General features: G+C 34.9%; 2 protein-coding genes across 2 annotated transcripts; both read left to right on the top strand.

Moving 5' to 3' along the window:
• Window positions 1–41,467: 41,467 nt before the first annotated feature.
• On the top strand, window positions 41,468–42,169 carry LOC139841285 (uncharacterized). The gene has a single exon (XM_071831511.1). The coding sequence runs from the start codon at window positions 41,468–41,470 to the stop codon at window positions 42,167–42,169; it is 702 nt and encodes a 233-aa protein (XP_071687612.1).
• Window positions 42,170–42,202: 33 nt separating this feature from the next.
• Window positions 42,203–42,772, top strand: LOC139841286 (uncharacterized). The gene has a single exon (XM_071831512.1). It carries the CDS (start codon window positions 42,203–42,205, stop codon window positions 42,770–42,772), a length of 570 nt encoding a protein of 189 aa, XP_071687613.1.
• Window positions 42,773–72,089: the final 29,317 nt, after the last annotated feature.

Genomic DNA, 72,089 nt, shown 5'->3' on the forward strand with positions numbered 1-72,089 from the left:
ATTGTAAATCTTTATATTAACATTAACAAACTATCATTTAGTTAAACAAATATAAAGCCCATTAATAGCCCATAGTCTAATTTCCACAAGTGTCGTTCTTTTGTCCAAACCCCAATTATGGTACAAAGCCCAATTACCCAATTTTAGTAATTAGCCCAACATCATGATTACTTCGGATTAAATAAGCATAATAATAACTTAGCTACGAGACATTAATATAAAAAGGTTGAACATAACTTACAATGATTAAAAATAGCGTAGCGTTACACGGACAGAATTTCGACTTACACCCTTACAATATTCGCTAACATACCCTTATTATTAGAATTATAATTAAAATTAAAATTAAAATATAAATTATATATATATTTTACGTATATATGAGAGAAGAGAGAAATAGAATATGAAAAATGATCAGAATTCGGTTTGCTTTATAGGCAGAGTCGTTTTTTGGGGCTCCGCGACTCGCGGCAATATCCTCTTCAAACTCCGCGAGTCGCGGAGAATGTATTTACAGCTCACACCCTTGGAGTCTTTCTCTGCCGACGGTTTTATAATATATATATAATATATATATATAATTAATATAGTTAATTATATATTATATTATATTTATATACATAGTTAACTTGTAATTTTTAGTCCGTTGCGTCGAGCGTTAAGAGTTGACTCTGGTCCTGGTTCCGGATTTTCGAACGTCCTTGCGTACAATTTTATATTTTGTACTTTGCGTTTTGAATCTTGTACTCTTGTAATTTCGAGACGTTTCTTATCAATAATTGGAACCTTTTTTATTGTCTTTTGTACTTTTGAGCTTTTTGGTCGTTTGCGTCTTCAATTCGTCGAATCTGTCTTTTGTCTTCACCTTTTATTATTTAAACGAATATCACTTGTAAATAGAACAATTGCAACTAAAAGCTTGTCTTTCTTGAGGAATAATGCTATGAAATATACGTTCGTTTTTAGCATTATCATTCGTCCAGATGGATTTGGACGGGTCACTACACCTTGGTTTATAAAAGGCTTTCGTTCGAAAGATGGGGGATATCACATTGGGAAATCCATAAGTTACGATGTGTTTACTTTGACGCATATATTGCGGGGAACCCAAATGCTATTTTACGCAATGGGTTAAGAAATTATTTTGACTCAATATATCCGAATATTGGACTTCGTGATTTAGAAAAAGCGGCTAACATGCAACATAAAGACGCATGTTATGCTTACGGATTAGTAATGTTCGCTTCTCACCAAAGTGAGAACAAGAACATCGGGCTACAACTATTAAACAAAACGTTTCCACAAGTGACGGAGTCGGTAATTGGGGTAAGAAATGAGGTTTTTAGATTGTTACGGGACTGTTGGACATTACGTAACCCTCGTCCCTTTGACGACGTTACACCACGCTGTCTTATCAACGGCCATAACGGTTATGTTCCATAAGACCAAGGATGGGAAGTAATCCTAGTAAAACCAGAATGCATGACTTGTTTCTGGACGTATGAATTACGTATCTTTATTGCCTTTGCTGAACGACTTGTGTACTAGCTAGAATTATCTTCACAACCATCTTGTATCAAATTTATTGTGTGCTATATTTCATGCTATATGTAAAATAAGCGGTATTGTAAGTTTGTAAAATATTGTGTAAAAGTTTGAACGCAAAATATTATTATAATCAGTTTTTCATATAGAATTGTAGTAGTTGAATTGTATATTAGCTACTAAGTATGAACTTAACGGGTAGGTACTACCCGAATTTAAACTTATAAAACGCTAATATGAAGAAAAAGCTTTTATAAATGAGTTCATATTATGCTACGAAATACTATTAACTACTCTTAATATTCTGTATGATTAACTTGTTCCATTTGACTATTTTGAAGGAAATGGCACCGACTACTCTACACACCGTGAATATGAATGAAGAGGAATTCCGTACTTTTCTAGCTTCAAACGTAGCAGCAGTACAGGCTGCGCTACATAACAACAATAACCTTGGATCTAGCAGTACAGGAAATCGTGTAGGATGCACCTACAAAGAATTCACTGCCTGCAAACCTTTGGAATTTGATGGAACCGAAGGACCGATCGGATTGAAACGGTGGACCGAGAAGGTCGAATCGGTGTTTGCCATAAGTAAGTGTACTGAAGAGGACAAAGTGAAGTACGCTACACATACCTTCACAGGTTCTGCGTTAACATGGTGGAATACCTATCTAGAGCAAGTGGGACAAGACGATGCGTACGCACTACCGTGGTCAGCATTCAAGCACTTAATGAACGAGAAGTACCGTCCCAGAACCGAGGTCAATAAGCTCAAGACATAACTTAGAGGGTTACGAACCCAAGGATTTGATATTACCACGTATGAAAGACGATTCACAGAATTGTGCCTATTGTGTCCGGGAGCATTCGAAGATGAGGAAGAGAAGATCGACGCGTTTGTGAAAGGATTACCGGAAAGAATCCAAGAAGATATAAGTTCACACGAGCCCGCCTCCATACAACAAGCATGTAGAATGGCTCACAAACTAGTGAACCAGATTGAAGAAAGAATTAAAGAACAGACTGCTGAAGAGGCCAATGTGAAGCAAGTTAAAAGAAAGTGGGAGGAAAACGGTGATAAGAATCACCAATACAACAACAACAGCAATTACAACAATAATCGCAACAATTATCCCAACAATCGCAACATCAATCGCAACTACAATAAACGGCCCAACAACAACAACAACAACAACAACAACAACAACAACAACAACAACAACAACAACAACAACAACAACAACAACAACAACAACAACAACAGCAACTACAACAATCATCCCAACAACAATAATAACCGTAACAACAACAACAATCAGAAGCAGCTATGCCAAAGGTGTGAAAAGTATCACTCAGGGTTCTGCACCAAATTTTGCAACAAGTGTAAAAGAAATGGTCATAGCACGGCGAAGTGTGAGGTCTACGTACCAGGGTTTAATAGAACGAAAGGAACAAATGGTGTCGGAACGAGTAATGTGGAAAAACCGGGCCACATTATTAGAAATTGCCCGAACCAGGAGAACATGAATGGACAAGGCCGCGGAAGAGTTTTCAATATTAATGCGGCAGAGGCACAGAAAGACCCGGAGCTTGTTACAGGTACGTTTCTTATTGACAATAAATCTGCTTACGTTTTATTTGATTCGGGTGCGGATAGAAGCTATATGAGTAGAGATTTTTGTGCTAAATTAAGTTGTCCATTGACGCCTTTGAATAGTAAATTTTTACTCGAATTAGCAAATGGTAAATTAATTTCAGCAGATAATATATGTCGGAATCGAGAAATTAAACTGGTTAGCGAAACATTTAAGATTGATTTGATACCAGTAGAGTTAGGGAGTTTTGATGTGATAATCGGTATGGACTGGTTGAAAGAAGTGAAAGCAGAGATCGTTTGTTACAAAAATGCAATTCGCATTATACGAGAAAAAGGAAAACCCTTAATGGTGTACGGAGAAAAGGGCAACACGAAGCTACATCTTATTAGTAATTTGAAGGCACAAAAACTAATAAGAAAAGGTTGCTATGCTGTTCTAGCACACGTCGAGAAAGTACAAACTGAAGAAAAGAGCATCAATGATGTTCCCATTGCAAAAGAATTTCCCGATGTATTTCCGAAAGAATTACCGGGATTACCCCCACATCGATCCGTTGAATTTCAAATAGATCTTGTACCAGGAGCTGCACCAATAGCTCGTGCTCCTTACAGACTCGCACCCAGCGAGATGAAAGAACTGCAAAGCCAATTACAAGAACTTTTAGAGCGTGGTTTCATTCGACCAAGCACATCACCGTGGGGAGCTCCTGTTTTGTTTGTCAAGAAGAAACATGGTACATTCAGGTTGTGTATCGACTACCGAGAGTTGAACAAACTTACCATCAAGAACCGCTACCCACTACCGAGAATCGACGACTTATTTGATCAACTACAAGGCTCGTCTATTTATTCAAAGATTGACTTACGTTCCGGGTATCATCAAATGCGGGTGAAAGAAGATGATATTCCAAAGACTGCTTTCAGAACACGTTACAGTCATTACGAGTTTATGGTCATGCCGTTTGGTTTAACTAATGCACCAGCTGTGTTCATGGACCTTATGAACCGAGTGTGTGGACCATACCTTGAAAAGTTTGTCATTGTTTTCATTGATGACATACTTATTTACTCAAAGAATGACCAAGAACACGGTGAACATTTGAGAAAGGTGTTAGAAGTATTGAGGAAGGAAGAATTGTACGCTAAGTTTTCAAAGTGTGCATTTTGGTTGGAAGAAGTTCAATTCCTCGGTCACATAGTGAACAAAGAAGGTATTAAGGTGGATCCGGCAAAGATAGAAACTGTTGAAAAGTGGGAAACCCTGAAAACTCTGAAACACATACGCCAGTTTTTAGGACTAGCTGGTTACTACAGAAGGTTCATCCAAGACTTTTCCAGAATAGCAAAACCCTTGACTATATTAACGCATAAAGGGAAGAAATTTGAATGGAATGATGAACAAGATAAAGCGTTTCAGTTATTGAAGAAAAAGCTAACTACGGCACCTATATTGTCATTGCCTGAAGGGAATGATGATTTTGTGATTTATTGTGACGCATCAAAGCAAGGTCTCGGTTGTGTATTAATGCAACGAACGAAGGTGATTGCTTATGCGTCTAGACAATTGAAGATTCACGAACAAAATTATACGACGCATGATTTGGAATTAGGCGCGGTTATTAAAGACTTGGAGGCACTACTTATATGGGGTCAAAAGTATTATATATACCGACCACAAAAGTCTTCAACACATATTTAATCAGAAACAACTGAATATGAGGCAGCGTAGGTGGATTGTATTATTGAATGATTACGACTTTGAGATTCGTTACCACCCGGGGAAGGCAAATATGGTTGCCGATGCCTTGAGCAGGAAGGACAGAGAACCCATTCGAGTAAAATCTATGAATATAATGATTCATAATAACCTTACTACTCAAATAAAGGAGGCGCAACAAGGAGTTTTAAAAAAGGGAAATTTAAAGGATGAAATACCCAAAGGATTTGGGTACCAAAATTTGGAGATATGAGAGAAATGGTACTTAGAGAAGCTCATAAAACCAGATACTCAATACATCCTGGAATGGGGAAGATGTACAAGGATCTCAAGAAACATTTTTGGTGTCCGGGTATGAAAGCCGATGTTGCTAAATACGTAGGAGAATGTTTGACGTGTTCTAAGGTCAAAGCTGAGCATCAGAAACCATCAGGTCTACTTCAACAACCCGAAATCCCGGAATGGAAATGGGAAAACATTACCATGGATTTCATCACTAAATTGCCAAGGACTGCAAGTGGTTTTGATACTATTTGGGTAATAGTTGATCGTCTCACCAAATCAGCACACTTTCTGCCAATAAGAGAAGATGACAAGATGGAGAAGTTACCACGACTGTATTTGAAGGAAGTCGTCTCCAGACATGGAATACCAATCTCTATTATCTCTTATAGGGATGGCAGATTTATTTCAAGATTCTGGCAGACATTACAGCAAGCATTAGGAACTCGTCTAGACATGAGTACTGCCAATCATCCTCAAACTGATGGGCAGAGCGAAAGGACGATACAAACGCCTGAAGACATGCTACGAGAACAGCTACCATTCAAGCATTGAGATGGCGCCGTTTGAAGCACTTTATGGTAGAAAGTGCAGGTCTCCGATTTGTTGGAGTGAAGTGGGGGATAGAAAGATTACGGGTCCGGATATTATACAAGAAACTACCGAGAAGATCATCCAAATTCAACAACGGTTGAAAACCGCCCAAAGTCGACAAAAGAGCTACGCTGACATTAAAAGAAAAGATATAGAATTTGAAATTGGAGAGATGGTCATGCTTAAAGTTGCACCTTGGAAAGGCGTTGTTCGATTTGGTAAACGAGGGAAATTAAATCCAAGGTATATTGGACCATTCAAGATTATTGATCGTGTCGGACCAGTAGCTTACCGACTTGAGTTACCTCAACAACTCGCGGCTGTACATAACACTTTCCACGTCTCGAATTTGAAGAAATGTTTTGCTAAAGAAGATCTCGCTATTCCGTTAGATGAAATCTAAATCAACGAAAAACTTCAATTCATCAAAGAACCCGTCGAAATAATGGATCGTGAGGTTAAAAGACTTAAGCAAAACAAGATACCAATTGTTAAGGTTCGATGGAATGCTCGTAGAGGACCCGAGTTCACCTGGGAGCGTGAAGATCAGATGAAGAAGAAATACCCGCATCTATTTCCAGAAGATTCGTCAACACCTTCAACAGCTTAAAATTTCGGGACGAAATTTATTTAACGGGTAGGTACTGTAGTGACCCGAACTTTTCCATGTTTATATATATTAATTGAGATTGATATTTACATGATTAAATGTTTCCAACATGTTAAGCAATCAAACTTGTTAAGACTTGATTAATTGAAATATGTTTCATATAGACAATTGACCACCCAAGTTGACCGGTGATTCACGAACGTTAAAACTTGTAAAAACTATATGATGACATATATATGGATATATATATAGTTAACATGATACTATGATAAGTAAACATATCATTAAGTATATTAACAATGAACTACATATGTAAAAACAAGACTACTAACTTAATGATTTTTAAACGAGACATATATGTAACGATTATCGTTGTAAAGACATTTAATGTATATATATCATATTAAGAGATATTCATACATGATAATATCATGATAATATAATAATTTAAAATCTCATTTGATATTATAAATATTGGGTTAACAACATTTAACAAGATCGTTAACCTAAAGGTTTCAAAACAACACTTACATGTAACGACTAACGATGACTTAACGACTCAGTTAAAATGTATATACATGTAGTGTTTTAATATGTATTTATACACTTTTGAAAGACTTCAATACACTTATCAAAATACTTCTACTTAACAAAAATGCTTACAATTACATCCTCGTTCAGTTTCATCAACAATTCTACTCGTATGCACCCGTATTCGTACTCGTACAATACACAGCTTTTAGATGTATGTACTATTGGTATATACACTCCAATGATCAGCTCTTAGCAGCCCATGTGAGTCACCTAACACATGTGGGAACCATCATTTGGCAACTAGCATGAAATATCTCATAAAATTACAAAAATATGAGTAATCATTCATGACTTATTTACATGAAAACAAAATTACATATCCTTTATATCTAATCCATACACCAACGACCAAAAACACCTACAAACACTTTCATTCTTCAATTTTCTTTATCTAATTGATCTCTCTCAAGTTCTATCTTCAAGTTCTAAGTGTTCTTCATATATTCTACAAGTTCTAGTTACATAAAATCAAGAATACTTTCAAGTTTGCTAGCTCACTTCCAATCTTGTAAGGTGATCATCCAACCTCAAGAAATCTTTGTTTCTTACAGTAAGTTATCATTCTAATACAAGGTAATAATCATATTCAAACTTTGGTTCAATTTCTATAACTATAACAATCTTATTTCAAGTGATGATCTTACTTGAACTTGTTTTCGTGTCATGATTCTGCTTCAAGAACTTCGAGCCATCCAAGGATCCGTTGAAGCTAGATCCATTTTTCTCTTTTCCAGTAGGTTTATCCAAGGAAATTAAGGTAGTAATGATGTTCATAACATCATTCGATTCATACATATAAAGCTATCTTATTCGAAGGTTTAAACTTGTAATCACTAGAACATAGTTTAGTTAATTCTAAACTTGTTCGCAAACAAAAGTTAATCCTTCTAACTTGACTTTTAAAATCAGCTAAACACATGTTCTATATCTATATGATATGCTAATTTAATGATTTAAAACCTGGAAACACAAAAAAAATCGTAAAATCGGATTTACGCCGTCGTAGTAACACCGCGGGCTGTTTTGGGTTAGTTAATTAAAAACTATGATAAACTTTGATTTAAAAGTTGTTATTCTGAGAAAATGATTTTTATTATGAACATGAAACTATATCCAAAAATTATGGTTAAACTCAAAGTGGAAGTATGTTTTCTAAAATGGTCATCTAGACGTCGTTCTTTCGACTGAAATGACTACCTTTACAAAAACGACTTATAACTTATTTTTCCGACTATAAACCTATACTTTTTCTGTTTAGATTCATAAAATAGAGTTCAATATGAAATCATAGCAATTTGATTCACGCAAAACGGATTTAAAATGAAGAAGTTATGGGTAAAACAAGATTGGATAATTTTTCTCATTTTAGCTACGTGAAAATTGGTAACAAATCTATTCCAACCATAACTTAATCAACATGTATTGTATATTATGTAATCTTGAGATACCATAGACACGTGTACAATGTTTTGACCTATCATGTCGACACATCTATATATATTTCGGAACAACCATAGACACTCTATATGTGAATGTTGGAGTTAGCTATACAGGGTTGAGGTTGATTCCAAAATATATATAGTTTGAGTTGTGATCAATACTGAGATACGTATATACTGGGTCGTGGATTGATTCAAGATAATATTTATCGATTTATTTCTGTACATCTAACTGTGGACAACTAGTTGTAGGTTACTAACGAGGACAGCTGACTTAATAAACTTAAAACATCAAAATATATTAAAAGTGTTGTAAATATATTTTGAACATACTTTGATATATATGTATATATTGTTATAGGTTCGTGAATCAACCAGTGGCCAAGTCTTACTTCCCGACGAAGTAAAAATCTGTGAAAGTGAGTTATAGTCCCACTTTTAAAATCTAATATTTTTGGGATGAGAATACATGCAGGTTTTATAAATGATTTACAAAATAGACACAAGTACGTGAAACTACATTCTATGGTTGAATTATCGAAATCGAATATGCCCCTTTTTATTAAGTCTGATAATCTAAGAATTAGGGAACAGACACCCTAATTGACGCGAATCCTAAAGATAGATCTATTGGGCCTAACAAACCCCATCCAAAGTACCGGATGCTTTAGTACTTCGAAATTTATATCATATCCGAAGGGTGTCCCGGAATGATGGGGATATTCTTATATATGCATCTTGTTAATGTCGGTTACCAGGTGTTCACCATATGAATGATTTTTATCTCTATGTATGGGATGTGTATTGAAATATGAAATCTTGTGGTCTATTATTATGATTTGATATATATAGGGTTAACCTATAACTCACCAACATTTTTGTTGACGTTTTAAGCATGTTTATTCTCAGGTGATTATTAAGAGCTTCCGCTATCGCATACTTAAATAAGGACGAGATTTGGAGTCCATGCTTGTATGATATTGTGTAAAAACTGTATTCAAGAAACTTATTTTGTTGTAACATATTTGTATTGTAAACCATTATGTAATGGTCGTGTGTAAACATGATATTTTAGATTATCATTATTTGATAATCTACGTAAAGCTTTTTAAACCTTTATTGATGAAATAAAGGTTATGGTTTGTTTTAAAATGAATGCAGTCTTTGAAAAACGTCTCATATAGAGGTCAAAACCTCGCAACGAAATCAATTAATATGGAACGTTTTTAATCAATAAGAACGGGACATTTCAGTTTGCAGGCTGATTTGGAGGGTTTGGAGGTTCGTTTTGGTGTTCGAATGGAGGCTGAAGTGAAGGGTTATTGATCGACAAAAACAGGAGAGGTTTGTGAGGGTTTTCAGTCGACAGAAGAATAGGTGGTGAGGGATTTATTAGTCGACAGATTTATTGAGGGAATGCAGGAGACAGTCGACAATGCAAAGATTGTTTGTGGTGATTTCATGAGAATAACTTGATGCCTTATATAGTGATGTTGGGTTTCCTAAATACACTAGGATTCAAGGGATTTCCTTGGTGATCAAGGATGGTAATTAGTGTTAAACTAGGATTAGCAACTTTGGGATCAAGTTTAATATGTCTCTTCTTTTATTTCCTACAGCCGATGTATTGTTACATGTATTTTTATATATTTTTTTCTTTTTTTTACGGCATTAATCAATTATTTATGTATTTCATATATTTTTTTTATAATTATAATTATTATTTTTATTATTATTAAGGTTATATTTATTTTAATTACATTTTATTTATTTATTAGTCCCTAACTTCTATAAATTTTATTTGGTTCCATTTAGTTTATATCAATTTTTAATAGTCATAAAATGTCTCATTTAACTCATGACGTATTGTTTATATTATTTATTTAGTATTAGAGTTAGGGTTTTAATGTTCAATATTAAATAGGATTAGGGTTTAGTAGTTAATAGGTAGGGTTAGGTTTAGGGTTTTATGTAATTTCAGGGTTTTAACAATACATACGATCATTTAATGAAAGCATAAATTTTTAGTTCGTTTGTCGAAATGGATAACAACCCTAATGATGATGCACAGAATATGACATTGAAACCCTAAGGACAACTTGGTAAATTCAGAAGGGAAAAGTGAGGGTTGTTATAGATTCTCCTAAAGTCTTTAACTTTGAGATGTTAGATCGTGTTGCGAGTGCATATTATTAAAACAATCTATTAGTTCAAATACCGAATATGCAAGTAAGTTAAAAGTACATCGATAGTTAAAATAATAACGTAATCATATGAATTGAAGGCAAAATAATTGATGCTTTCCAGTGGTTTCCAGCCGTCATCTAGATGGCTCCGTTCCAGCCGTCATCTAGATGTTCAAAGCTGCCGACATTGATAACGCGTATGGAAGTGGCAAACTTGAACACGATGACGGCCGCCAACTTCTGCCAACCTTCCTCGTTCACACCATTCACCGCCAAAGAATTTTTGCTATAAATAGAGATGCAAACTTTCATTGTAAATCATCCCAAAATCACTCAGAGAAGTGTAATCACAACCTAGATAGTGTGTGTGAGTTTGAGAGTTTTTTTTTTTAGAGTTTTGTAATACTCGTGTAATCTATTCTTGTGAGTAATAGAGTTATTTTCTCTCAAATTTATATCTCCCAACGTCCAGGCGATCCTCTCTTCCCAACAAGTGGTATCAAGAGCTTGGTTAGAGACGTTGGTCGAGTTTTGGGTTTTATGAAGTTTTCTCAAAATTCAATTTTGAGTGTACCATTGGATTCATCTCGTCAAACCGAGTCCAACGCAAAAAACGGTGACTTAAGTGGAGTTATAACGAGCCCAGAAAACGCGGTCAAAGCTTGGTCAACTTGCCGGAATTTTCGCCGGAGAAGAATGTCCTGTAGCAATTCACTGTAGCAGTCCTGTAGCAATTCACTGTAGCAGCTGGCGGCACTGTAGCAAGTTCCTGTAGCAGTACTGTAGCAATTCTGAAATTTTACAATTTGGTCCCTGAAATTTTCAGAATTTCATTTTTTGGTTCCTGAAGTTTATAAAAATTATAATTCTGCGCCGTAAGTGGAATTTAAGCCGCGAAGTGTCTATTCCACCATTTTCAACCGTTCCGGACGTAACGGTGATCTCTGTTTTCTACAATTCAACCCTTTTTGTGTTAAAAAATTATTTGTAAGGTGATAATGTCCATAGAAGAGTCAACATCATCTTCGGGAGCTATGATTATGCTCACAGCCACAAACTACACGATGTGGAAACCTCGGATGGAAGATCTCCTCAGCTGTAAGGATTTGTTTGATCCTATTGAATTGAAGGGTATAAACCCTGATTCTGCCAAAGAGAAAGAGTGGAAGAAATCAAACCGAAAAACTATTGGTCAGATCTGTCAATGGATTGATCATAGTGTCTTCCACCATGTTGCACAAGAGACAGATGCGTATGTCCTCTGGAAAAAGTTGGAGGACATGTACCAGGCCAATACTGCTCGGAATAAAGCCCTGTTGATGAGGCATTTAGTCAACATGAAGCTTAAAAGTGGAACTTCAGTTGCCGAGCATACCAGTGAGTTCCAGAGCTTGGTTAACCAGTTATCGTCTGTAGAGATGCCGCTTGGCGATGAAGTTCAGGCGCTACTGCTACTTAGTTCCCTTCCTGATAGTTGGGAAATGCTGGTAGTAACACTCAGCAACTCAGCTCCGAATGGGAAACTTACCGTGTCAATGGTCAAGGATGCCCTATTTAGTGAAGAGGCAAGGAGAAAAGACATGGGCACAGATCAGACACATGCCTTTGTCACAGAGAATCCGGGGAGACGGCGAATGAGTAGCAAAAATAAATGGAGAGGCAGAAGCAAGAGCAGGGGAAGGTCAGCTGATGGCAAAAAACCAACATATAAATGCCATCATTGTGGATTAGAAGGACATATGAAGAAGAACTGCTACAGATTGAAAGAGGAACAAGATCAAAGCATTTCACAGTGGAAAAACAAGGGTGGAGAAACATTAGTTACTATCATTGGTGATGTAGCTTATTGTTCAACCCATGATGAGACATGCCTTCACGTCTCACGAGAAGACACAGAATGGGTGGTAGATACTGCAGCTTCCTACCACGTGACTCCATATAAGGTATACTTCACAACATACAAAGCTGGTGACTTTGGAGCTGTGAAGATGGGAAATTCCAGTTCCACTAAGATTGTCGGAATTGGTGATTTCAAGATAAAGACAAGTTCTGGGAGCACAATCACTCTGAAGGATGTCCGCCATGTGCTAGATCTTCGGCTAAATCTACTTTCTGGAGTAGCTTTAGACAAACAGGGCTATGATAGTCATTTCAGTAGAGGCACATGGAAATTGTCTAGAGGCACTATGATAGTCGCTCGAGGACACATTTGTGGCACACTGTACAAGACTCATGTGAAGATCTGCACAGACTACATTAATGTTGCAGAAAAGGAGGCTTCACAAAATTTATGGCACCAGAGACTCAGTCACATGAGTGAGAAAGGGTTGTTTACCCAAATAAAGAAGAAGCTTATCAATGTAGACAAGGACACTGCACTAGATCCTTGCAATCATTATCTGTTTGGTAAGCAGCATAGAGTCTCATTTAATTCCTCTTCAACGAGAAAATCATAGTTACTCAGTCTTGTACACTCTGATGTTTGCGGTCCCTTAGAGGTTGAATCAATTGGCGGCAATCGATATTTTCTGACGTTTATCGATGATACTTCTCGAAAGGTGTGGGTATATTTCTTGCGGATGAAGGACCAGGTGTTCGATTACTTCAAACAGTTCCATGTCATGGTAGAACGTGAGACAGGAAAGAAGTTAAAGTGTCTTCGATCCGACAACGGCGGTGAATACTCTTCTAGGGAGTTCGATGCCTATTGCAGATCATATGGCATCCGACATGAGAAGACAGTTCCACGTACCCCTCAACACAATGGTATAGCAGAAAGAATGAACCGAACAATCATGGAACGTGTTCGGAGCATGCTCAGTATGGCTAAGCTGCCAAAGCCATTCTGGGGAGAAGCAGTCAGAGCCGCATGTTACTTGATCAACCGATCTCCATCAGTACCACTGAATTTTGAAGTTCCGGAGAAACTTTGGTCTGGAAAGGATCCATCATACTCTCACTTAAGAGTATTTGGATGTTTGGCTTATGCACATGTATCCAAGGAGCTCAGGCAGAAGCTGGATGCAAGGACCACTCCATGCATATTCATAGGCTATGGAGATGAAGAATTTGGATACAGATTATGGGATCCAAAGGAGAAAAAGGTGATTAGAAGTAGGGACGTGGTGTTCCATGAAAGCCAGACAATAGAAGATATTGAAAAGCCCACAATATCTCAGAATACAAATGTTGCTGCTCAGGTGCCAGAGGCAACAACGGAATCATTCATGAGAAATGAATTTTCAGTGCAGGAAGAAATGCCAGAAGTAGAAGATAATGAGGAAAATGATGGTGCTGAGCAGGGGGAGCCACAACCCCATCTGCCAGACGTTCCAGAACCATCACAAGGTCAAGATTATGGTGGATCTCCTCAGAATATTCCAGAAGTTCGTAGATCTGAACGAAGCCGGATTCCATCGAGTAGATATCCAGAATCCGAATACCTTCTACTTACTGAAGATGGAGAACCAGAGAGTTTTCATGAAGCAGTAACTCATAAGGATAAAGAAAAATGGTTGCTCACAATGCAGGATGAGATGGATTCTCTGCAGAAAAATCAAACTTATGAGATTGTAGAACTTCCACGCAGGAAGAAGGCACTGAAAAACAAATGGGTGTTCAAGCTGAAAAAGGATGGTAGTGAAAAAGTGGTGAAATACAAAACACGGCTTGTAGTCAAAGGATTTCAACAGAAGAAAGGGATTGATTTTGACGAGATATTTTCACCAGTAGTCAAGATGACTTCAATTAGAGTCATACTTGGATTGGTCGCAAGTATGAACTTGGAGCTTGAACAGATGGATGTAAAGACAGCTTTTCTTCATGGAGATTTACAAGAAGAAATTTACATGGAGCAGCCGGAAGGTTTTGAGGTTTCAGGAGATAACCTCGTATGCAAGCTAAAGAAAAGTTTATATGGTTTGAAGCAGGCACCTAGGTAGTGGTACAAGAAGTTTGACTCGTGCATGGTGAGTCAAGGGTACAAGAAAACTGCAGCAGATGAGTGTGTCTACATTCAGAAGTTTTCTGAAGGAGATTTCGTTGCTCTTCTACTATATGTAGACGATATTTTGATCGTAGGGAAAGATACAACGAAGATCAACCAGCTGAAGAAAGGAACTCTCGAAGTCTTTTGACATGAAAGACTTAGGACATGCTCAACAGATTTTGGGAATGCAGATAACTCGAGATAGGAAGAATAAAAGGTTATGGCTATCTCAGGAGAAGTATATTGAACGAGTGCTTTCACGTTTCAATATGAACAATGCCAAACCTGTTAGCATTCCATTAGCCAACCATTTCAAGTTAAGCAAGAGTTCTTGTCCCTCATCCAAGGAAGAGATCGGGGATATGTCTTCAGTACCATATTCTTCAGCAGTTGGAAGTTTGATGTATGCGATGGTGTGTACAAGGCCCGATATTGCTCATTCAGTGGGAACAGTGAGTCGTTTTCTCTCCAACCCCGGGAAAGAGCATTGGAATGCGGTAAATTGGATTCTCAGATATCTTAAGGGTACAACTAAACTATGTCTTTGTTACGGGGGATCTGATCCAATCTTGGAAGGCTATACAGATGCGGATATGGCCGAAGATCCTGATAGTAGGAAATCTACTTCAGGATTCATTTACACTTTTGCAGGGGGAGCTGTTTCATGGCAGTCAAGACTACAGAAGTGTGTTGCATTATCCATGACTGAAGCAGAGTATATTGCTATAGTGACCCGAACTTTTCCATGTTTATATATATATTAAATGAAATTGTTATTTACATGATTAAGTGTTTCAAACATGTTAAGCAATCAAACTTGTTAAGACTTGATTAATTAAAATAGGTTTCATATAGACAATTGACCACCCAAGTTGACCGGTGATTCACGAACGTTAAAACTTGTAAAAACTATATGATGACATATATATGGATATATATATATATATATATATATATATATATATATATATATATATATATATATATATATATATATATATATATAGTTAACATGATATTATGATAAGTAAACATATCATTAAGTATATTAACAATGAACTACATATGTAAAAACAAGACTACTAACTTAATGATTTTGAAACGAGACATATATGTAACGATTATCGTTGTAACGACATTTAATGTATATATATCATATTAAGAGATATTCATACATCATAATATCATGATAATATAATAATTTAAAATCTCATTTGATATTATAAACATTGGGTTAACAACATTTAACAAGATCGTTAACCTAAAGGTTTCAAAACAACACTTACATGTAACGACTAACGATGACTTAACGACTCAGTTTAAATGTATATACATGTAGTGTTTTAATATGTATTCATACACTTTTGAAAGACTTCAAGACACTTATCAAAATACTTCTACTTAACAAAAATGCTTACAATTACATCCTCATTCAGTTTCATCAACAATTCTACTCGTATGCACCCGTATTCGTACTCGTACAATACACAGCTTTTAGATGTATGTACTATTGGTATATACACTCCAATGATCAGCTCTTAGCATCCCATGTGAGTCACCTAACACATGTGGGAACCATCATTTGGCAACTAGCATGAAATATCTCATAAAATTACAAAAATATGAGTAATCATTCATGGCTTATTTACATGAAAACAAAATTACATATCCTTTATATCTAATCCATAGACCAACGACCAAAAACACCTACAAACACTTTCATTCTTCAATTTTCTTCATATAATTGACCTCTCTCAAGTTCTATCTTCAAGTTCTAAGTGTTCTTCATAAATTCTACAAGTTCTAGTTTCATAAAATCAAGAATACTTCCAAGTTTGCTAGCTTACTTCCAATCTTGTAGAGTGATCATCCAACCTCAAGAAATCTTTCTTATTTACAGTAAGATATCTTTCTAATACAATGTAATACTCATATTCAAACTTTGATTCAATTTCTATAACTATAACAATCTTATTTCGAGTGGAAATCTTACTTGAACTTGTTTTCGTGTCATGATTCTACTTCAAGAACTTTCAAGCCATCCAAGATCCTTTGAAGCTAGATCCATTTGTCTCTTTTCTAGTAGGTTTATCCACAAAACTTGAGGTAGTAATGATGTTCATAACATCATTCGATTCATACATATAAAGCTATCTTATTCGAAGGTTTAAACTTGAAATCACTAGAACATAGTTTAGTTAATTCTAAACTTGTTCGCAAACAAAAGTTAATACTTCTAACTTGACTTTTAAAATCAACTAAACACATGTTCTATATCTATATGATATGCTAACTTAATGATTTAAAACCTGGAAACACGAAAAACACCGTAAAACCGGACATACGCCGTCGTAGTAACACCGCGGGCTGTTTTGGGTTTGATAATTAAAAACTATGATAAACTTTGATTTAAAAGTTGTTCTTCTGGGATAATGAATTTTCTTATGAACATGAAACTATATCCAAAAATCATGGTTAAACTCAAAGTGGAAGTATGTTTTTCAAAATGGTCATCAAGACGTCGTTCTTTCGACTGAAATGACTACCTCTTACAAAAACGACTTGTAACTTGTATTTCTGACTGTAAACCTATACTTTTTCTGTTTAGATTCATAAAATAGAGTTCAATATGAAACCATAGCAATTTGATTCACTCAAAACGGATTTAAAATGAAGAAGTTATGGGTAAAACAAGATTGGATATTTTTTGATTTTTGTAGCTACGGGAAATATTAACAATTCTATACAAATCATATCCTAGCTAACTTATATTGTATTATACATATATTCTAATATATTATGTAATCTTGGGATACCATAGACACGTATGCAAATGTTTTGACATATCATATCGACCCATCTATATATATTATTTGGAACAACCATAGACACTCTATATGCAGTAATGTTGGAGTTAGCTATACAGGGTTGAGGTTGATTCCAAAAATATATATACTTTGAGTTGTGATCTAGCCTGAGACGTGTATACACTGGGTCGTGGATTGATTCAAGATAATATATATTGATTTATTTCTGTACATCTAACTGTGGACAACTAGTTGTAGGTTACTAACGAGGACAGCTGACTGAAAATATTTAAAACATCAAAATGTATTAAAAGTGTTGTAAATATATTTTGAACATACTTTGATATATATGTACATATTTGTTATAGGTTCGTGAATCGACCAGTGGTCAAGTCTTACTTCCCGACGAAGTAAAAATCTGTGAAAGTGAGTTATAGTCCCACTTTCAAAATCTAATATTTTGGGATGAGAATACATGCAGTTTTATAAACGTTTTATGAAATAGACACAAGTAATTGAAATTACATTATATGGGTGAATGATCGAAGCCGAATATGCCCCTTTTGCTTGGTAGCCTAAGAATTAGTAAACCGATCTACTAATTGACGCGAATCCTAAAGATAGATCTATTGGGCTTAACAAACCCCATCCAAAGTACCGGATGCTTTAGTACTTCGAATTCGTTTTTATCATGTCCGAAGGATTTTCCGGAATGATAGGGGATATTCTTATATGTATATTGTTAATGTCGGTTACCAGGTGTTCACCATATGAATGAATTTTATCTCTATGTATGGGATGTATATTGAAATATGAAATCTTGTGGTTTATTATTATGATTTGATAATATATAGGTTAAACCTATAACTCACCAACATTTTTGTTGACGTTTTAAGCATGTTTATTCTCAGGTGATTATTAAGAGCTTCCGCTGTTGCATACTAAAATAAGGACAAGATTTGGAGTCCATGCTTGTATGATATTATGTAAAAACTGCATTCAAGAAACTTATTTTTGATGTAATATATTCTTATTGTAAACCATTATGTAATGGTCGTTTGTAAACGGTATATTTTAGATTATCATTATTTGATAATCTACGTAATGCTTTTTTAAACCTTTATCGATAAAATAAAGGTTATGGTTATTTTAAAAATGAATGCAGTCTTTGAAAAACGTCTCATATAGAGGTCAAAACCTCGCGACGAAATCAATTAATATGGAACGTTCATAATCAATATGAACGGGACATTTCAGTTGGTATCCGAGCGTTGGTCTTAGAGAACCAGAAAATTTGCATTAGTGTGTCTTATCGAGTTTGTTAGGATGCATTAGTGAGTCTGGACTTCGACCGTATTTTCTTTAAAAATGATTGCTTAACATTTTTGTTGGAAACTATATATTATTAACATGTAAATATTATGTGATATATTAATCTCTTAACATATTTGATATTGTGTGATACATGTCTACGTCTAGCGCAAATCCCATTGACTCACCTAATAATAACGAAGAGTCGAATATATATTGGCAAGATTCACAAGTTCCCGAAGAACCGGAAGAAGAGGAAACGGAACCGGAAGAAGAGGAACCAGAAGAAGAGGAACCGGAAGAAGAAGAAGAAGAGGTTCCGGAGGGAGGAATAGTAGGAACCACAGAAAACCGGTCAAATAAAAGAAAATCCTCAACCAATGGACCAAAGTTAATAATGGTCAATGGTGTTTCCGCTAAGGAAGCAAAATATTGGGAAAATTACCAATTTTCCGATGAATCTGATCCTGATGAGGATTCCGACGATGTTATAGAAATTACCCCGACCCAATTTAATGAGGCAAAAGAAAATAATAAGGGAAAATGCATCAAAATAGAGAAATCTGATTCCGACCCCGATGAACTTTATATGTACCGTCAACACCCGTATTTTCAATATCGTGACAATAACCCGGGAACCTCTAAACCACCAGGTTTTTCTAAACCAATGTGGAAAATGACGACTCGTATTAGAGGAACATCATATATCCCTAAAAGATTAGGAAAAAGAACCAAGTCCGAAGAAGAAGAAACCAGTGATTCAGATTAGAGGGGTGTGAGCATGTTGTGTAATAAATGTATTGTAGTGTGCTTGTACTTTTATGTTCTATGTAAAAATTGCTTGTATTGTTTGTTATTACGAATCTAATCCTTGTCTATTTTACAGTATAAAAACAAAATGGACGTTAAGGGTAGACAACCGAATATTTTAGAAGACCTACCAGAGGATATGATTGAGGAAATCTTGTCTAGAGTCGGTCAGAATTCATCAACACATTTAGTTATGGCGAAATTAACTTGTCAAACATTTGAAAGACTTTCCGAAAATGCCTTAGTTTATAAAAGGCTTTCCTTTGATAGGTGGGGTATATCACATTGGGGAGACCGTAAGTTACGCCGTGTTTTCTTTAAAGCATTAAATGCGGGGAACCTAAATGCAATTTTACGCTACGGGTTAAGAACCTATTTTGACTCAACATATCCCAACATAGGATTTCGTGAATTAGAAAGAGCTTCTAACATGCAACATAAAGAAGCATGTTATGCTTACGGGTTAGTGATGTTCGCTTCTTACCAAAGCGAGAAAAAGAATATTGGATTGCAAATTTTAAATAAAACCTTCCCACAAGTGACGGATTCAGTAGTTGGGGTGAGAAACAAGGTGTTTAGATTATTACGGGGCTGTTGGACATTACGAAACCCTCGTCCTTTTGACGACGTTACAACATGCTGCCTAGCCAATGGTCATAACGGTTATTTTCCACAAGACCAAGGATGAGAAGTCGTCCTAGTAAAACCAGAATGCATGACTTGTTTCTGGACTTATGAATTACGTGTCTTTATTTCCTTTGCTGAACAACTTGCGTATTAACTAGATTTATCTTCAAAACTGTCCTGTATCATAGTGTACTATATTTCATGTTATATGTAATATAGCGAAGTTGTAAGTTTGAAGAATATTTGTATGTGATATATTATTATAATCAGTTTTTCATATGGAATTGTAGTAGTTGAATTGTATATTAGCTAATAAGTATGAACTTAACGGGTAGGTAGTACCCGAATTTAAACTTATAAAACGCTAATATGAAGAAAAAGCTTTTATAAATGAGTTCATATTATGCTACGAAATACTATTGGCTACTCTTAATATTCTGTATGATTAACTCGATTCAGTTGTCTATTTTGAAGGAAATGGCACCGACTACTCGACACACCATGAATATGAACGAAGAGGAATTTCGTACCTTTCTTGCTGCAAACATAGCCGCAGTACAGGCTGCGCTACATACCAACAATAATGCTAAATCTAGCAATGCAGCTAACGGCGCAAGAAATCGTGTAGGATGCACCTACAAAGAATTCACTGCATGCAAACCTTTGGAATTTGATGGAACCGAAGGACCAATTGGATTGAAACGGTGGACCGAGAAAGTCGAATTGGTGTTTGCCATAAGTAAGTGTACTGAAGAGGAAAAAGTTAAGTACGCTACGCATACCTTCACAGGTACTGCGTTAACGTGGTGGAACACCTATCTTGAACAGGTAGGACAAAATGCTGCTTACGCACTACCGTGGTCGGCATTTAAGCAATTGATGAACGAGCAGTACCGTCCTAGAAACGAAGTCAATAAACTCAAGGCAGAACTTAGAGAGTTACGAACACAAGGGTTCGACGTTACCACATATGAACGACGATTCACAGAGTTGTGCCTATTGTGCTCGGGAGCATTCGAAGATGAAGAAGAGAAGATCGACGCGTTTGTAAAAGGGTTACCAGTAAGGATTCAAGAAGATGTAAGTTCACACGAGCCCGCTTCTATACAGAAGGCAAGTCGAATGGCTCATAAACTCATAAATCAGATTGAGGGAAGAATTAAAGAGCAGGCGGCCGAAGAAGCTAACACGAAACAACTCAAGAGGAAGTGGGAGGAAAACGGTGACAAGAGTCACCAGTACAACAACAATAACAATTACAACCACAATCACAACAACTATCCCAACAACCGCAACAACAATCGCAACAATAACAGCAATCCTAACAATAACTACAACAAACATCCCAACAACAACAACAACTACAACAACCGTTTCAACAACAATAACAATCCCAACAACAACCTCAATAACAACAACGACAACAAAAACCAAAAACAGCCATGTCATAGGTGTGAAGAAAATCACCAGGGGTTTTGCACGACATTTTGCAACAGGTGTAAAAGAAATGGTCATAGTGCGACAAAGTGTGAGGTCTACGGACCAAAGTTTAACAGAACTAAAGGAGAAAATAATGCCAAAACAAGTAATGCCGAAACGAATAGTGTCGGAGCAAGTAATACCAACGTTGTTTGTTATAAATGTGGAAAATCGGGCCACATTATTAGAAATTGCCCGAATCAGGGGAATACTAATGGGCAGGGCCGTGGAAGAGTTTTCAATATTAATGCGGCAGAAGCACAGGAAGACACGGAGCTTGTTACGGGTACGTTTCTTATTGACGATAAATCTGCTTATGTTTTATTTGATTCGGGTGCGGATAGAAGCTATATGAGTAGAGAATTTTGTGCTAAATTAAGTTGCCCATTGACACCTTTGGATAGTAAATTTTTACTCTAATTAGCAAATGGTAAATTAATTTCAGCAGATAATATATGTCGGAATCGAGAAATTAAATTGGTTAGTGAAACATTTAAGATTGACTTGATACCAGTAGAGTTAGGGAGTTTTGATGTGATAATCGGTATGGACTGGTTGAAAGAAGTAAAAGCAGAGATCGTTTGTTACAAAAATGCAATTCGCATTATACGAGAAAAAGGAAAACCCTTAATGGTGTACGGAGAAAAGAGCAACGCAAAGTTAAATCTTATTAGTAACCTGAAGGTACAAAAATTAATAAGAAAAGGTTGCTATGCTGTGCTAGCACGCGTCGAGAAAGTCAATTCTGAATAAAAGAACATCAATGATATTCCCGTCGCAAAAGAATTTCCCGATGTATTTCCGAAAGAATTACAGGGACTACCTCCACACCGATCCGTTGAATTTCAAATAGACCTTGTACCGGGAGCTGCACCAATAGCTCGTGCTCCATACAGACTCGCACCTAGAGAAATGAAGGAACTTCAGAGCCAATTACAAGAACTTTTTGAGCGTGGTTTCATTCGACCAAGCACATCACCGTGGGGAGCTCCTGTTTTGTTTGTCAAGAAGAAAGATGGTACATTCAGGTTGTGTATCGACTACCGAGAGTTGAACAAACTTACCATCAAGAACCGCTACCCACTACCGAGAATCGACGACTTATTTGATCAACTACAAGGCTCGTCTGTTTATTCGAAGATCGATTTACGTTCTGGATATCATGAAATGCGGGTGAAGGAGGATGATATTCCAAAGACTGCTTTTAGGACGCGTTACGGTCATTACGAGTTTATGGTTATGCCATTTGGATTGACTAACGCACCAGCTGTGTTCATGGACCTCATGAACTGAGTGTGTGGGCCATATCTTGACAAGTTTGTCATTGTTTTCATCGATGACATACTTATTTACTCGAAGAGTGTGTGGGCCGTATCATACCCATCTTCTAGATGTATTTACTATTGGTATATACACATCAAATCAACCTTTTTAATCAGCCATGTTATTGCCTTATGTATAAGGTAATTGGAATTTGGAAGTTTGTTGACTAATTTCACAAGATTACAACATAAAAATTTGTCCTTGTTTTTACCATTCATGTTTTTAAAGGCTCTCCATCATTTCATTGTTAGCTCATCATCTCACTTCCAAATTACTCTCTAAAAACACCTACTTACAAGTCATAAGGAACCCATAACCATTCAGCTAGTATCCATGAAGATCTAGCCATAAAAACAACACTTAAATACCATAAGAAAATCCTTCCAAAAACACTTCAAAAATCCTTCCAAATTTATAAGTTTACTACCAACCTTTTAATCCAACTTCACCACTCTTTTGGTTCTAGGATTTTACTCATCTTTTACAGCAATCTTGTCCAAGTAACTTGAGGTAGTAACTTTGTTAAAAATCTTTTTCAATTCAAATTTATATAGCTATCTTATTTTGAGATATAAAATTTTAACAACAAGAACATAGTTTGAATGATTTCAAACTTGTTCGCAAACTAAATAGATCCTTCTAACTTAACTTTTAAAACACTTCAAGACCTGTAATATATCATAATGATATGTTAACTTAACAAGATACAACTTGTTTTTACAAAGAATATCTTAAAACTGAATCTATGTCGTCGGAGTGTAACCGGGGGCTGTTTTGGGTTGGATAATTAAAAACCATCTTGAACTTTGAATTAGAAGTTCATGTTCTGGAAAAATGATATTTCTTATAAATATGTTAACACATAAAAATTTCATGGTTTAATTCAAAGTATAAGTATTTTTAGAAAAACATTAAATGATGTTTTTGTAACAAAAATGATTACTTTCATAAGATTCACCTAGAGTTTGGACTATAACCTGTGATTCCGAATATAAACCATGATATTTACAGTTCATATTCTTAAATTTTGACTCGATCCAAGGAGATGGCAAGTTGAATCAACAAAAACGGAGTTGTAACGAAGAAACTACGATTAAAATAAGATCGGGTGTCCAAAGCTTGTTTAACAACGAAAATAATTGGAGAAAAATTAAATAAATCATATCTTTCCTAATTAATATGATATTTCATATATATTTACTCATGATTTAATTTTATATATTTCAGGACCACCCGTAAACAACACGAGAAGATTAATCATAAGACCTCATGTACGTACGCAACACGTCATTTGACAACACCGGTACTTTATGTACGCAACACGTCATTTGACAACACGGTACCGTGGGTCAAGATTAATTCCGATCAATATGAATATGATGGGGTCTTTATTTATTTTATTAAGCAACTAATTGAGGATTACTAACATTGGACTGCTAACTACGGACCAAGAAAATATTAAAAGTATTAAAAGTATATATATGAAACGTTTATTTCTTAAAAAGAAAATATATTGATATATTACATATGGTTAGGTTCGTGATATCAATCGGAGACCAAGTCGTGTTATTATCTTCAAGACAAAAGTGAGTATATAGTCCCACTTTTAAACTTTAAATATTTCGGGATGAGAATACATGCATTTTATGATTTACGTTATAGACACAAGTGACTAAAAATATATATTCTACGTTGAGTTGTACTACTGGCATATTTCTCTGTAGCTTGGTAACTACAATTTACATGGGTTTTGTAAACGCGAATCCTGTTGATAGATCTATCGGGCCTGACAACCCCAACCGGACTGGACGACCAGTATTTAACGGTTGTACTGTACTTCGTTTCGTTACTACATTTGGTACGGTGTAGGGAGATTTCATAATAAAGAGAATATGCGACGTTGATTAAATGTTAAGTATGGTTACCAAGTGCTCAACAACTTAGAATATTTTTATTAAAATGTTTACATATGAAATCTTGTGGTCTATATTTATAACGCTGCCGGCATTAAACCTATATCTCACCAACTTTATGTTGACGTTTTAAGCATGTTTATTCACAGGTGATAACTAAAAGCTTCCGCTGCAACATGTTGAATTTAAGCAAGATCTTGAGTATGCATATTTGTGTCAAAAATAAAACTGCATATCGAAGGATTTGTAATGTAAAATATGTTGGAGGTCGTATTGTTATTATCACATGTAAAGTTTGTAAGTCTAAGATTATCGCTAAACGATAATCATTATTAAGTTGTTTAAACCTTGTATTTGTAATAAAAGCTATGGTTTATATTGTAAAAACAAATGCAGTTTTTGAAAAATGTCGCATATAGAGGTCAATACCTCGCGATGAAATCATATGTTATTGTATTCGTCCTTATGGTTAAGGTCGGTTCGTCTCATGTGGTATCAGAGCGTTGGTCTTAGAGAACCAGAAAATTTGCATTAGTGTATCTTATCGAGTTTGTTAGGATGCATTAGTGAGTCTGGACTTTGACCGTGTTTGATTTTGAAAAAAATATTGCTTATCATTGTTGGTTAAAAATTAATATGTAAATATTATGTGATACTAATTTACTAGTTGTTATGTGATAGATGTCTGGCTTAGAACTTGTTATCATATTCAGCGACTCCGAACCAGAATCTTCAGATGGTGTTCCAGTCATTAACCTATCCGATGATGAAAACGACACCTTTGGGGAAGACTCACAAGTTCCGGATGAATCAATTGAAGAGGAAACGGAAAGTGATCCTGAGGAGGAAGAAATACAGGAAATTACGAAAGACAAGTTCGAACGAGGAAGGAAACGAAAGGCTACTGAAATGGAAAATCAAAATCCCGAGTCTAGAGAGGATGTTGTGGCACCAACTCCACCAGATACTTCCACACCTATTCCCGCTATTCCTATTAGTTCTATCCCGACATCCAGTTCTTCGGTTCCTCAGCCAAAACGCAGGGAGACAACCAGGATAACCTTTAAGCGATTTCTTTGAACACAAACGCTTTGGGTTAAATGATGCGCTGTTGTTTTAAACCATGGGATCATATAATGTTGTGTATAATATTACTAGTGTGGTTTGCTTAATGTTTGATGTAAGATAAGCATATGTAAAATAGTGAAGTGTGAAATGCAATAATTTTCCATGGTTAAGTATTATTTGGGTGGTAGTAAATGATTTTCGTACTAAGCTATTAAGTATGAACTTTAACGGGTAGGTACTACCCTAGATATAATTATAAAACGCTAATAAGAAGAAAAGGCTTTTATAATAATAACTGGTTCATATTATTAATAAGCTACGATGTACTGTAAATACATACTACATCTATAATATTCCATGTGAATAATTATTTTTTTTCATTCTTATTAAAGATTATGGCGCGATTGAACCGAATGACGGAACAAGAAATCCAGGAACTCATCAATCAGCGAGTGAACGACAGAATGTTATGGGTCGAGGCTGCAAGAGGTGCTGCAGTTAACCCAAATCCTCGTGTGGGGTGCACTTACAAAACTTTTCAAGGTTGCAAACCCTCATCATTCAGTGGAACAGAAGGACCGGTCGGTTTAACCCGGTGGATCGAAAAGATTGAGTCTGTGTTTAAAATCAGTGGTTGTATTGAGAAGGACATGACCAAGTATGCATCGTGCACCCTACAAGATAGTGCACTCACATGGTGGAAAAACTATGTGAAGGCCGTAGGAGGAGATGTAGCTTATGATACTCCCTGGGAAGAATTCAAAACAATGCTAATCAACGAATATTGTCCAAGGAACGAGGTTAGGAAGTTGGAAGCTGAATTACGAAGCCTGAAAGTTGTTGGTACTGAACTCACCAACTACAATCAGCGATTCATGGAATTAGCTTTGCTATGTCCCGAATTGGTACCAACCGAAGAACGGAAGATAGAACTGTACAAAGATGGTTTGCCTAAAAATGTCAAAGCAAATGTTACAGCATCGAAACCCAAGACTATTCACGAAGCCATCACCATGGCGAACGAGTTGATGGACCAGATTATTCTGGATAAGAACACCGATGTCAAGACATCGGGAAACAAAAGAAAGTGGGAAGGTAATCATCAACAATCCAACAAGAAACAAGAAACCACGCAAGGTGCGGGTAGCAGTTCAAACTCAGGTTACAAAGGACGAAATCCTTTATGTAACAGATGCCACAAACATCATTCTGGTTATTGTAACATTTTGTGCAACAATTGTAATAGAAAAGGTCATCTTGCTGAAGATTGTAGGGTTCCCGCTACAAATACAAACGGTACCAAGACTCCTGCCACCAATGCAAATAGAACTGCCTTGGCCACTGTTACTTGTTATGGGTGTGGGAAACAGGGTCATTATAAGAGCCAGTGTCCGAATCCAGAGAAGAATAATGGATCTGCACGTGGAAGAGCATTTGTTATTAATGCTAGAGAGGCGTGTGAAGACCCGGAGCTTGTTACGGGTACGTTTACCATTAATAACTTATCCGCATCTATTATATTTGATACTGGTGCCGATAGAAGTTACGTGAGTAGAGACTTTTACGCTAAATTGAATTGTTCATCATTACCTTTAGATGCTAAGTACATGATTGAGTTAGCTAATGGTAAACTAATTAAAGCCGATAAAATTTGTCGTGATTGTAAAATAAATTTAGCCGGAGAAACATTTAAGATTGATTTGATACCCGTAGAATTAGGAAGTTTTGATGTAATAGTCGGCATGGACTGGATGTCCAAAATAGGAGCTGAAGTTGTGTGCGCCAAGAAGGCAATTCGCATTCCTCGTAAGGATAAAACGCCAGTAATGATTTATGGAGAGAAGGGTAACTCAAAGCTAAAACTCATTAGTTATTTGAAAGCTCAAAAGTGCTTGAAGAAAGGGTGCTATGCTATCTTAGCACATGTTAATAAAGTCGAAACGAAGGAGAAAGTGAAGAGCATCAATGACGTGCCTGTGGCAAGAGATTTTCCTGAAGTCTTTCCAGAAGAGTTGCCGGGATTACCTCCATTTAAATCTGTAGAATTTCAAATAGATCTAGTACCAGGAGCTGCACCAGTGGCTCGTGCTCCATATAGACTTGCACCATCTGAGATGAAAGAGTTACAAAGCCAGTTACAAGAATTACTGGACCGTGGTTTCATTCGACCGAGCACTTCACCGTGGGGAGCTCCGATTTTATTCGTCAAGAAGAAAGACGGATCTTTCCGAATGTGTATAGATTATCGTGAATTAAATAAGTTAACTATCAAGAATCGGTATCCACTACCGAGAATTGATGACTTATTTGATCAATTGCAAGGATCATGTGTTTACTCAAAAATCGACCTAAGGTCGGGCTATCATCAACTACGCGTCAAAGAAGAAGATATTCCGAAAACTGCTTTTCGGACACGCTACGGTCATTATGAATTTTTGGTCATGCCGTTTGGATTAACGAATGCGCCAGCTGTATTCATGGACCTCATGAATCGAGTTTGTAGTCCGTATTTAGATAAGTTTGTTATCGTTTTCATTGACGATATTCTTATCTATTCCAAGAGTGAGCAAGAGCATGAACAGCATTTAAGATTGGTATTAGAATTGTTAAGAAAAGAACAATTATACGCCAAATTTTCTAAGTGTGCGTTTTGGTTGAAAGAAGTGCAATTTCTTGGCCATGTTGGTAGTAGCAAAGGAATTCAGGTTGACCCAGCTAAAATTGAGGCCATTGAAAAATGGGAGACTCCTAAGACACCAACGCAGATACGCCAATTTTTGGGTTTAGCCGGTTATTATAGAAGGTTTATTCAAGATTTTTCCCGAATAGCTAAACCATTGACAGCGTTAACACAAAAAGGGAAGAAGTACGAATGGACCTTTGAGCAGGAGAATGCATTTCAATTACTCAAGAAGAAGTTGACCACGGCACCTATTTTATCGTTACCTGAAAGGAACGATGATTTTGAGATATATTGTGACGCTTCGCGACAAGGTTTTGGTTGCGTCCTTATGCAACGAAAGAAAGTTATTGCATACGCATCCCGACAATTGAAGATTCACGAGCGGAATTATACGACGCATGATCTAGAATTGGGGGCAGTAGTGTTTGCATTGAAAATATGGAGACACTATTTATATGGAGTTAAATGCACTGTGTTTACTGATCATAAAAGCCTTCAACATATTTTCGATCAGAAACAGCTGAACATGAGGCAACGTAGGTGGGTCGAGCTGATAAACGACTACGATTGTGAGATTCGCTATCATCCCGGGAAAGCGAATGTAGTGGCCGACGCTTTAAGCAGAAAGAAACGAGAACCAATTCGAGTACGAGCAATGAACATAAAAATTCGCATGAATCTCAACTCACAAATCAAAGAGGCTCAACGAGAAGCTCTTACTAAAGAAAACATAGGAAATGAAATAATGAAGAAGTATGGGAAACAACTCATTATGCGGGAAGATGGAATTCGATATTTTGTAAACCGTATTTGGGTACCAAAGTTGGGTGGATTAAGGAAGTTAATATTGAATGAGGCACATAAGACAAGATACTCGATACATCCTGGAGTTGGAAAGATGTATCAAGATCTTAAGACGCATTATTGGTGGCCTAATTTGAAGACAGACGTTGCAACATATGTTGGGGAATGTTTAACTTGTTCCAAAGTCAAAGCAGAACACCAGAAGCCGTCAGGATTACTTTAACAACCAGAAATCCCAGAATGGAAATGGGATGGTATTATCATGGATTTCATCACAAAATTACCTAAGACTGCCTGGGGTTATGACACCATTTGGGTAATAGTTGATCGTCTCACCAAATCTGCACATTTCTTGCCTATAAAGGAAACGGATAGAATGGAGAAACTATTACGATTATACATAAAGGAAATTGTTTCAAGGCATGGAATACCTATTTCCATTATATCCGATCGTGATAGTAGATTTACATCAAAGTTCTGGCAATCACTACAGGAGGCCCTAGGAACTCGTTTGGATATGAGTACCGCATATCATCCGCAAACTGACGGGCAGAGTGAAAGAACAATTCAGACTCTTGAAGACATGCTTAGGGCATGTGTGATCGATTTTGGAAACGGATGGGATAAATATCTACCATTAGCAGAATTCTCGTATAATAATAGTTATCATGCGAGCATTAAAGCGGCACCATTCGAAGCACTGTATGGAAGGAAGTGTAGATCCCCTATCTGTTGGAACGAAGTAGGAGATCGACAATTAACTGGACCCGAGATCATCCATGAAACTACTGAGAAGATAGTGCAAATCAAGGAGAAATTGAAAACAGCCCGTAGTCGCCAAAAGAGCTACGCCGATGTCCGAAGGAAACCATTAGAGTTTCAGATCGGTGACATGGTTATGTTAAAGGTGTCACCTTGGAAAGGTGTAATACGTTTTGGAAAAAGAGGTAAACTGAACCCAAGGTATATAGGCCCGTTCAAGATCATCGAACGCATTGGACCGGTAGCTTATCGACTCGAATTACCACAACAACTCGCCGGAGTACATAATACATTTCACATCTCAAACCTTAAGAAATGTCTTGCAAAGGAAGATCTCACCATTCCTCTTGAAGAAATTCAAGTCAACGAGAAACTACAATTCATAGAAGAACCAGTCGAAATCATGGACCGTGAGGTTAAACGGCTTAAGCAGAGCAACATACCAATCGTCAAGGTTCGTTGGAATGCTCGAAGGGGTCCCGAGTTTACTTGGGAATGAGAGGATCAAATGAAACAAAAGTACCCACATCTGTTTTCCGATGACGCACAATAGGTACAATTTTAAAATTTCGGGACGAAATTTATTTAACGGGTAGGTAATGTAACGACCCGGATTTTTCCGATCGTTTTACACTTATAAGATTAATATTTACATAAATTAAACCTTACCAACATGATAAGCAATCTAAATTGTTGAGATTTATGTTTTTGAAAAGAGTTTTACACAACGTTTGACCGTCCAATTTGACCGATGATATCACGAACTATATAACATACGATAATTATACGTTTGTGTATATATATGTATTTATATATATTCAACATGATCTAAGAATGTTTTAACATCCCATTGTGTATTAATAACAATGAGTTATAAGTATATTTTGAAACTACTAACTTAAGTTTTCAAAATGATAACTATACGTAACGTTTTTCGAAATAAATACTTATAACCTATAATATTTATACATGCATTGTATAGATATGTATTTTATCACTTTTAAAGGGCTTACATACATAAAACAATATAAGTATATTTACAAAAGATAGCTATATTTGAATCCTCGTTCCGTTTTCTCAAAGATTTCTATACGTACACCTAGGGTATAGGTACCCGTATCATACCCATCTTCTAGATGTATTTACTATTGGTATATACACATCAAATCAACCTTTTTAATCAGCCATGTTATTGCCTTATGTATAAGGTAATTGGAATTTGGAAGTTTGTTGACTAATTTCACAAGATTACAACATAAAAATTTGTCCTTGTTTTTACCATTCATGTTTTTAAAGGCTCTCCATCATTTCATTTTTAGCTCATCATCTCACTTCCAAATTACTCTCTAAAAACACCTACTTACAAGTCATAAGGAACCCATAACCATTCAGCTAGTATCCATGAAGATCTAGCCATAAAAACAACACTTAAATACCATAAGAAAATCCTTCCAAAAACACTTCAAAAATCCTTCCAAATTTATAAGTTTACTACCAACCTTTTAATCCAACTTCACCACTCTTTTGGTTCTAGGATTTTAATCATCTTTTACAGCAATCTTGTCCAAGTAACTTGAGGTAGTAACTTTGTTAAAAATCTTTTTCGATTCAAATTTATATAGCTATCTTATTTTGAGATATAAAATTTTAACAACAAGAACATAGTTTGAATGATTTCAAACTTGTTCGCAAACTAAATAGATCCTTCTAACTTAACTTTTAAAACACTTCAAGACCTGTAATATATCATAATGATATGTTAACTTAACAAGATACAACTTGTTTTTACAAAGAATATCTTAAAACTGAATCTATGTCGTCGGAGTGTAACCGGGGGCTGTTTTGGGTTGGATAATTAAAAACCATCTTGAACTTTGAATTAGAAGTTCATGTTCTGGAAAAATGATATTTCTTATAAATATGTTAACACATAAAAATTTCATGGTTTAATTCAAAGTATAAGTATTTTTAGAAAAACATTAAATGATGTTTTTGTAACAAAAATGATTACTTTCATAAGATTCACCTAGAGTTTGGACTATAACCTGTGATTCCGATTATAAACCATGATATTTACAGTTCATATTCTTAAATTTTGACTCGATCCAAGGAGATGGCAAGTTGAATCAACAAAAACGGAGTTGTAACGAAGAAACTACGACTAAAATAAGATCGGGTGTCCAAAGCTTGTTTAACAACGAAAATAATTGGAGAAAAATTAAATAAATCATATCTTTCCTAATTAATATGATATTTCATATATATTTACTCATGATTTAATTTTATATATTTCAGGACCACCCGTAAACAACACGAGAAGATTAATCATAAGACCTCATGTACGTACGCAACACGTCATTTGACAACACCGGTACTTTATGTACGCAACACGTCATTTGACAACACGGTACCGTGGGTCAAGATTAATTCCGATCAATATGAATACGATGGGGTCTTTATTTATTTTATTAAGCAACTAATTGAGGATTACTAACATTGGACTGCTAACTACGGACCAAGAAAATATTAAAAGTATTAAAAGTATATATATGAAACGTTTATTTCTTAAAAAGAAAATATATTGATATATTACATATGGTTAGGTTCGTGATATCAATCGGAGACCAAGTCGTGTTATTATCTTCAAGACAAAAGTGAGTATATAGTCCCACTTTTAAACTTTAAATATTTCGGGATGAGAATACATGCATTTTATGATTTACGTTATAGACACAAGTGACTAAAAATATATATTCTACGTTGAGTTGTACTACTGGCATATTTCTCTGTAGCTTGGTAACTACAATTTACATGGGTTTTGTAAACGCGAATCCTGTTGATAGATCTATCGGGCCTGATAACCCCAACCGGACTGGACGACCAGTATTTAACGGTTGCACAGTACTTCGTTTCGTTACTACACTTGGTACGGTGTAGGGAGATTTCATAATAAAGAGAATATGCGACGTTGATTAAATGTTAAGTATGGTTACCAAGTGCTCAACAACTTAGAATATTTTTATTAAAATGTTTACATATGAAATCTTGTGGTCTATATTTATAACGCTGCCGGCATTAAACCTATATCTCACCAACTTTATGTTGACGTTTTAAGCATGTTTATTCTCAGGTGATAACTAAAAGCTTCCGCTGCAACATGTTGAATTTAAGCAAGATCTTGAGTATGCATATTTGTGTCAAAAATAAAACTGCATATCGAAGGATTTGTAATGTAAAATATGTTGGAGGTCGTATTGTTATTATCACATGTAAAGTTTGTAAGTCTAAGATTATCGCTAAACGATAATCATTATTAAGTTGTTTAAACCTTGTATTTGTAATAAAAGCTATGGTTTATATTGTAAAAACAAATGCAGTTTTTGAAAAATGTCGCATATAGAGGTCAATACCTCGCGATGAAATCATATGTTATTGTATTCGTCCTTATGGTTAAGGTTGGGTCGTCTCAGCAAATGTGGTAGCCGACGCCTTGAGCAGGAAGGACAGAGAACCCATTCGAGTAAAATCTATGAATATAATGATTCACAATAACCTTACTACTCAAATAAAGGAGGCGCAACAAGGAGTTTTAAAAGAGGGAAATTTAAAGGATGAAATACCCAAAGGATCGGAGAAGCATCTAAATATTCGGGAAGACGGAACCCGGTATAAGGCTGAAAGGATTTGGGTACCAAAATTTGGAGATATGAGAGAAATGGTACTTAGAGAAGCTCATAAAACCAGATACTCAATACATCCTGGAACGGGGAAGATGTACAAGGATCTCAAGAAACATTTTTGGTGGCCGGGTATGAAAGCCGATGTTGCCAAATACGTAGGAGAATGTTTGACGTGTTCTAAGGTCAAAGCTGAGCATCAGAAACCATCAGGTCTACTTCAACAACCCGAAATCCCGGAATGGAAATGGGAAAACATTACCATGGATTTCATCACTAAATTGCCAAGGACTGCAAGTGGTTTTGATACTATTTGGGTAATAGTTGATCGTCTCACCAAATCAGCACACTTCCTGCCATGGAATACCAATCTCTATTATCTCTGATAGGGATGGCAGATTTATTTCAAGATTCTGGCAGACATTACAGCAAGCATTAGGAACTCGTCTAGACATGAGTACTGCCTGTCATCCACAAACTGATGGGCAGAACGAAAGGACGATACAAATGCTTGAAGACATGCTACGAGCATGTGTTATTGATTTCATAAATAGTTGGGATCGACATCTACCGTTAGCAGAATTTTCCTACAATAACAGCTACCATTCAAGCATTGAGATGGCGCCGTTTGAAGCACTTTATGGTAGAAAATGCAGGTCTCCGATTTTTTGGAGTGAAGTGGGGGATAGACAGATTACGGGTCCGGAGATAATACAAGAAACTACCGAGAAGATCATCCAAATTCAACAACGGTTGAAAACCGCCCAAAGTCGAAAAAAGAGCTACGCTGACATTAAAAGAAAAGATATAGAATTTGAAATTGGAGAGATAGTCATGCTTAAAGTTGCACCTTGGAAAGGCGTTGTTCGATTTGGTAAACGAGGGAAATTAAATTCAAGGTATATTGGACCATTCAAGATTATTGATCGTGTCGGACCAGTAGCTTACCGACTTGAGTTACCTCAACAACTCGCGGCTGTACATAACACTTTTCACGTCTCGAATTTGAAAAAATTTTTTGCTAAAGAAGATCTCACTATTCCGTTAGATGAAATCCAAATCAACGAAAAACTTCAATTCATCGAAGAACCCGTCGAAATAATGGACCGTGAGGTTAAAAGACTTAAGCAAAACAAGATACCAATTGTTAAGGTTCGATGGAATGCTCGTAGGGGACCCGAGTTCACCTGGGAACGAGAAGATCAGATGAAGAAGAAATACCCGCATTTATTTCCAGAAGATACGTCAACACCTCCAACTGCTTAAAATTTTGGGACGAAATTTATTTAACGGGTAGGTACTGTAGTGACCCGAACTTTTCCATGTTTATATATATATTAAATGAAATTGTTATTTACATGATTAAGTGTTTCCAACATGTTAAGTAATCAAACTTGTTAAGACTTGATTAATTGAAATAGGTTTCATATAGACAATTGACCACCCAAGTTGACCGGTGATTCACGAACGTTAAAACTTGTAAAAACTATATGATGAAATATATATGGATATATATATAGTTAACATGATATTATGATAAGTAAACATATCATTAAGTATATTAACAATGAACTACATATGTAAAAACAAGACTACTAACTTAATGATTTTGAAACGAGACATATATGTAACGATTATCGTTGTAACGACATTTAATGTATATATATCATATTAAGAGATATTCATACATCATAATATCATGATAATATAATAATTTAAAATCTCATTTGATATTATAAACATTGGGTTAACAACATTTAACAAGATCGTTAACTTAAAGGTTTCAAAACAACACTTACATGTAACGACTAACGATGACTTAACGACTTAGTTAAAATGTATATACATGTAGTGTTTTAATATGTATTCATACACTTTTGAAAGACTTCAAAACACTTATCAAAATACTTCTACTTAACAAAAATGCTTACAATTACATCCTCGTTCAGTTTCATCAACAATTCTACTCGTATGCACCCGTATTCGTACTCGTACAATACACATCTTTTAGATGTATGTACTATTGGTATATACACTCCAATGATCAGCTCTTAGCAGCCCATGTGAATCACCTAACACATGTGGGAACCATCATTTGGCAACTAGCATGAAATATCTCATAAAATTACAAAAATATGAGTAATCATTCATGACTTATTTACATGAAAACAAAATTACATATCCTTTATATCTAATCCATACACCAACGACCAAAAACACCTACAAACACTTTCATTCTTCAATTTTCTTCATATAATTGATCTCTCTCAAGTTCTATCTTCAAGTTCTAAGTGTTCTTCATAAATTCAACAAGTTCTAGTTTCATAAAATCAAGAATACTTCCAAGTTTGCTAGCTTACTTCCAATCTTATAGAGTGATCATCCAACCTCAAGAAATCTTTCTTATTTACAGTAAGATATCTTTCTAATACAAGGTAATACTCATATTCAAACTTTGATTCAATTTCTATAACTATAACAATCTTATTTCGAGTGGAAATCTTACTTGAACTTGTTTTCGTGTCATGATTCTACTTCAAGAACTTTCAAGCCATCCAAGATCCTTTAAAGCTAGATCCATTTGTCTCTTTTCCAGTAGGTTTATCCACAAAACTCGAGGTAGTAATGATGTTCATAACATCATTCGATTCATATATATAAAGCTATCTTATTCGAAGGTTTAAACTTGAAATCACTAGAACATAGTTTAGTTAATTCTAAACTTGTTCGCAAACAAAAGTTAATCCTTATAACTTGACTTTTAAAATCAACTAAACACATGTTCTATATCTATATGATATGCTAACTTAATGAATTAAAACCTGAAAACACGAAAAACACCGTAAAACCGGACATACGCCGTCGTAGTAACACCGCAGGCTGTTTTGGGTTTGATAATTAAAAACTATGATAAACTTTGATTTAAAAGTTGTTCTTCTGGGAAAATTATTTTTCTTATGAACATGAAACTATATCCAAAAATCATGGTTAAACTCAAAGTGGAAGTATGTTTTTCAAAATGGTCATCAAGACGTCGTTCTTTCGACTGAAATGACTACCTCTTACAAAAACGACTTGTAACTTATATTTCCGACTATAAACCTATACTTTTTCTGTTTAGATTCATAAAATAGAGTTCAATATGAAACCATAGCAATTTTATTCACTCAAAACGGATTTAAAATGAAGAAGTTATGGGTAAAACAAGATTGGATATTTTTTGATTTTTGTAGCTACGGGAAATATTAACAATTCTATATACAAATCATATCCTAGCTAACTTATATTGTATTATATATGTATTCTAATATATTATCTAATCTTGAGATACCATAGACACGTATGCAAATGTTTTGACATATCATATCGACCCATATATATATATTATTTGGAACAACCATAGACACTCTATATGCAGTAATGTTGGAGTTAGCTATACAGGGTTGAGGTTGATTCCAAAAATATATATACTTTGAGTTGTGATCTAGCCTGAGACGTGTATACACTGGGTCGTGGATTGATTCATGATAATATATATCAATTTATTTCTGTACATCTAACTGTGGACAACTAGTTGTAGGTTACTAACGAGGACAGCTGACTGAAAATATTTAAAACATCAAAATGTATTAAAAGTGTTGTAATTATATTTTAAACATACTTTGTTATATATGTACATATTTGTTATAGGTTCGTGAATCGACCAGTGGCCAAGTCTTACTTCCCGACGAAGTAAAAATCTGTGAAAGTGAGTTATAGTCCCACTTTTAAAATCTAATATTTTGGGATGAGAATACATGCAGTTTTATAAATGTTTTACGAAATAGACACAAGTAATTGAAACTACATTATATGGGTGAATGATCGAAGCCGAATATGCCCCTTTTGCTTGGTAGCCTAAGAATTAGTAAACCGATCTACTAATTGACGCGAATCCTAAAGATAGATCTATTGGGCCTAACGAACCCCATCCAAAGTACCGGATGCTTTAGTACTTCGAATTCATTTTTATCATGTCCGAAGGATTTCCCGGAATGATAGGGGATATTCTTATATGTATCTTGTTAATGTCGGTTACCAGGTATTCACCATATGAATGAATTTTATCTCTATGTATGGGATGTATATTGAAATATGAAATCTTGTGGTTTATTATTATGATTTGATAATATATAGGTTAAACCTATAACTCACCAACATTTTTGTTGACGTTTTAAGCATGTTTATTCTCAGGTGATTATTAAGAGCTTCCGCTGTTGCATACTAAAATAAGGACAAGATTTGGAGTCCATGCTTGTATGATATTATGTAGAAACTGCATTCAAGAAACTTATTTTTGATGTAATATATTCTTATTGTAAACCATTACGTAATGGTCGTGTGTAAACGGTATATTTTAGATTATCATTATTTGATCATCTACGTAATGCTTTTTTAAACCTTTATCGATAAAATAAAGGTTATGGTTGTTTTAAAAATGAATACAGTCTTTGAAAAATGTCTCATATACAGGTCAAAACCTCGCGACGAAATCAATTAATATGGAACGTTTATAATCAATATGAACGGGACATTTCAATTGCTGCCGCAGAAGCTGAAAAAGAAATGTTGTGGTTAAAGCGTTATCTCCAAGAATTTGGAATCAAGCAAAAGGAGTACAAGGTACATTGTGACAGTCAGAGTGCTCTAGATTTGAGCAAGAACTCCATGTACCATTCTTGTACAAAACATATTGATATTCGCTATCATTGGATACGCGAGGTAATTGATCGACAACTGTTGAGACTAGTGAAGATCCATACAAAGGAGAATCCTGCGGATATGTTAACAAAGGTGGTGACTCGAGAGAAGTTGGAGTTATGCAGAGACATAACTGGAATGTTCGTTGATTCGGCTGGAGGGGGAGAATTGATGCTTTCCAGCCGTCATCTAGATGGCTCCGTTCCAGCCGTCATCTAGATGTTCAAAGCTGCCGACGTTGACAACGCGTATGGAAGTGGCAAACTTGAACACGATGACGGCCGCCAACTTCCGCCAACCTTCCTCGTTCACACCATTCACCGCCATAGAATTTTTGCTATAAATAGAGATGCAAACTTTCATTGTAAATCATCCCAAAATCACTCAGAGAAGTGTAATCACAACCTAGATAGTGTGTGTGAGTTTGAGAGTTTTTTTTTTTTTTTAGAGTTTTGTAATACTCGTGTAATCTATTCTTGTGAGTAATAGAGTTATTTTCTTTCAAATTTATATTTCCCAACGTCCAGGCGATCCTCTCTTCCCAACAATAATAAGGGTAAGAGAAGATTAACCATATTAATCAAATGAGGTCATGGTGATGTTTCTTGCATCCCCGAGAGTAGTAGCAAGGCAAAGCCTTGAGCTCATATCTCCATCAACAGCATGGAGAATTTTAAAACATAAAGCATTATCCGTATTCACTTCCACTTTACTTTTATAGTGAAAAAATTGTCTTTGACCCGTGGTTTGGGCTAAAATTTCACCGTATGATATATAACATACCTCACACATATTTAATAAAGGACGAGTTCGGCGAGTGATAAAATGATCCGGTAAAAAAATTGTTAAAATTTTGGTATAAAATTGTAAAGTTCGAATTATTTTAATGCATTCTCTTATCGTTGAACTCACCTCTCTTTCTGAAACTGTGTGGTGCATGTTATATACTATACGGTAAAACTTCCGTTCAAAAAACAAAGAGTTGAATGCCATCTAAGTCGCATCGACCTCGTGTGTCCATAGTTCCTTCAAGTTTCTTTAACCCGCTTATGTTTGATACGGATTACAGGTACATAGTTAACAAATCACCTATTTAAAGTTAACTATGTGTAACCATATAGATAAAAGTAGAAATAAATGTAGTAAAGATAAGAACAATAGTTTAACTGTATGAGTTGCATGATGTGACTGTCATATCCTTAGCGTCCCCATACTAGCCGCCAAGCAGAGACCAATATTGAATTCCTAGCTTGTTCCCTACAAGTAAAATACTCTGTTCGAGAGCATATTAACTTTCCTACTAGTCTTGTAGTGTTAATAAGCCCTCCCTTTTGAACACCTTCGTGATGGGAAAAAATAGACCCGTTTAGTAACTAAAAACAAAACAAAAAAATTATGTACTGCTCACTTAAAACCCTATCCATTCCTTAGTTACTTTGTACCTTAAGCTTTAGATGTTGCAACTTCTCAGGTACTAGCCCGTTTTAGGCCAACATTTTTGAAGCACTTTGGAAGTAACCGGTCAAAAGTTCTATTAGACTAAAAACAAAAAGAAAACATTAAATGAACACATGATTTAAACATGAATTCATTCGAACACCGGCAATTTTTTTGAAAACGAACTTCAAAAGATTATGAAAACCAAATCAAATTATTTGGAAACTAATTGGTTCGAATACCCAAAATGGTTTCGAAACTGAATGAGATTATTTTGATACTTTTGATTTTCGAATCATATGTGCTCATTTTTTTTTTTTTGAAAGGCAATTATATTAAAAAAACCTCGAAGAATGTACAAGCGGGAGCCCAAGAGGGCCGGCCCAAGACCTAACTCGACCTACACGACTTAAAAACAAGCAAAAAATGCTACGTACAAGACTATATACATGATGAAAATACACAACTGAAACTGCAAACATGAGAGACTCGAAGTATAGATATCACCAAAACTAGCGACTATGTCCTCATTTAATGTTTTTATTCTGAACAAGAATCTCTTCTGACCCAATAGAACAAACTATCTTATCAAACGTTTGACAGTTTAATCCTTAACTACAAAATCACATGAAATAAAAAACTGAAAATGTGAAATAATACTAAACAAAAATTCAAACACAATAACACACTTTTGGAAGATAAATCGTTGATAGACGATTTTCAAAGTCTAATAACGACACAACGGCACATCACTGTTCGTTCATAAACTTCAAAACCTAATTACACCAAAACATTAGCGGAATTAATTTTTAATTTTAATAAATAAAATACAACAATAACGAAAAGAGCTTCAATTAGTGAGCTAAAAAAGCTGTGTATGTATGAAACATAGATATGAAATTACAGAAACTTCGAGAAACATAAACCTGATTTGAGTAATTGTAAGAAATTGAAATAGAAAATTCAAGAAGTATAAACCTGATTTAAGATTGTTTAATTTCTCTGTATCAGCCGCTGAAAATGGTTTTTGTATATAGCTTGTGAGAAACTGAACATAAGATTTGCATACGGAGTATAAGAAAGCAAATTGGGGAATCTTTTCAAAGTTTACTCTCGATGCTGTAGGTTTTGTTAGCTGTCTCCTAGGCTTCTTTGACTATAAGAGTGCTGGGAGTGGAGCTCGTCTCCTACCCGTCGGGTGCTGCGTCGCAAGTCTCCCCACTCCCCCACCCCGTCGGTTGCTTCGTCCCACCCTTGTCAGTCTCCCATGCGACGGAAACAATGCAACTTTCGACCGTTTGATAAATAAAATAAAAAAATTAAAATAATTAAAATAAAAATGAAAGTAGCCGTTTGGGAGTATTTTTTTTTTTTTTTAAATCTTCTATATATATACATCCATTTTACTCAACTCATATTCACACAATCAAATCCAAATTCTCTCATCAAAATCAATATATTTCTTTAAAAAATGAGTAGTTCCGACGAAGAAAGTTTGGTGAACGCGATGAAAAATATTTTTGCTTATCGAAATAACGTGGTAATTCCTAGAGAGGTCGAGGAACAAAATGAGGCTCAAAGCTCAAGACGAAAAGGTCGCTACATTTATCGTGATCGTGTAGAAGCGCACAATCGTTTGATGAAAGATTACTTTGTTCAAGATCCGAAGTATCCCCCTGAATATTTCAAACGGCGTTATCGAATATCACAAAGTCTTCTTGAAAAAATAATTGAAGGTATACTTTCTTACTCTACTCGTCCCGATGCACCAGAGTATTTTACTTATTTTCAACAACGTCCCGATGCACGTGGTGTTCTCGGAGTATCTACTATTTTAAAAGTCACGTCTGCCATTCGTCAATTAACATACGGTGATTCACCGGATCTATTTGACGAATATTTACAAATTTCAGAGAGAACATCACGTGAGTCTTTGCAAAATTTTACAAGATGTATTATAGATTTGTATGCTAATGTATACATGAGAGAACCAACCGAGGACGATATACGTCGGTTCTATCATAAACATGAAGAACTTCACGGCTTTCCTGGAATGCTTGGAAGCATTGATTGTATGTATTGGGCTTGGGGAAAATGTCCAAATGCATGGAAAGGGCAATTCACACGAGGCAATCACGGTTACCCGACAATCATGTTGGAAGCCGTTGCATAGCATGACAATTGGATTTGGCATGCATATTTTGGAATGGCAGGTTCGAACAATGACTTGAATGTCCTTAATGCATCTCCATTGTTTGATAGTTTACTAACTGACACGGCTCCTCAAGTTCCATACGAAATTGGGGACATTGATTTTGATCGAGCCTACTATCTTGCCGATGGGATTTACCCTTCGTGCGCTTCTTTCGTTAAGGGATTCTCAAGTGTTGTTGATGCAAAAAGGAAATACTTTACAAAGAAACAATCTGCAGCTCGTAAAGACGTTGAGAGGACATTTGGAATTTTGCAAAGTCGTTGGGGTATTTTAAGACAACCTGCTAGGGGATATAGCGTAAACACAATCGAAAGAATTATGTATGGTTGCCTCATATTGCACAACATGATAATTGAAGACAATGGTTTTAACATCGCTGAAAATAAATCTTACTACTTGCCTGTCAACAACCTACAAGGATCAACTTGGTACAAAAGGTGTGATGTATATGCCGAGAAGACAAAAGAACTGCGTGACAAAGACGAGCATGAGTATCTTCGACATACTCTTGTTTCACATCTATGTCATAATCGCGATGACGAAATAGTTAACGAATTGTAACTTTTTAATCGCGATAACGTAATGTTTTTTTTTTTTTTTAATTTTTAGGAATCGTATGTTTTTTAATTTTTAGGAAATGTAATGTTTTTTTGATTTTTAATGAAAGTTGTTTCCATTTATGTTAATTTTTATAATTTTATCAATTTATGTTATATTTAAAATCATTAAAATAATAATAAAAATATAAGTTGAAATGCCCAACTGACATAGGTCACCACCCTTCATTTTTTCTGACTCAGCAAGTCAGGCCTGACATCTCAAGTGACATCAGTCACCACTCCCAGTGCTCTAAAATCAACTTCCAACTTAGATTTCCATGAACTACCCTTCACCTTTTCATTAAAGTTTTGAAAACACCCTCATACCAAAGGTTTAAAAAGACTTTAGACGGGGCCGAAACGGTAGCGACCTCAAAACGTCGCAACGGAAAAACGGGGCCGAGACGGGGTCGAAACGCATGTCGACTAATGTTGACTTATATATATATATATATATATATATATATATATATATATATATATATATATATATATATATATATATATATATATATATATATATCGTTGACAAGTTTGTACCTATAATTGATATTAGCGTTAATATAATACAAAATGAAATACTAAACTAAATCAATTTTGATTGATTTGACCGACTTATGACCGATTTTAACAGAATTTCTGACTTTTGACCGGCGTTGACCCAATTTTCCCTGCATTTGACATGACTTTTGACCGTTGACCGGCTTATAAGAAAACGAGATGGGGTCGAAACAGTTTAGTCGCCAAAACGCCGCAACAGGCGCCTTTTACAACAGTGCTCATACATACATGTGTGTTTCATGTGTATAAAACTCTAGGAAACTCAAATATTCAGTTCCTATAAAGAAAATAGAAGGTTAATTTTTTTTTGGACATGAGTTTGAGATTATCCAGGGGACTTAATAATCCACGCGTTCATCTCCTATAGTTGCATAACTCGCCCCCAACTACTGTGCTGGAGGAAACACGGATCAATCCGAAGGCATGACCGGTAAAACCCCTCATCCCCACTGCCCCCGCACTAAGCGAAAGGCGACCTGGGTAGATACTTCAGGTCAGGGATAACATTAAGTGCAATGTTGTAGCCTAGCGGAGTCGAGCTTCTTACCTCTCGTTAAGAGAGGCAGACCACTACAGCTAAACTACAACTCAATGTAAATTAAAGCACTAAACCATGATCAGTCAATCAATACCCTTAACTGTATTTACTGAAGCTTCAACATAAAACCATAAAAATCAATCTCATGAAAAATAGCCTTAAATTTGATTCTTGGTATTTACGTTTGAGCTTAATTATAAGGGTTTCGAGGAATATAATCACTATAGTCGCTAAGTTGCCCCATATAACCCATTAGGCCTGTTTTCATTTCAGATAATTCTTGTGACAAAGTGTAGCCCGAGTTACGTAAACGGGTCAAAACTCAAAAATTCCCATATCTACCATCAATTAGTTACAAATTGCCTTTTCTATTGTGGTCATACACGCCTTCGATATACAACTTTTTACCCAAGATCCCCTCTTGCAACCATTGCCTTGGAAAAAAAAAGAAGCAAAACAACCACATTAGGAGGCAGGGAATATATTGTATGCGTCTTCATGTAGATAATGACTTGGGTAATTAACGATTACAATATTTGGTAAAGCCTTAGAAAACAAAATAAAGTACCCATAAAAAGGATTGAAGAAATGGATGTTTTTCAAAAGTCTAGAACAAAGTGGAATTTGGAAGGTGACGAAAACACAAAATTTTTTCATGGTTTGATCAATCAAGAAAGGAGACATTAGAATATCCGTGGTTTATGGTTGATGGAGTATGGATTATGGATCCTAATGGTATCAAATTGCTTTTTTGAATTCTATAAAGATAAATTTGAAAGCGAACCAATTCCTGACATATTCAATAATTTGGTTCCTGAGAACAAATTTTTTGATTTCAAAAGTTCCTGGTTGGAAAGAGAGTTTTGTGGATCAGAAATCTATTCTAATCTATTATTTGGCTATAAACATGATGTCATAAAAAGAGTATTTCTTTTGTAAAAAAAATCAAAAAGTAAAGAGAAAAAAGGAGAGAGCTCCTTGTGATATCATAATGTAATTTTTTTTTCATTTTTTAGCTACTATTTAAAACAATTTACCTATTAAAAAAAAAATTACAATTTTTTTTTTTTTTGAAAAAAAGCAGTATGCGCTCGTGCACAGTATTCAATCAAAAAAGAAGCCATTCTGACACCTTCTCTAACACGCCTGCCTCTTCACTCCTCCCTCTTCACTTCATGATTTCAGATCTCAAAAAAACCCTAAATCTTTCAATTAAAAGACATAAGAATTCAACTTCAAATTTACAATATCAGTTGGTTATTTGATTCATCTGACCTCGGCACCTTCTTCTTCATCCTTTCATGTTAGAGTTTCTTTTCTTCAAATAATTTAGGGTTTATGTGTTACTTAATTTTTTACTTCTAATCTCCTCTTTCTGTGATTTTTTTCTTTCTAAGATTGCATATGAAAAAGAAGCAAAAATAGGAGCTGTTTCAAACCGAGATCTACTCAATGTTACTCAAGAAGCATCCCTAAATAAACAGCCCTCAATTCCCGTCACCTGAAGTGTTTTCTAGGGTTTGTAAGTAGCAATCGCTGGTTGCCGTCACCAGCTTCCACCACCTGGCACCAGAAGTGTTTTCTATGGTCTGTTATTGTTTCATTTGTTCAATTTAGGGTGTTTGTTCTGCTCGATTTAGGTGAGTTTACATTCATATAAATAATTTGTTAATCTTGAATTTTTCAATAATTTGTTAAATTTTGGGTGTTTGTTCTGCTCTGTATTCCCAAAATCTGTTTCACTGATATTAGGGTTTTTTCTTCCATTTACAATCGGTTCAAGATTTGGCCAGGTTTCAATCGATTAAACCATCAACATCGTCGTTGTAGCCACCGTCGTCTCTTATACTAATTAGTTTCTCATCAGTTTGTTTAAAAGGTAATATTTTTTCAGTTCCGATTTTTTATTTCTAGCCCGCTTTTAACATTCAACTTCTTTACTGCAAGTATTCCAAGGCATTTTGATTTGGTAAGTTGTTCTACAAATCTATTGTTGTATAATGAGTATAAACTGTTTGATGAAATGTCTGAATGAAAAAATATTGTAAATCAATAAGTTTCATGTCATCTTGCTCATTCATTTTTGATTCCATACTAAAAAGAATTTGTTTATTCAAGTGAATGTATATCTATAGATAATGCATTGATTGTGTAAGATCTGGAGCGTCTAAAGGAATGTACAGGCATGATTCTCATTGAGGTACGAAGAAATTGTATTAATTGTTAAAATTTGACACACTTTTAAGCACACCATATCGAACATTACGTACAATTTTGATACTCATTATACTTGCCAAATGATATTTTAATATTCTTCTCTTTAAGTATGAGAAATAACTAAAAATGATTCTTGACAAATGCTTCTGATCCAGAGTGGGAGACAAAGTACCAAAAACATAAGATCAGGAGTCCTCATAGATAGATTGAAATATGAATTCAAGCTGTTTATAACATAATAGAAGAACAAAAGCATAGAGGATTAAGTAATTCTGATATTTTATTTACAAAAATTTACTTAGTACAACTATGTTCATCTGATTTTTGTTTAATGGTGCATCAAAACTTGCCAATGATTTAAAGATTTTTTTATTGGTCTGATTTTATACTTTCATGAGCAAGCTAAAGCAGGAGCAATATGATTTAAAGATTTTTTTTATTTGTTTGCTTTTTGTTACTTTCCCATTGATTAGAAGTGTTTTTTTATATAATCAATATGAAATTTTTATGCATTCATATTTTTTAAGGCCAAAAAAGATATTATTACTGTACTCAATTTTTACAACAGGAGGAGCATTATAAAGCCCAAAATACGGGAAAGCAAACAAGATGCTTCTTTCAGGCGTATTGGAAATCGGCCACCGTCATGACAGTGCGGGATGCTTTCAGGAGGTTTGTGCCTTTTCTGGTACTCAATTTTTACAACAGGAGGAGCATTATAAAGTCCAAAATACGGGAAAGCAAACAAGATGCTTCTTTCAGGCGTATTGGAAATCGGCCACCGTCATGACAGTGCGGGATGCTTTCAGGAGGTTTGTGCCTTTTCTGACTTACCTTGGTCTTCAACATGATAGTGCATGATGGTAACTTGAATTAATATAGTAGCATAACAAGTAATAAGGAGTTGAACATGAAATTATAGCTTGTGTACCTTTGATATCTCACGATCATCAAACAAGCTGTAATTTGAGTTTCTATGCTCTAGGGTAGTAAAAAGGATAAGAATTATACATCTATGATTAGGGTTTATTTACATTATTGCTTGGCCCATAACAAGAAACACATGCTTGTGAAAGTAATGCCATCTAAGCTTAGCGCTTTATGATGCCTATATAACGTAAAGTTTTATTATGATGCACAAATACAAGTATATCACATTAATTTGATCAAAGAGTTAGAAATAGTATTGTTTTAATTATTTCAGAAGTTATTTGAATTGAAATATATTACAGTAATTTGTATAATGTGCTTTTGCATGTCCATTGGTATAGGGACTAAATGTTTGAGAGGAATGGTGTTAAATTGCTTAAATTGGTGGTTAACACAATTCAAGTTAAAGTGCATGTGGCACTCGGTCTTTAATGGAGTTGGTGGATGTAGCGGTCAATGTAGATTCATAGTAATATACTCTCATCCTTTTGTAAAAATCCTATCATTATGTAAACTATTACGTAGTAGCTTTTAACAATTCTTTTTAAAAAATCCGTGTATCCACGGGTCTCTTCACTAGTTAAGGAAGCGTTTTGGAAGTGTAAAAGCACTGGGACCTGACAGGTTCACTTTTTTATTTATAAAGACATATTGGGATATATTAAAACGCGATCTAATTCAGTCGATTATAAATTGTTTTAGAGATAAAAAGTTTCCTAATGGTTCATCTTCGGCATTCATAACTCTCATTCCAAAAGTGGATAATCCGACTTTAATTAAAGATTTTCGTCGTATATCTTTGATTGGTGTGTTTTATAAAATAATGGCGAAGTTACTTGCTAATCGATTATCCAATGTAATCGATCAAATCATTAGTATGGAACAGTGGGTTATATAGCGGGTCGTCAAGTACTTGATAGACCGTTAGTTCTTAGTGAGGTGTTGGATTAGTACAAGTTTAAGAAGAAAAAACACATGTTATTCAAGGTAGATTTTGAAATGGCATATGATTCAGTGAGTTAAAATATCTTGATAATATGCTTGTAAAATTTAGGTTCGGTGACATATGGAGATGTTGGATTCATATGTGTTTAAAGTCGGCTCGAACTTCAGTTTTGATTAATGGTAGTCCGGCTAATGAGTTTGGTCTTAAAAGTGGGCTTCGACAAGGTGACCCATTAAATTCTTTTTTGTTTATTATCATCATGGAAGGTTTACATATGGACTTATAGGCGGCAACCGATTCAAATCTTATAAAGGGTGCTTGTGTTGGTGATTTGAATTATAAGGTATCCCATTTATTTTATGCGGATGATGCGTTAATTATTTATGAATGGCATAAAGAATCGATCAGAAACATTATGTGCATTCTAAATATTTTTTACATGGCTCCTGGTCTTCGAATTATTTATGGAGGTCAACTTGTTTGCTACTCCTCTTGGTTGTAGCCAGGGTATTTTACCTTTCAAATATTTTGGGTTACCGATGGGTGCCAATATGAACTTGCTAATTAATTGGAAGTCTCTTATTGGAAGGTTTCGAAAAAGGTTCGAATTAATGTTATGAAGTCTAATGTATATGGGATTAGAGTTCGGAATGTGGAGGTCAACTTGTTTGCTACTCCTCTTGGTTGTAGCCAGGGTATTTTACCTTTCAAATATTTTGGGTTACCGATGGGTGCCAATATGAACTTGCTAATTAATTGGAAGTCTCTTATTGGAAGGTTTCGAAAAAGGTTATCGTTTTGAAAAGAAAACATGTTATCAATTGGAGAAAGGGTAACTCTCATTAAATCCGTTCTTAGAGTCTTGGGATTTATTATTTATCTTTGTTTAAATGCCCGGAATGAATTATAAATGAGTTGGAAAAAATCCGTAGCTCATTTTTTTTTTTAGGGGAAAGAAGATAGTAACAAGAAGACGCATTGGGTCAAATGGGATAGTGATATGTCTTCATTTCAAAAGGTGGTTCGGGAATTGATAGCCTTAAAATTTTCAATTTAGCTTTATTATTCAAATGAATTTGGAGATTTAAATCAACTTCAAGAGGTATTTGGGTGCATGTTATTAAAGTCATTTATGGTTTAAATGGGAGAATAGGTGATAATAGTACACGAGCTACTGGTGTGTGGAATTCTATGCATAAAGTTTATGACAAGGCACTAAACAAAGGTTTGATTGCTACAAATCCTAATAAGTTTAACATTGGTGATGGTCTAAATACTCCTTTTTAGAAGGATACATGGATCGGAAATGAGCCTTTTTGTATTGGATCTAATAGGGTATTCCATTTAGGTATAAATCGCGACTGTTTTGCGGCTGATATATTTGATAATGGTTAATGGAAGCGGGCGTGGAATAGGGATTCTATTGGGGGTTGAAACCATCAGCTTTCACTAGAATTAAATGAGTTGTTATGTAATACTGCTCTTTTGTAAACCTTGTGTTGTAGCTCATGCGGTACTGGCATGCCTCTCTTAGCGAGAGGTCAGGAGTTCGACCCCTGTGAGGTGCAACATTGCACACAAGGTTTCCCCCTTACCCTAGAATTCCACCCAAGGGTGTCTTCCGCACATCGCGTTGCAGGGGTAGTGGGGGAGGGGGTTTTACCGCTCATGCTCTCGGATTGGGCCGAATTTCCTCCTGGGCAACAGTTGGGGCGGGTTATACAATTGTGGGAGATGAACGTGTGGTTAGTTAAGTCCCCCTGGGTGATCTCGTACTCGTACTGATGTTCAAAAAACAATATTGCTCTTTCGAATGTAAAGGATACTCCACGTTGGAAACTGTGTTCGAATGGTGTGTTTAATGTTGCTGAAACCAGAAAAGTGATCAATGACGAGCTACTCCCTACTTCTCATTTAAGTACAAGATGGTGCAAGATTATTCCAAGAAAGGTTAATATTTTTGTTTGACGTTTAGCAATTGACAGGGCCCCCTACTCGTATTAATCTTCTTAACAGAGGGATAAATATTATTGATATCGGCTTTCCTCATTGTAATTTGGGGTTAGAAGATATGTCATTTAATGTTCAATTGCATTCTTGTAAAAGAAATTTGGAACACAGCTTTTTTTGTGGACTCAACTTGGAGATTTGGATAGATATTCATCATGGGCCGACTTAATGGGCTGGTATGATCAGTGGGCAGCTCCTACAAACATCAAGAATAGGGTGTATATCATAGTGAATGCTATACTCTGGGTGCTTTGGCGATTCCGTAATGGTGTGATCTTTTCGACCAATCGGACGAAAAAATATGAGATCTTGGATTAGATTATAGACTTCTCTTATTTTTGGTTATTAAGTAGATGTAAAGATTTCGTAACTTGAAACAACTGGCTTTTAAAGCCATTGTAATTGTACAGATATGCAGTAAGTATAGACGTATAAAGTTAAGGAATAAAGTTAAAGCCATTGTAACTTGGAACAAGGGGGATGCACAGATATGCAGTAACTATAGAGGTGTAAAGTTACTCAGCCATAGATGAAGCTTTGGGATATAGTGATTGCGACTAGACTCCGACGCGAAACAAAGGTTTGAGAGAACAAATTCGGTTTCATGCAAGGACGCTCGTCAATGGAGGCGATTCACATTATCAGAAGTCTTAATGGAGAAGTATAAGGAAAACAAATGAACCTGCACATGGTGTTCTTAGACTTGGAAAAAGCCTATGACATTATCCTGCGTGAGTTGATCTGGAAGACCTTTAATGTTAGGGGTGTCCCTAATAGATATTTAAGAACTATTAGAGACATGTATGACGTAGCAAAGACTCGCGTATGAATGACGGTGGGAAACACAAAGTTTTTCTTAGTAGAAGTAGGCTTACATTAGGGATCTGCCCTTAGCCCATATCTTTTCGCTTTCACCCTAGACGAGTTGTCTCAAAGGATACAGGAGAGCATCCCATGGTGCTTAATATTTACCGACGATATTGTAGTAGTTTTGGATTCCCAGGATGAACTAAACAAAAGGCTTGAGCAATGAAGGACCGCCTTAGAACAAAATGGCCTACAGATTAGCAGACATAAATCGGAATACCTTAGATGTGATTTCGAGAGGATCGAGAAAGAAGACTGATCATATATATAGGCATATATATGTATATTTTAAGTACAAAAGGCAAGTTAAATACAAGTGCAAACATAACCACGCAGGCAAAACAATAAGTGCCAAGTGCGCTAAAACATTGCGGAAGCCCGCATAAAGAAAGATTGCGAAGATGTCCCGCACAAGCATTGTAGATCTGCTAGTCACGCACAGACATTCACTCCGCAGATATTCCAAACCTATAAATAGAGAGCTTGATCTCTCATTTTAGATTGTTGATTCTGTACAATTGCTAAGGTTTTTATGGTTCGCTTATGAATACGCCCAAGTCGTAATCATAATCATAATCAAGCCAAGGTAATGCGATCAAGATCGGGACATGGTGATTGATCACTTGAATCTAAGTGAAAGACGATCATAAGGTCCCAAAAACATTATCAACACCACCATCCACCCGTCATTGCACTCAATTCCTAAATCAGACTAAACATCTGATCTAGGATTGATCAATTGGCGCCATCCGTGGGACATGAATTAAAATTGAATTCGATAAATCTATTTCGCGTAATCGAATGATGTTGATTGTGAATTCAATTATAATCATGTTCTTGTTTAATGATTTGCAGGTTTACACATCTACAGTGTTTAATCATCTGATTTGTGCAGACAATGAAAAAGTTAAATGACTATGCAGTTGCCAAGAGAACTGCGAAATTGGCAAGGCTTCAATGTCGACAAAATAACAAATTTAAAAACGATTCAAAGGCTAGTAATCTTGTAAAATTAAAGCGAAAATGGGCAGTAGAGCCAAATTCGCGTAGAAATGAGCTAGTTTGTGCGAGTAGGCAACAAGCGCAAGAAGCAAAAATAGTAGGCATGGTTCATAAGCGAAAGAAAGCTCATAAAATAAAAGCCGCGGAAACACTTGAAAAATGGCAACTTGCACCAATAACATTTCCGCCAACACATAATTATGGCATGATTGATTCGCCAGTAATCGTATCTTGCAAAATTGCAAACACTGGAATCACAATTATGAAAGTGCATGTGGACACGGGAAGCAGCGTAGACATCATATATGAGCAATGCTTCTGCAAGCTACCAGAAAGTATTAGGGCAAAACTGATACCTACTGCAATTTCGTTATCTGATTTGCAGGAGAATTCGCATGGCCGGTTGGACAATTGCCGCTCAAAATTGAGCTTGTTGATGAAACAGATGCAAAATTGATGCGCCAGGCATGGTTGGATTTGTATGCCATGCGCTCTGCTTCGCGCTATAATATGTTACTGGGATGTTCTGCACTATCGAAGTTTGGAATAATTACTTCAACAATACACAGAATGATAAAGTTTGCAACATGTAAGGGTGTCGCAACTACGAGTTCTGCAATCGTACAACCAATTTGTGCAAATGTTAACATGCAAGGCGCAGTAAATGCAAATGCTGGCGCAGAAGATAATTTGGTTGTCATAAACCGCGCTTATCCAGAACAAACAATCAAAATTGGCAATAATCTAGATACGGATATCAAAAAGCAATTAGTGCAACTGCTTATCGCAAATATGGATGTTTTTGCGTGGTGTGAGCAAGACATGACTGGTGTTCCAAGAGAGATAGCGGAACACAGACTTAATGCAAATCCTGCATTAAAACCAATAATTCAAAAGCGCAGAGGTATGGCTCCAGACAACATGAAGTGGTTATGTGGGGAAGTAAATAAACTTGTTAAGGCAGGTACTTTACGCGAAGTAAAATACCAAACATGGGTTGCAAATCCAGTATTGGTCAAAAAGCCTGATGGATCGTGGAGGATGTGTATTGATTTCAACGATATCAATAAAGCTTGTCCTAAGGATAACTATTCGCTGCCAGAAATAGATTGGAAAGTTGAATCGATAAATGAGTATCCTTTTAAGTGCTTTTTGGACGCTTATAAAGGATACCACCAAATCCTAATGGCGGAGGAAGATGAAGATAAAACTGCGTTTCACACAGGCAAAGGCATATTTTGTTATATCAAGATGCCATTTGGACTTAGGAATACTGGCGCTACATATCAAGGCTTGATAGATAGCACATTCAAAAGTCAAATTAGGCATAATCTTGAGGCGTATGTGGATGGGATTATTTGATAATAAAAAGCAAAGTGCAAGATCAAATGTTGCAAGATATTGCGGAAACATTTCAAATTCTGCGGAAAATTAATATGAAGTTAAATCCATCGAAATGTAGCTTTGGGGAGAAAGAAGGCAAGTTTTGAGATATTATGTTACTAAGCAAGGTGATAATGCTAAAAACGAACATATATTTCTTAGCATTATTCCTCAAGAAAGACAAGCTTTTAGTTGCAATTGTTCTATTTACAAGTGATATTCGTTTAAATAATAAAAGGTGAAGACAAAAGACAGATTCGACGAATTGAAGACGCAAACGACCAAAAAGCTCAAAAGAACAAAAGACAATCAAAGAGGTTCCAATTATTGATAAGAAACGTCTCGAAATTACAAGAGTACAAGATTCAAAACGCAAAGTACAAGATATTAAATTGTACGCAAGGACGTTCGAAAATCCGGAACCGGGACCAGAGTCAACTCTTAACGCTCGACGCAACGGACTAAAAATTACAAGTTAACTATGCATATAAATATAATATAATATATAATTAATTATATTAATTATATAGATATTATATTTATAAATAAAAACCGTCGGCAGAGAAAGACTCCAAGGATTGAGCTGTAAATTCATTCTCTGCGACTCGCGGAGATTGAAGAGGATTTCACCGCGAGTCGCGGAGCCCCAAAAATCAACTTTTCCTATAAAAGCAACCGAATTCTGATCGCAATTGATATCTTTTTTTTTCTTCTTATCATACGTAAACGATATATATATATATATATATATATATATATATATATATATATATAATTTATATTTTAATTTTAATTTTAATTCTAATAATAAGGGTATGTTAGCGAATGTTGTAAGGGTGTAAGTCGAAATTCTGTCAGTGTAACGCTACGCTATTTTTAATCATTGTAAGTTATGTTCAATCTTTTTATATTAATGTCTCGTAGCTAAGTTATTATTATGCTTATTTAAAACGAAGTAATCATGATGTTGGGCTAATTACTAAAATTGGGTAATTGGGCTTTGTACCATAATTGGGGTTTGGACAAAAGAACGACACTTGTGGAAATTAGACTATGGGCTATTAATGGGCTTTATATTTGTTTAACTAAATGATAGTTTGTTAATGTTAATATAAAGATTTACAATTGGGCGTCCCTATAAATTACCATATACACTCAATCGGACACGATGGGCGGGGTATTTATATGTACGAATAATCGTTCATTTAACCGGACACGGGAATGGATTAATAGCCACTAGAATAATTAAAACAGGGGTGAAATTACATTCAAGGGTAATTGGTGTAATTGTTAACAAAGTAGTAAAACCTTGGTTTACACGCAGTCGATAACCTGGTGTATTCATTAAACAAAGTATTAAAACCTTGTTACAATTCGAATCCCCAATTAGTTGGAATATTTAACTTCGGGTATAATAATAATTTGACGAGGACACTCGCACTTTATATTTATGACTGATGGACTGTTATGGACAAAAACCAGACGGACAGATTAAATAATCCAGGACAAAGGACAATTAACCCATGGGCATAAAACTAAAATCAACACGTCGAACATCATGATTACGGAAGTTTAAATAAGCATAATTCGTTTATTTCATATTTAATTTCCTTTATTTTATATTTAATTGCACTTCTAATTATCGCACTTTTATTTATTGTTATTTAATCGCACTTTTAATTATCGTACTTTTTAATTATCGCAATTTTATTTTATCGCACTTTTATTGCAATTTCATTATCGTTATTTACTTTACGCTTTAATTTAAAGTCTTTTATTTATTTAATAGTTTACATTAGGTTTTAACTGCGACTAAAGTTTTAAAATCGACAAACCGGTCATTAAACGGTAAAAACCCCCCTTTATAATAATAATATTACTTATATATATGTTTGTATTTTTATAAAAGTAAACTAATATAGCGTTGAGCTTTGTTTAAAAAAAAAGATTCCCTGTGGAACGAACCGGACTTACTAAAAACTACACTACTGTACGATTAGGTACACTGCCTATAAGTGTTGTAGCAAGGTTTAAGTATATCCATTCTATAAATAAATAAATATCTTGTGTAAAATTGTATCGTATTTAATAGTTTTTCCTAGTAAAATATAAACTATTTCGTATACACCTAGCTTTGACATCAAGTATTTTTGGCGCCGCTGCCGGGGAACTTTCTAAACGCCGGAAGCGCAACGCTAATAAAAAAAAAAAAAAAGATTTTTAGCTTACTTCTATTAAAAATTCGTTTTTGTAAAAATACGTTTTAATTATTCAAAAATATAAAAAGAAAAACAAAAATATAAGTATTTTTTTTAAGATTTTGTTAAATATTTAAGTTTTATAAAGTTTCTTTATTTTTAGTTTATAAAAACATAAGTTTTATTTAAGTATTTTGTTTTTATTTAAAAACATAAAAAAAAATATATAAAAAAAATATATATAAATCTAGTTTTAAGATTTTTATTTATAAAATTATAAAGTGATTCTATTTTTATTTAAGTTTTAAATATAAGTTTTATTTATACACATATTTTTTTTTTATATAAACAGAAAAAAAAATTAAAAACAGAAAATAAAAAAAAAATAAATAAAGAAAAAACGCGTCGAATATTTAAACCTGTCAGCTGAATTCTGGAACCCCGCGACTCGCGGGGTTTGATGCTTTAATTGCCGCGACTCGCGGAGACTTTCTGACAGGCGACAAAAAACCCTAAACCAGCATTAATTACGGGTATTAATTATTATTATTATTTAACCCTAATAATTATTATTATTATTATTAGTCTTATTCTAACTTTTACTTTTTAATTAATTTGTATTTTTAGTTTAAATAAGTTTAATTAAATTGTAAAATTAGTAGTTTTATTAAATAAATAATATAAAAATAATATTTTTATAAAAATTGTACTTTTTACAACTTTTTATATATTTTTATATTTTGTCCCTTTTTAATCGTTGTAGCGTAATATTTGTATTTTTAGCTCATATTTAATTTTAAACTTAGTTTTTGCTATAGTTATTTTTACTCCTAGATTTTTAGGCTTTGCCGTAGAATTCCTTAAGTGCTTTTTCTTTAGACTAAGATTTAGGTGCTTTAGAATTTTGCGACGCCTTTTTAAGTTTTAGTTTCTTTTTAAGTTATCTCCATTTGGGATTTAGTTTTTCCTGTAAGCTTTAATATTTTTAGACACCTTTTACTATGTATCAATTATCATTCCAATTAGTAATTTCAATTTGCGATTATAATTTTAAGTTAGTTGTAGTAATAAGGTTAGGTTAGTCAAGTATTTTTAAGTTTTTATAAGTTTCTTTTATTTTTCCGTCACCTTTTATTTTTCAACCATTTTTTTATTTTCGACCTTTTCCGACGAACTCTTTTTCTCTCTTATTTCTCGCTATTCTAGTTTTAGGACATAGATTTTTATTCTACTTCTTATCTAAATTTCTTAAAATTACGAAAATTTATTTTAAGTGGTTAAATTAATAGACATCAAAATTTTCTGGTTCGTAGTAATAGTTGGATTTGTACGTGGACCGGGTTATTGGAGCCAAACAGTCCTCAATTATATTGAGACCAAACGAATCCTGCCCCTCTGCTGCATCTTTTGGCTATTCGAAACGTGGGCAAAATCAGAAAAGTCTATTGATTGGATAACTTATTATAATTTTTCTTTTATTTTTAAAACTAATAGGATATTCAGTGAATGCACCGAGCAAGACGTTCATCACCTTTTGTACGTTCACCACCTGTAACTAGATCAAGACATTTAGCAAATATAACCACCGTTGATTTTTCTTTAGAATCGTCATCCAGTAGACCAAGTACTTCAGTTCAAATTTTCGATAATCCATTTTTTGAACCCGACCTCACAATTGAGAATCCGGAGAATATTCAGGAACGGTTCGTAGATCCTGAACCATTAAACTTTCCTCCGGAGCCACCAATCAATCAAACAAGTATTATTGAGGAACGAACTATTAAATCAGAATCATCTAGTGATACCGATTCAACAAATTCAATTATGGAGAATCTGGAACCTTTAAGTATGGAAGACCGAATGAGAGCTAAACGCACTGGCCAAGGTCACGCAATTACTCATCCAGACATTAATGCGCCAGATTATGAAATCAAAGGACAAATTCTACACATGGTGACTAATCAATGCCAATTTAGTGGTGCGCCGAAGGAAGATCCAAATGAACATCTACGTACCTTTAATAGGATCTGCACACTATTTAAAATTCGAGAAGTAGAGGATGAACAGATATATCTCATGTTATTTCCCTGGACTTTAAAGGGAGAAGCCAAAGATTGGTTGGAATCGTTACCTGAAGGGGCGATCGATACATGGGACGTTTTAGTTGACAAATTTCTTAAACAATTCTTTCCTGCATCTAAAGCCGTAAGACTTCAAGCAGAAATTGTTACGTTCACACAGAAGCCAAATGAAACTCTATATGAGGCGTGGACAAGATATGGAAAGTTATTAAGAGGATGTCCGCAACATGGTTTAGACACCTGTCAAATAGTACAAATATTCTACCAAGGATGCGACATCACTACAAGAAAAGACATAGATATAGCAGCTGGTGGTTCTATTATGAAGAAAACCGAAACTGATGCTTACAAAATTATTGATAACACTGCTTCCCACTCACATGAGTGGCACCAAGAAAAAGATATCATTAGATCATCTAAAGCAGCTAGAGCCGATTCTAGCCATGACTTGGATTCCATTTCCGCAAAGATAGATGCTGTGGAGAGACGAATGGAAAAGATGACTAAGGATATTCACTCAATACGAATTAGTTGTGAGCAGTGTGGAGGACCACATTTGACAAAAGATTGTCTCAGTATTGAATTAACAATGGAACAAAGAGAGAATATTTCATACATAAACCAAAGGCCTGGAAATAATTATCAAAATAATTATCAACCGCCAAGACCGATTTACAATCAAAACCAAAATTATAACCGAAATATTCCATACAACAACTAACAAGGTCCTAGCAATCAACAAGTATCCAATAATACTTATAATCAGCAAAGACCTAATTTTCAAAACAAACCACCACAACAAACCGATGATAAAAAGCCGAATTTAGAAGATATGATGACGAAGCTAGTTGAAACTCAAACGCAGTTTTTCACATCTCAGAAACAAACCAATGAACAAAATGCTCAAGCATTTAGAAATCAACAAGCTTCTATTCAAAATCTGGAACAAGAAGTAAGTAACCTAGCAAGGTTAATAGGTGAAAGAAAACCGGGAAGTCTACCTAGTGATACAAATGCTAACCCCCGAAATGAAACAGCTAAAGCCATTACCACAAGAAGTGGTACAACACTTAAACCACCTGAAATACCTGTAACTTCTGATGAAACTATTCCTACTCCACAAGAACCACAACCTGATCAAGATAAGGAAAAAGAACCGGTAGTTGAAAAGGTTAATGAAGATAACACAGTTAAGGATAAACCTTATGTTAAACCATATCAACCACCACTTCCTTACCCGAGTAAAATGAAGAAAGAAAAACTTGAAGCCGAGCAATCCAAATTCTTGGATATGTTTAAACAGATAAATGTAAATCTTCCTTTCATTGATGTGATTTCAGGAATGCCAAGATATGCTAAATTCTTGAAAGATCTAATCTCAAATAGAAAGAAAATGGAAGAACTCTCGGCTGTTACTATGAATGCTAATTGTTCAGCAGTGCTGTTGAATAAGATACCAGAAAAACTATCTGATCCAGGAAGTTTCACAATTCCATGTTTTCTGGGTAGTCTTAGTTCAATAGAAGCATTGGCAGACTTAGGTGCTAGTATAAATCTAATGCCGTATTCACTATACGCTAAACTAGACCTTGGAGAATTGAAACCAACAAGAATAAGCATACAACTAGCCGATAGATCAATAAAATATCCTAGAGGGATAATGGAGAACATGCTAGTTAAAGTTGGTACTTTAGTATTTCCAGTAGATTTTGTTGTTTTGGACATGGAAGAAGATTCTCAAGTTCCTCTCATATTAGGAAGACCATTCTTAAACACGGCTAAAGCAATGATAGACGTGTTCGGTAAGAAACTGACCCTAAGTATAGAGGATGAGAGTGTTACCTTTTCAGTTGATAGAGCAATGCAACAACCACAATCTGCAGATGATACATGTTATTATATTCAAACTATAGATGCACATGCAGAATTATTAGAAGAATTTCCAGAATTACAAGGAACAGGAGAATGTTCTTTAGGAGAAGGTAATGAACCAATTGATGAAGCTGAAATGTTAGCTACACTTATAGCTAATGGATATGAACCAACAATAGAAGAAATTCAAATGCTAAAAGAAGAAGACAGATATCGATATAAATCATCGATAGAAGAACCTCCGAAATTAGAGTTAAAGCCACTTCCAAACCATTTGGAATACGCTTATTTACATGGTGAATCTGAATTACCTGTAATAATATCGTCTTCTCTTACTGAAAATGAGAAATCACAACTCATTTCTGTGTTGAAAGCTCATAAACCAGCCATTGCATGGAAGATTCATGATATTAAAGGAATAAGTCCTTCGTATTGCACACATAAAATCCTTATGGAAGAAGGTCATAAAACGTATGTGCAACGCCAACGAAGACTAAATCCTAATATGCAAGATGTAGTTAAGAAAGAGATTATTAAACTGCTAGATGCAGGTTTGATATATCCAATTTCTGATAGTCCATGGGTAAGCCCAGTTCAATGCGTACCTAAGAAGGGTGGCATGACTGTCATTACAAATGAGAAAAATGAGCTTATTCCTACTAGGACTGTAACAGGATGGCGTGTATGTATTGATTATAGAAAATTAAATGACGCCACCAGAAAAGATCACTTTCCCTTACCTTTCATAGATCAAATGTTGGAAAGATTAGCCGGAAATAGTTACTATTGTTTTCTAGATGGATTTTCCGGATATTTTCAAATTCCAATAGCACCCGAGGACCAAGAGAAAACCACATTCACGTGCCCTTATGGTACTTTTGCTTACAAACGCATGCCATTTGGACTTTGCAACGCCCCTGCAACCTTTCAAAGGTGTATGATGGCGATTTTTCACGACATGATAGAAGAATGCATGGAAGTTTTCATGGATGACTTTTCAGTCTTCGGTGATACATTTAAATCATGTCTAGTTAATCTGGAACGAATGCTAATTAGATGCGAAAAATCAAATCTAGTACTTAATTGGGAGAAATGCCATTTCATGGTTAAAGAAGGCATCGTTCTTGGACATAAAATTTCAAAAGAAGGAATTGAAGTGGATAGAGCTAAAGTAGATGTAATTGCTAAACTTCCACATCCCACCAATGTTAGAGGAGTTAGGAGTTTTCTAGGGCATGCCGGTTTTTACCGACGTTTCATAAAAGATTTTTCTAAAATTGCCACTCCTATGAATAAACTCCTCGAAAAGGATGCGCCATTCATCTTTTCAGATGAGTGTATCAAATCTTTTAATATTCTTAAAGAGAAACTCACTAATGCACCAATCATGATAACACCAAATTGGAATCTACCATTTGAACTAATGTGCGATGCAAGTGATTTTGCAATGGGAGCCGTTTTAGGACAAAGGATTGAAAAACGATTTCAACCTATATATTATGCTAGTAAGACGTTACAAGGAGCACAAACGAACTATACAACTACTGAAAAAGAACTCCTTGCTATTGTCTTTGCTTTTGACAAATTTCGATCATATCTCGTTCTAGCAAAAACGGTGGTCTATACCGACCATTCTGCTCTTAGATACCTATTTTCAAAACAAGATGCTAAACCAAGATTAATACGTTGGATCTTACTCTTACAAGAGTTTGATATTGAAATCCGAGATAAAAGAGGAGCAGAAAATCTCGCCGCTGATCATCTTTCTCGTCTTGAAAATCCCGAATTAGAAGTTCTAAATGAATCAGCCATACAAGACAACTTTCCTGATGAATATCTATTGAAGATAGATTATAAAGAAATCCCATGGTTTGCAGACTATGCAAACTACTTAGTTTGTGGATTCCTTGAAAAAGGATTATCGTACCAAAGACGAAAGAAATTCTTCAGTGATATAAAACACTATTTCTGGGAAGATCCACATCTGTTTAAAAGTTGTCCCGATGGAATAATACGCCGATGTGTATTTGGAGATGAAGCTAGTAAAATATTAAACCATTGTCACACAGGACCAACAGGAGGGCATTATGGGCCTCAACTAACAGCAAGAAAAGTTTATGAAGCTGGATTCTATTGGCCTACAATTTACAAAGACGCACACCTTCTTTGCAAATCCTGTGATGCATGTCAAAGGGCCGGAAAAATAAGTCAACGTGATGAAATGCCACAAAATGTCATCCAAGTATGTGAAGTATTTGACATTTGGGGTATTGACTTTATGGGTCCATTTCCAAAATCTAATAATAATCTATATATACTCGTAGCCATTGATTATGTATCTAAATGGGCGGAAGCACAAGCTCTCCCAACTAACGATGCACGAGTTGTAGTCAACTTTTTAAAACGTCTTTTTGCAAGGTTTGGAACACCGAAAGCTTTAATAAGTGATCGGGGTACTCATTTCTGTAATAATCAACTTGAGAAAGTTCTTAAAAGATATGGAGTAACTCATAAAATCTCCACCGCATATCATCCACAAACAAGTGGACAAGTTGAAAATACCAACCGAGCTTTAAAACGTATTCTAGAGGAAACCGTAGGATCAAATCCGAAGGAATGGTCCATTAAATTGGAGGATGCACTCTGGGCTTTTAGAACAGCCTACAAAACTCCAATTGGAACCACACCTTTTAGACTTGTTTATGGAAAAGCATGTCATCTTCCAGTAGAAATTGAACACAAAGCATTTTGGGCTTTGAAGACATGTAATTTTGATTTACATGAAGCTGGACGTCTACGATTAAGTCAACTAAACGAATTAGAAGAATTAAGACATGAAGCATACGAAAATTCGTTAATCTATAAAGAAAGAACGAAGAAATGGCATGATAAAAGAATCAGAAGTTCAAAAGAATTTAAAGAAGGAGACAGAGTTCTTCTTTTCAATTCACGATTCAAGCTATTTCCTGGAAAATTGAAATCAAGATGGTCTGGACCATTCATAGTCAAAAAAGTTTTCCCATACGGAACGATAGAATTAATAAATTCAAATGGGATTGAATTTAAAGTTAATGGTCACAGAGTTAAACATTACATACATGGTCCGATGGAAGTCGACAACGAAGTTAATCACAATTTCGACACCACAGCTAACTAAGTGTGGGGAGAATCAAGTCTTTAAAGGATAATATGTATTTCTGTTAGAGTTAGATTGTCTGTTTTCGTGTAGTTCTCGAAAATGGAACCCGAATGGTCTTTCCCTAGCAGACCCTAAAGAACTAGTCTTCCCCCCCCATTCTGAATTTTTATTTTTTTTAGGTTTTTACAAAATGAAGACTGCCTGTGAACTAAACCATGGTCTAATGCTACACGCTTTGATCACTAAACGTAATAATGACATACTACCGAGTGAAATAGTATCAGTAATCAGAGAAAGAATGGACGGAGTTAGAAAAGAATCCAGATGCGAAGATAATAAGTTACAATTTGGTAAAGGAAAATCAAAATCCGCAGCGAAAAGAAGAGCACGACACCTAGAACGATGTCACAAATGCGGAAAATGGTCACATGGAGGTAAATGTTCCAATAATCAAACCTATTCAAATACCGAATTTGTTACTTTATGCAGAGACGGACCGTTCATATGTTTAGAAGAAAAGATACTGAATGCTCGAGGTTACGCCTATGTAGCCATGGAAAACCAATTAAACCGACTATCTTATGAATGGGATAGATCATATAACTAAGAAATCTATTTCACAGGTATGTCTGTACAGTTTTTATTTTTATTTTTATTTTTAACCTTTTGATAATAAACGCTAATTTGTTCGCTAAAAAGTATTAAATTGGTATTGAATAAAATTAGGTTTGGCGACCGAAATTATTGATATCATTCAAAAATTTATTACATCACTGCGAAATTTAACGTTTATTCTTAAGGTATAAATATCTTTAATCAATCAACCCAAAATATTTCAAAAATTCGTCATGAGTTAAATTAGGTCTTGGAACCGAAATTACTTTACCGAAAAGAGGGGCGCATATTTTTGATAATATTTGATTGATTAAAGTGGGATAAAAAGACAAAAAGATTTTTAATTTTATTCTTACCATGTTTTTAATATTAATATTTAAATCTTAAATTAATATTGTAAACTTTGTAAAAACAATATTTTTAAAATTGTAAATATTTGAAAAATTTAATATAAGTTTGGTGTGAATTTATAATATGAATCTTTAAATTAAGTTTGGTGTGAATTTTTAATTTTTAAAATATAAATTTTTAATTTTATGCATTTTTAAATTTTAAGTTTGGTGTGAATTTTTAATATTAATTTTGAATTTTATATTTAAGTTGTGTGAATTTAAAAACAAAAATTTACTTTATCTCATTAAGTTAAGAATATGATTTTTAAAATTCGTCGTAAGTTGAAGACTAGGTCTTTGAACCGAAATTGCTTTACCCGAGGGAGGGACGAGAACTTTTATTATCATTATTTTTAATCTTATTGAATTAAAGTATGTCAAAAACATTGAAAAAACCCAAAAATCTTAGCTTTTAAAACAATCGCTACAAAAAGACAAATTTTAAAATTTTTCGATCCGAAACGACCTCGTCCTAAATAACAAGGGAAACAAAATTTTAAAATTAATTACTTAATTGTTTTAATAAGTTATTGATTATAAAAAAAAAAAAAAAAAAAAAACTCCGCGAGTCGCGGAGTTTGAAGTGCATTTCGCCGCGACTCGCGGAGGGACCGAAAATCAGAAAAAAATAAAAAGAGCTGAACGATCAGTTTCAGTCCCCAACCCAAAAACTCAAAAACAAACTGCGAAAACCCACGAAAAACCCCGCAAAAAAACACCCCAAAAATCACAATTTTTAACCGTTAATCACCAAATTTTTTACTAAAATCATGTTGAGAAGGATGCTATCTAAGAATTACTCAAGAAAAACGGTAAATTTCTACACCTAAACACCATTTAATTCGAAATTTGGTGTTCTTGAGCAATTTTTTCCCCAATTTGATTTTGATGCTTTTTAGTGTAATTAGGCTTAAATTGTTTATGTATTATGCTTGTATAACCTAGATTGATGCTGTTTAACATGATTAGAAGCCTTAAACTTCAAATTTTGAGTAATCTAGGGTTTGTGTTCTTGAGCAAATTTGGGGCTTTTTGATATAAACAGGTTATGGCCGATTTTTGTCATGAATTGTTGCTAAATTGAGTAGTGTAACATGTCTAGGTAGTTAAATGATCCAAACTTTGAGCCTAAACATGATTTTGAGAATTAAAGTGGACTTTTTCAAGTCTAAAATTCATGAACTTGATTTTTGAAAGATAATGCCATTTGAGACTTGTTTAATTGCTAGTAATGATTATTTTGACATGTTATTTGAGTTGAATGCTTATAAACTTGGCGAACATTTTCGTATATGCTTATTTGAAAAAGTGTAGATTTGATAAAAATGTGAAAATGAGCTTAAGTTTGATATAAATTGATAATGTCATTGTAATTATTTTGATTGATGATTTTGCTGACACTAATGCATATTTGGATGCACAAAAATTGTGTTTGATGTGTTTTGCAGAATGAAAGGGGTGAATCTTCATCCCAAGCCCGCAATGCTCCTGCTGAGAATTTGGAACAACAGGAGGTGGATAACTACTACAAGCAGGATATACCTCATCCAGTCATGACCTTTTCCGATATGCACTTGGAAGAGTTGCACCCGAACCTGAGATTTGACAGAATTTGGATAGATTATCCAAAATATCAAAGGGGTTTGCATACTCTTCATTCTAAGGTTGTTGAGGTACCAAGGGTCATAGAATGGGGACCCTTAGAAGCTGTAGAATTGGCCGGGCCAATTAGGGAATTACTTGTACAGAGGTATGGTAATTCTTCTTTTAATGACTGGGTACATTTATTCACCATACGTAGACCTGTATATAAAGTATGGTGTGAAGAATTGTTATGTAGTATAGAGTTGAATGATAGGGTAGCTAGTTTAACCGATCGTTCTTTTATTAGATTTTTGTTAGGCGGTTCGATGCGCCACATGTCTTTACTGGACATGGCTCAGGCTTTACGTATATATACGCCTGAGGAGTTAGCGTCTGCCGATTGTAGAGGATTGATACTAAACGGTAGAAAGATAGATGAAAATTTTGATACACACGGTGTGTGGAGTCAAATGACAAGCCATCACCGTTTCAAAGGGGGAAATTACTCTTATTTGGATATAGATAGAGCCGAATTAAGAGTGATACATAGGTTTTTAGCTAATTCGATTACACAAAGGGGTAAAAACAAAGAAAAGGTAAATGAACAAGATTTGTTTTACCATATGTGTATTCGAGACCCACAAAGCGCTGTAAGTATACCATATTGTGTGGGTTATTATTTATCAGCTATGGTTCGGGGGATGCGACCACATAGCATAATAGGAGGTGGTATTTTTATTACTTTGATTGGTGAATATCTCGGTGTGGATATAAGTCGGGGGGGATTATTACTAGAAGAGCCGGAACCCCGCGATACTATAGGTTTAAATGTATACCATGGTGCGAAAGTTTTGAAGAGGCGAAATAACGCCGCAGTACGATACCATGGTAGACATCCACAGGTGGAGAGAAACCAGCAGCAAGGTAATGTAGGAGGGGGGAATGAGATGCAAGAAATGCAAAGGTTTATAGCTTCTCAGGAATACGAAAATGCTAGACAGAGAGCATTTGAAGATTGGCAAGTTCATCAGAACCAAATCATAGCTCATTGCCAATATATAGGTAGAAACTATATTCCTACACCGAAACCCATCTTCCCTCCTTGGTCTATAGAGATGCAGCCACCATATCCTACGTATGACCCTGCCGAAGCATTCTATAGCACCTATGGTTATGCCTGGAACCCCTATTGGTACCAATATCATCCTTAGTTTACTTATTATTTTTTTTATTTTGTAATTTGTAATTATTGATACGTTTAATACTTTTGTTAATATTGTAATCATTTTTATAATTATCTAACTTTTATTCTTAGATTTTAATAATTTTTGAATGTGGGGTAATATACCATACTTCAAAAATATGTATATATGTTTGCAGTTTATCTTATGTACACAACAGGGTAAAACAACGCATTTTCAAAGACTGGCATTAAGTTCAGCAAAAGCAACTAATTTTGACGACAAGATGCAAAATATATGTGAAATAACAACAAGACGGAATGAACAAATGATGTGCACCATTTATCATTTAGCAAACAAACGCCAATATATTTGGAAACTTTGGTAAAATTTAATCATTTTCACACAAATCACCCTCAATAATTTAAATTGTTACTGATTTCTTGCAAATGAGGGCATTGCAAGATCTTAAGTGTGGGAAGGGGTTAAATTCTTTCGGATTTTAATTTTTTTTTACTTTATACACTTGGTTACCATTAAAAATACTAGTAAAGCAGTAGTTGTATTAGAATCTAGTGCTCTCTGATAAAAAAGAACAGCCCTAGTCTTATATACTGACTACCCAATTCTAGTAAAATTTTTCAAAATTTTCAATTAAATGAATTCAAAATCATGTTTATACATATTTATGAACGATAAAACTAGGTTTTAACACCGAAATTATTGTTACCTCGGAAAGGACATAAATTAAGAAACAAACTAAAATGTTAAAATTCATTTAAAATGGAATAGAGGACGATAAAAAGGAAAATAAAAGCCAAGTGTGGGAAAATTTACCAAGTTATCTTAAACATATGTCACATATATCTGTAACAAATAACTGAAAATACTTTTGCTTTGGACTAAACTAAACTGTTTTTACCCGATGAAAGAAAAGAAGAGATGGATCTACATGATGAATCAATTCCATCATTAAAAGGAAGTAAAGTCTTCCGAAAAAGAAACGCGCTTCTTGATTTAGGTCATGAAGTTGTCGTCCAGACCAGCTGTAGGTTGACGAAAAATCTAGAAAAGTCATCACTAAAATCAGCAGGAAATCCACGGACCTCAGCATTAAACAGGGTCGCCAAGTGGTCAGATTTATCCTAACCATGAGAAGGATTTATCTCGTACAAGGGGGGGCACCATGCAAATTAGCTGGATAAGACTAATGAATCAGATCCCCAGAAAGGATAATCTCCTTAAAGATTAAAAATCAGCTTTTAAGACTGATATTACTCAATCCTAGAGATTGACCTTAAAGATTGAGAATTACAAACTCATGGAATTCAATGATATCTAAACTCGAGCTTGAACGAGAAAATATTTTGATCAAAATTACAAACCGATTTGTTTTCTGAAAACCCTATTTTCAATGCGTTCATTACCAGTGAACGTAAAATCCTAGGAATTCACCTGGAATTCATTAGGTCACCTGAACTAAATCGGGTGTCAACCGTAAGAACGGTGGGTGCATAGCATGGTCAAAGACAGGACCTTGTGCCAGACCGAAAAAAAATTATAAGGGTAAGCTTTACTATTGCTCCTACCAAGGATAGTAATTGCGTCCGACACGTTATAGACCATAATCAAAAGCATGTCACGGGACATTGCCTTAACAGTTGCTTGTTCAACGCTTTCCTTTACAACCGGACGGTAGTTTGCAGAAAGGTAATATACGGAACAAGTAAACTGGACGTGTTGCTTTCCTAATACAAGGTTAGCAAGTGGGTAACACAAAACCATAAGTGTTGAGCTAAAATTTTCAAATCTGAAACCCACCAAACCCACAAAAATATTTTGCAAATACCGGTAAAGGGTTGTTCCGGAAAACTTATCTAGGGTAAAAACTAGATTTAATTTTCAAAAGATCATATGTTTTCATAAAGATCCAATTTCCTTAATGGATCTAAATTTTTATAGTCATGTGGAACTGTAAACCATATCGTTACTACCATTGTTTATACCACCTTATAGAAATCACTGATGTACAAAGTGTGAAGAATAAAGAAGTGATTCTAGTATTTCAAGACGATATTGCTTGAGGACAAGCAACGCTCAAGTGTGGGAATATTTGATAATGCTAAAAACGAACATATATTTCATAGCATTATTCCTCAAGAAAGACAAGCTTTTAGTTGCAATTGTTCTATTTACAAGTGATATTCGTTTAAATAATAAAAGGTGAAGACAAAAGACAGATTCGACGAATTGAAGATGCAAACGACCAAAAAGCTCAAAAGAACAAAAGACAATCAAAGAGGTTCCAATTATTGATAAGAAACGTCTCGAAATTACAAGAGTACAAGATTCAAAACGCAAAGTACAAGATATTAAATTGTACGCAAGGACGTTCGAAAATCCGGAACCGGGACCAGAGTCAACTCTTAACGCTCGACGCAACGGACTAAAAATTACAAGTTAACTATGCATATAAATATAATATAATATATAATTAATTATATTAATTATATATATATTATATTTATAAATAAAAACCGTCGGCAGAGAAAGACTCCAAGGACTGAGCTGTAAATTCATTCTCCACGACTCGCGGAGATTGAAGAGGATTTCACCGCGAGTCGCGGAGCCCCAAAAATCAACTTTTCCTATAAAAGCAACCGAATTCTGATCGCAATTGATATCTTTTTTTTTCTTCTTATCATACGTAAACGATATATATATATATATATATATATATATATATATATATATATATATATATAATTTATATTTTAATTTTAATTCTAATTCTAATAATAAGGGTATGTTAGCGAATGTTGTAAGGGTGTAAGTCGAAATTCTGTCCGTGTAACGCTACGCTATTTTTAATCATTGTAAGTTATGTTCAATCTTTTTATATTAATGTCTCGTAGCTAAGTTATTATTATGCTTATTTAAAACGAAGTAATCATGATGTTGGGCTAATTACTAAAATTGGGTAATTGGGCTTTGTACCATAATTGGGGTTTGGACAAAAGAACGACACTTGTGGAAATTAGACTATGGGCTATTAATGGGCTTTATATTTGTTTAACTAAATGATAGTTTGTTAATGTTAATATAAAGATTTACTATTGGGCGTCCCTATAAATTACCATATACACTCAATCGGACACGATGGGCGGGGTATTTATATGTACGAATAATCGTTCATTTAACTGGACACGAGAATGGATTAATAGCCACTAGAATAATTAAAACAGGGGTGAAATTACATTCAAGGGTAATTGGTGTAATTGTTAACAAAGTAGTAAAACCTTGGTTTACACGCAGTCGATAACCTGGTGTATTCATTAAAAAAAGTATTAAAACCTTGTTACAATTCGAATCCCCAATTAGTTGGAATATTTAACTTCGGGTATAATAATAATTTGACGAGGACACTCGCACTTTATATTTATGACTGATGGATTGTTATGGACAAAAACCAGACGGACAGATTAAATAATCCAGGACAAAGGACAATTAACCCATGGGCATAAAACTAAAATCAACACGTCGAACATCATGATTACGGAAGTTTAAATAAGCATAATTCGTTTATTTCATATTTAATTTCCTTTATTTTATATTTAATTGCACTTCTAATTATCGCACTTTTATTTATTGTTATTTAATCGCACTTTTAATTATCGTACTTTTTAATTATCGCAATTTTATTTTATCGCACTTTTATTGCAATTTCATTATCATTATTTACTTTACGCTTTAATTTAAAGTCTTTTATTTATTTAATAGTTTACATTAGGTTTTAACTGCGACTAAAGTTTTAAAATCGACAAACCGGTCATTAAACGGTAAAAACCCCCCTTTATAATAATAATATTACTTATATATATGTTTGTATTTTTATAAAAGTAAACTAATATAGCGTTGAGCTTTGTTTAAAAAAAAAGATTCCCTGTGGAACGAACCGGACTTACTAAAAACTACACTACTGTACGATTAGGTACACTGCCTATAAGTGTTGTAGCAAGGTTTAAGTATATCCATTCTATAAATAAATAAATATCTTGTGTAAAATTGTATCGTATTTAATAGTTTTTCCTAGTAAAATATAAACTATTTCGTATACACCTAGCTTTGACATCACAAGGCATCAAGGCCAATCCTAAAAAGATAGCCGCAATCGAAAACATGACAGCGCCAAAAACAATTAAAGAAGTGCAAAACTTAACAAGAAAGTTGGCGGCTTTGACAAGATTTTTGTCAAAGGCTGCAGAAAGACAATTGCCTTTCTTTAAAACGTTAAAGTGTAACGACTCAACCCGTTATCCAACCGAATACGCAGTAATTATTTTTTATATATATGACAGAAGGGTGAGCGGCGCGCTCCACTGCCTGTGCGCGGCACGCACAAGGCCTGGTCAGCTTCTGTCTAAAATTTTCAATTTTCAATTAAAGATCTCCCACTTTCCGACACTTTTAGACGAAACGCTTTTCACAACATATAATATTAGATAAAACTAACTCGTTCCAATAATAAAACGAGTTTTACAACACCGGGCCCACATCGGCCGTTTTACGACTTTCGTACAAAATACAAGTTTCAATCCCAATTTACATTTAGACGAGTTAAGACTCTATAACCCAACCCGATACTAAGAGCATAATCCCGGGGACTACCAAATCCCCAATCTGTGAAGACCCGTCCTAATCCATCCGGACGAAGTCCATATCGATTATAAACGATTCACAACAGTTGATTACATCGCGAGATACTTGACCTCTATATGATACATTTTACAAACATTGCATTCGTTTTTGAAAAGACAAACTTTCATTACATCGAAAGTTGACAGGCATGCATACCATTTCATAATATATCCAACTATAATTGACTTGATAATAATCTTGATGAACTCGACGACTCGAATGCAACGTCTTTTGAAATATGCCATGAATGACTCCAAGTAATATCTATAAAATGAGCAAATACACAGCGGAAGATTTCTTTCGTACCTGAGAATAAACATGCTTTAAAGTGTCAACCAAAAGGTTGGTGAGTTCATTAGTTTAACTTAAACAATCGTTTCCATCATTTTAATAGACCACAAGATTTCAGATTTCCATTTCTCATAAACATACGTCCCATGCATAGAGACAAAAATATCATTCATATGGATTGAACACCTGGTAACCGACATTAACAATATGCATATATAAGAATATCCCCATCATTCCGGGATCCTCCTTCGGACATGATATAAATTTCGAAGTACTAAAACATCCGGTACTTTGGATGGGGCTTGTTGGGCCCGATAGATCTATCTTTAGGATTCGCGTCAATTAGGGTGTCTGTTCCCTAATTCTTAGATTACCAGACTTAATAAAAAGGGGCATATTCGACTTCGATAATCCAACCATAGAATGTAGTTTCACGTACTTGTGTCAATTTCGTAAAACAGTTATAAAAGTTGCGCATGTATTCTCAGCCCAAAAATATAAAGGGTAAAAAGGCAAATGAAACTCACGATACTGTATTTTGTAGTAAAAATACATATGACGTCATTGAACAATGCAGGGTTGGCCTCGGATTCACGAACCTATATCAATTGTGTATATATTAATACGTATAATGTAAGTTACAAAATTTCATTTATTAATATGTATTATTTATATATTATAGTTTTGTAGAATTTATTCTAACCTTTATTTTAAAACGTATACTTATATTATATTTTAAGTTATATTTTATATATATATATCGATTTTATGTAT

The sequence above is a fragment of the Rutidosis leptorrhynchoides genome, chromosome 4 (genome assembly GCF_046630445.1).
Source record: "Rutidosis leptorrhynchoides isolate AG116_Rl617_1_P2 chromosome 4, CSIRO_AGI_Rlap_v1, whole genome shotgun sequence".
NCBI classification, from domain to species: Eukaryota; Viridiplantae; Streptophyta; class Magnoliopsida; order Asterales; family Asteraceae; genus Rutidosis; species Rutidosis leptorrhynchoides.

Excerpts from the sequence above, each read along its gene's own strand:
- LOC139841285 (XM_071831511.1), top strand. The coding sequence starts at position 41,468 with ATGAGTAGTTCCGACGAAGAAAGTTTGGTGAACGCGATGAAAAATATT.
- LOC139841286 (XM_071831512.1), top strand. The coding sequence starts at position 42,203 with ATGGCAGGTTCGAACAATGACTTGAATGTCCTTAATGCATCTCCATTG.